The following is a 72,089-nucleotide window of genomic DNA, read 5'->3' as shown; positions in this document are numbered from 1 at the left end:
TTGTATGTGGATCTACAGAGCTGAGATATAGAAGAAAGTCATACACATTTGGGAGGGCATGCGGAATTGATGAGAGAATTTAGATTTTTGGGTGAACTATACCTTTAAACTGGTATCAGAGAAACATTTTACTATCACAAAATATACAGACTTAACCTTAAAATGGGTAAATAGCATCCAAATGATGAATACCTGTAACATGAAATCATAAAACAATAAAAAAATAAGAAAATAATATTATGGTCAAAAATGGATTATGGACTGGGCCATAGGGGCCTCAGACTACCAACAGCCTCAAACTGTGGTGTAGTCGGGGCCATACGCACATATATACCATATGATTCCTTCTTCCCAGGGCTATTTGGGTATAATGAATTCTAAGGATCAATATTTGTGTATACCCTTGGTATACTCACTTGTTTTGCTGCTTCAGAAGTCTATAATCTACTCTAGTCGTTAAATTCCCTTTAACTGTATTGGATGCTGTTTTGTGAAACTGGAGATTCTTTGTTGTAATTTGTGCATTATCATTTGAATTCTGCCATTCCCCGCTCCTGACTACCATTGTCGCTGCCATCAATGATCAACTGAGGGAATTCATGACGTGGAGTGGAGAGAGAGTCACCCTCATGCTGAAGCAGTATCACTTAAATGTAATTAACAAAATATGCAAAACGTCCTATAAAATAAGGAATCGTCCTGTAATTAAGGGAAAAATTGCATTCAGTACAAAATCCATATATGATGCCATTTGTCCAGTATTTTAGCGTCTCACACACCCAAACTGCAGAGAATGTTTATCAAATCAAGAGAAATTTACCTGAAACACACACCTTTCGCGTGAGTTGTGAGATATTGGCTGTTGATTTACACGAACGATAAGTGACAATCAGCACGTGTTTTCTGTCAGAAGCAAGATGTTTAGACTTTTCTCTTCCTTTCTCTCTTATTGTTATATTAAAGTGTTTTTCATTTTAAGTTTAGTAGGGGACCACAGTACTGAATGTGGTTTTGCATCTATCCAAGCTTTTTTTCAATGTAAAGGAATGACTGTAAGCCAGGTCATTCCTACAATTCTGTAACACTTAAGTCCCCATTACAAGTATGTGTGGTATTAATATAGTCTAATTTCACCCAATTACAAGTTTGACTACCTTCAGCATCTCTTTTCTCGGCATGGAGTTAGACTCAGTTTCAATGACAGTGCGCCTCACCAACAAGCGAACGCAGTCAGTGCTGAAATGCCTCACCTTGTTCTTGCCAGGCACTGCCATTCCTCTAAAACAAATCCAGAGGCATATGGCATAATTTGTGGTGGTCACGCCACTGGGTTTGATGCATACGAGACCGCTTCAGCACTGGCTCCAGACTCGAGTCCCGAGATGGGCATGGCGCTGCGTCACGCACCGTGTGTTCGTCACCCCCAACTGCCTCCAGACTTTCAACCCCTGGACAAACCTCTGTTTTCTGCAGACAGGAGTCCCCCTACAGCAGGTGTCCTGACGAGTTCTGGTCACCACAGAGGCCTCCAAACAGGATTAGGGTGCCGTTTACAATGGGCACGCAACCACTGGCTCCTGGAGAGGGCCCCCGCTGCGTTGGCAAATCAACTGCCTAGAGTTGTTGGCTGTATTCCTTGCCCTGCAAAGGTTTCTCCCGCTGGTTCGGGGCAAGCACGTCTTGACAGCACTGCATCGTGGCGTACATGAATTGCCAAGATGGCATACGCTCTCGTCATGTCACTCGCCTCCCATCTCCTCCTTTGGAGCCAGCAGCGACTCCGGTCGCTGTGCGCCACTTACATTCCGGGCAACCTCACAGCAGTAGACACGGTACACTCAACGGAGAGTGGAGGCTCCATACCCAGGCGGTCCAGCTGATTTGGGAGCAGTTAGGCAAAGCACAGATAGACCTGTTCGCTTCCCAAGAGACCTCCCATTGCCCGCTCTGGTACTCCCTAATGGAGGCTCCCCTCGGGACAGACCTGCTGGCACACAGCTGGCCACAGGGTCTGCGCAAGTACACATTTCCCCCAGTGAGCCAACTTGCACGGGTGCTGTGCAAGGTCAGGGAGGATGAGGAACAAGTCACTCTGGTGGCCCACTACTGGCCCACATGGACTTGGTTCTCGGATCTCATGCTCCTCGCGACAGCCCCTCCCTGGTGAATTCCCCTGAGGAAGGACCTTCTTTCTCAGGGATGGAGTACCCTCTGGCATCCGCGCCCAGACCTCTGGAACCTCCACGCCTGGCCCCTGGACGGGATGTGGAAGATCTAAGTGGCCACCTGCTGTCATAGACACGATCAACCAAGCCAGAGCTCCCTCTAAAGTGGTGCTTGTTCGGGAATTGGTGTTCTTCCTGGTCCGAAGACCCGCAAAAGTGTGCAGTTGGGTCAGTGCTCTCATTTCTGCAGGAGAGGCTGGAGGGGAGGATGTCCAACCTCCACCTTGAAGGTTTATGTAGCTGCTAACGCGGCCTACCACGACACAGTAAACGGCAAATGCTTGGGTAAGTACGACTTGATTATCAGGTTCCTGAAAGGCGCCCGGAGGTTGAACCCTCCCCGGCCAAGCCTATTCCCCTCCTGGGATCTCTCAGTGGTCCTTTCGGGCCTTCAGAGACCCCCCTTCGAGCCGTTAGCATCAGTCGAGCTCAAAGCCATCTCCTCAAAGACGGCCCTCCTAATGACACTCGCTTTCATTAAGAGGGGTGGGGACCTGCAAGCGTTCTCTGTCAGCGACACCTGCCTGGAGTTCGGTCCGGCAGACACTCATGTCATCCTAAGACCGCGACCTGGCTACGTGCCCAAGGTTCCTGCGTCCCCCTTCAGGGACCGAGTAGTGAACCTGCAAGCACTGCTATGGGAGGAGGCAGACCCAAACTTTTTGTTGCTGTGTTCGGTGCATGCTTTGCATACCTATGTGGACCACATGCAGAGCTTTAGATATTGAGCACCTCTTTGTCTGCTTTGGTAGACAGCAAAAAGTAAACGCTGTTTCAAAACAGAGGCTTTCCCACTGAGTTGTCAATGCCATCGCATTAGCCTAATACACCCAGGCCGTGCCCGCCCACTTGCGGGTTCGAGCACACTCGACAAGAAGTGTGGCATCCTCGTGGACACTGGTCAATGACACCTCTCGAGCAGACATATGCAGAGCTGCGGGCTGGGCAACACCCAATACCTTTATGAGATTTTAAAATCCCAGGGTTGAGTCGGTCTTGTCCCAGGTCCTCCCTTGCCCTCTTGTCCATGAATTCAGTGGAGGAATTCCCCAACCAGACACACTATGGGTACTAAAACTACTCTGTACTGGAATAGGTGCTCCACAGAATGGGCCCTTGGGTGGATTAAGCCCCCTGTGTGTATTTTCCGCAGTACGGTCCCCCTATGGGCAGACCCGTGTCTCCCTTGGGCAGTCCCTGCTACCCCTCAGTCACCGTGTTTGTAGCAACTCCTCCCTTGCAGCAGGTTGGATCTACCACTGTGCCATTCCCACATGTGGCCTGAAAACCCATGTGACGTATTCTGCCACTCTTTACTTCCCCCCCAGCCTGGACAGGTGGTGGTCTCCGCGGGGTCTTTTTCCCCTGAAAGAATAGGAGTTGGAAAAGAATGCCTTCCACGATGCGTGTAATAGCATTAAGATGGACCCATCGCTTTGTTACCCCCTTCAGGTTGCGGGAACCTAAAAGGTTTATGACGATTGTATGGAGTGTTGGGGAAGGGTACATGCAGTCTGACGCAGCCTGTCGATTTGGCATGCAACTGCCTTCCCGCACCTGCATCAGCAGCGCACGTACACGGGTCAGCACATGGCGTGACTGAATAGGGACCCCTAGTGTCGCTTCTTCGACACAACGTCGAAGTGAGCGACAGACAGGGAACATCTAGGTTACTGTTGTATCCTCCGTTCCCTGATGGAGGGAACAAGACATTGTGTCCTCCCGGCCACGATGCTGAACCGAGCCACTGTTATGTCCGAACCTCATTCTCGGCTCCTTAGTGCAAAACCTGAATGGACAGATGCATGATTCCCTCCCTTTATACCCGTATGTCCGGGGGAGGGACATGCAAATTCGGTCTGCCAATTTCCCATTGGCCTTTTCTCATGTTCAGAGATGTGCGAGGCTCTCAAGAGAGACCACTAGTGTCGCTTCTTCGACACAAAGTCTCGTTCCCTCCATCAGGGAACGGAGGTTACAACAGTAACCTAGACAATTTATTGCACACCCTGTTATGTCATGATACTACGAGTGTATGGTAACAGACACCCTGTTACCTTCATTCTCAATTGCTCTAACCTCAGCATGAACTTACTGTACAGTCTCTCTCCTGTGTGTCTGTTTCAGTGTGAAAACATTTGTATCAAATCACTTAATACATACTGGGAAAGAACAGACCTCTCATACAAACTCTCTTGTACTGTCATTTGCTTGGATTCAGACCAGCGCACTTATGACGGGGTAGAAATATATTTATAATAGCTTTAAATCTTAACTCCACCTGAGACTCTTGATTTCTTGGGTATCTTCTTGGGAGAAATGTAAGTGTACACAGAGAAAAAGTTAGACAGGCCTAGACTGTCTGTTTTTACCCAAACAATTACTATTAGGACAGAAAAATCACAAATGTGTTTTTGTTTCTCAATGAAATAATTTTTTCTAAGAAATCCAAGAAAATCTGAGGCAACATTGATACATACAAATTCCATTAAGGTCCTGTCCACACATTTGGGGTGGACAATATACAAGTTCAAATGATATACCAGTCGAAATTAGTCAATTGGCACAAATTTTCCCATAAAGAATAAAGAATACACATAAAAATGTAGCATTTCTCCCATTACTTTGGACACTGTTTCAAATAAAAATTTTCATTAACAAAATTTTCATGCACAATAGTCTCTAGAGTTTACTAAGAATGGTGCCAAAAACAAAAACCATCCAGTGAGCAGCAGTTCTGTGGTCGGAAACACCTTGTTGATGGGAGTAGTCAACGGAGAATGGCCAGACCAGTTCGAGCTGACAGAAAGGCTACAGTAACTCAGATAACCACTATGTAGAATTGTAGTGAGCAGAATAGCATCTCAGAATGCACAACATGTCGAACCTTGAGGTGGATGGGCTACAACAGCAGAAGACCACATCAGGCACTTTATTAGGACATAGTGTTCCTAATAAAGTGCTCAGTGGGTGTATATGTATATTTCTGATAACCCCAACAACGTTTTAGGAAATCTTTCCTTCCAACTACTCAAGCATGTTTTAAAACATTTAAATAACCGTACTGACGCTGACTACCACCCCAGGAGTCACAAGTTCAAATCCAGGGTGTGCTGAGTGACTCCAGACAGGTCTCCTAAGCAATCAAATTGGTCCGGCTGCTAGGGAGGGTGCAGTCACATGGGGTAACCTCTTCTTGGTCTCGATTAGTGGTTCTCGCTGTCAAGGTGGCGTATTGTACATGGATCGCGGAGCGTAGCATGAGCCTCCACATGCTGTGAGTCTCCACGGTGTCATGCACAGCGAGGCACGTTTTAAGATGCGTGGATTGACTGTCTCAGAAGCGAATGCAACTGAGACTTGTCCTCCGCCGACCGGATTGAGGTGAGTAACTGCACAATCGTGTGTTCACAAATTTTTATGCTGCACGAAAATTTGCCTCTTGGGCTTATAATAAAACTTGACTTGAAATTTTTTTTTAATCTAGTATCTAATATCTCTCTAGTATCTATACAATATTGCGAGAAAAAGCATCACAATATAACAATATACTGTATGATTATTTCAGCACAGCCCTATTTAACAGACAGATGAAAATTATAACACAGAGAAAACTCTACTAGGGACAACGTGACGGTGGTCGAATAATCAGCAAAAAGTCGAACAGCTGAACTGTCAATTAGAGGAGTTGACTACTAACATTAATATATTTAGTGGTGGTGGTTTTAATGGGAGATGCAATTCTCAATGAATTAAGATATGCAACTTTTTGAGTGTGTTTTTGCATGTTGATAACTTGCTGTGTTTAACAGTGAACAACAGTCAGCACAGTAAAACCCTCTGCAAGAAGTTTTTTCTCAAGAATTTTTGCTTTAAGATTAGTCATTTAAGCACGAATATTGGAAGTTTTGCACATCCAACTCTTCATTTTCAGAAGTATCATATTCATGTTGACTGGTCCACACTAATGTCGACTGGAAAACACTCTCCATTTCAGCATACTTTGGAGTTTCCAAACAAAAACAGATTAGTGTGTACGTGGCCTAAGTCTCCAGAGCTATGAAACGGCAATCTCTGCACAATGCAAATTGTCTTCTAGGTTGCCAAATATTCCAGTGACAAAATGATAGAAAGTAGCGTTGGTTTTATTCTGAAGTTCAAAAGGTCTCCTCAAGTACTAAGATGCTTAATGTCTATAGCATATGCAACAGCATGCCTTGATACCTCTCTCGTACATCTAGTGTCATTCCAAACCCTGTTTCATGCTCGCCATGCTGTTTTATAGCATCTCAACCATTCAAGTATGGTAATTGTTAGGCGTTTCCGGCACAATACAAAAAGCATATCACTGTGTAAGCCAACTTGGCTAAAGAGAACTACTCCTGGATCAGAGAAGTGCATGTCATTTCTCTGACATAATGAATAAAATGCTCAGAGAACATACAGTAGGGTGCTTAGTTTGAAGTCATTTGAAAGCCTCTTGTAAACCAAGTGCATGCATTCACTCTGGGGTTTTATAATGTGTTCCTCTCTTGTTCCTTGCTCATTCTGGAGGCACAGAATGCAGGTGAAATTGCTCTGGCAGGAGCCGGTCCAGCTCTTGCCTTTCGTTCATTATTTGTTTCAGATCAGAGAGAGATGTGGAGAGTCTGTAGATCACAGTATAAGTATATGCATCCCTCTATTTTCCAGGCACACAGACAGAGAGAGAGAGAGAGCAATTTACTAAGGCTGCTCTGAAGGATCAACATCACTTCAAAGGGGCCCTGGCTGAGTGCGGTGACGCATATGCCGATGTGGGTCTAGTAAGTGTGGGTAAACATGAAGAGATCACAGGCCTTATAATAGCCGTCTCGATCTGAAGAGGTCCCCACCTTCTGCCTGCCTTTTAAATGGCTGACAAGCTCAAGACACAGGAAGCCTCCCCTCTCATGTTCCTTAAGTACTTATGTTCTCTGTACTATTATTCTGAGAGTGGCAAAACACGTGTAAACACTTGCCAATAAGATATACTGACAAATATGGATAAACATATGACTTCTGTTGAGCTGGGTCTATAGCATGTTCTTTTTTTTTTTTTAAATATATACTTTCATTTTGAGTGAAACATTGTGAAAAATGTATTTAAAGGGATAGTTTCCCCACAAAAAATTTAATATGTCATCATTCAAACCTATATAACTTTCTTTCTTTCATGGAATAATAAAGGAACTTTTAGGTAGAGTATTGGCTCCTGCAAGTCACCATTCAGTCATTTCAGAAAGTAATTGAAAGTGATTTGAAACAACAGTAAGTAAAATTACTGTTTTTATAATGAACTATACCTTTATATGTTTTCACATGTAATATTTGGTAAAGGGAGTGATTTCATCACTGATCAGTGTTATTAAACCATCAAAGAGTTCCTTTGATATACATGTTGTGAGAAATACTTTAACCTATGCTGGGATTGGTAGCCTTGGATGTAATGTTGTTTCAAGGCATGCAACCTGGTATACTTGGCTACCCCTAAATCCCTCAGAGGAAGTGTAGTAAATAAACTTTAATTTTAAAGCAGAATCTCCACAACATAGCTTTTTTTTAGAGAGCTTAGTCTAGTACTTAAAGTAAAAACAATGATACACTAAACATTTAACATCTCAAAGTCTTGCCTTGTGTTTCTTGTGTTATCCTGAGCAATATTTGGGAGACTCTTCTATTAGACTGATACTCTCAGATGCAGCAACATTTTTGCAAAACTATGTAAGAATCCAAAATAGGGTGATCATCTTGCCTCACAGTGGGTGTCAGCCATTGATCAATGGGCCTCCCAAATCCAAAAGACTCCAGAATACTGACATCTACTGGTGGAGAGGTTTTACAACATGTGCTTATGAAGTTCACCATTTTAAAGCACATCAGGGGGCTCGGTTGTTTTAAAAGTCATCATGAATGCATTTCACAACCCATTGTGCTCATGTAATCTAAGTGAAACAGCACATTCAATAACAAATGTTATCTGACCACAAATGTGGTCAGATTTTAGCCATTTGGAATAAATTGTATTATGATGTGATGTGCATGTTAGATACCAGAATGGAGTAATGTGGTTATGCTGAATTCCATTCAACTTGGAAAGTCAGGATGTCCTACTTCCTACTTGTAAAAGTGCAATAGAATATCCCATGAATTCATAATTACAACTTGGAAATTTGTGTGGAAATGCTCAGCTCAGTTTTCATCAGCATGTGCATGTCGGCACACAGGGAGATGTACTAATTATTAATTATAAATTATAAACATTCACTTTTATTAAATAATATCGATCAATGAGTGAAAGTTCTTACATTACATGCTATTAAAGCTTTAATGTTAAAAACTTTTAACAAACATTTGCAGAGACAAGTGTTCAAAACATGATAAATTATCCTCTCTTTTGATAACCCTACACCTGTAGCACAAATGCTAGCATTGTAGAATTGTTTTCAGATAGGTCTCTATGAGACATCTCTGTTGAACACCTGCTAAGTGAATAGGAATTTTTACTTTGGTTTCCTTACACATCATCTTCCGAGCATCTGGCCATGGAATGCCTTTGTGGTTGAAGATCGGAGATATGAAATAGGAAAATCCCTTATCTGACTTTGAATGGAATGTAGCATTAAGCTTGTCCTGGTCCACCCAATTATGAGTCCAGTCCACCTGGCGGACCACAACCGAATAGGTTTCATCCATCTTGTGAGACATACCTATGGCACTCTCAAAAACCTGCTCCTGTTATAATGAATGGAGTTACACACTACAAGTGCATGCATGGGCAAAATAGCTCTGGGCTTATGGGGTTATACAGCCTCGATTTATTTTAATTTTTTAGCAATGAACCGGATTAATTTTTTTGCCCTTTCTCGCTCATTGCCCTACAGGTCTCTGCCTCATATTATTGTGAGTAGACAGCTGGCTGCAAGAAAACCCTCAAGTTAAGAAAGCCCTTAGTGGTATTAAACTTACATAATTAAGGATTTTCTTAACTTAAGAGAGTTCTTTCAACTCGGCCCTGGTAGAACATTATATACTGGACAAAACAGCAGTTCTGGAAAGACCATTTTGAACATCTTTTACAGACAACTATAGATGCAAACTTGGAGATTTACAACAAGAAATAAATTACAGAAAATTCATATTGTGTGTATCATTTTATCATTATACATGCCATATTGGCTACTGAAATCATGTATGTTAAGATTGTCTGAAGCTTTTGTGGGAAAGAACTATAGAGACTGGTCCTTTTGAAACTTTAAATGAATACCCCTGGAATAAACCAAGCTACTGAACTACTGATATCATGTACAAAGATATTTGCATAGTACTCCAAGATGCTTTAAAGAATACCATGGTATAACATGGTACCATAAAAAAGAAGAAAGAAATGTCTAATAAAATGATTCATTTTGTTAGCGCCAACTATACGGGCCACACTAAGAAACCTGTTGCCCACCTTAGATCTTAGAGTTGGGACTGGACCTAGTTGGAGGGGTCAACTGCAAAAGAAAGTAATTTCAGAGGAGGTTCAAGCTATTACATTTTGATAAAAGATAATAAAGACAGACTTTTTTTTATAACAAAACACTGTGCACCACATACTGCATAAAAGTAGAAAATATTATTTGTGTCTTTCTTTGGGGTAAACATATCTAAACATTCTTAAAACTAGAAAAAACTAATGGGGTAAGAAAAATAAACTTATTTACCTTTTGAATCTTTTTTCCTACCCTATTGGCAAATAGTTTTTTCTTGTTATAAGCATAAATATTACCTATTTTTATTGTATCATTTCTCTGGAAATAAGACAATATATTTTATATAATTTTGCTACTCATGTAAATGTATCTTGTTTTAAGAATGTTTAGATAATTTTAGTGGAAAACCAGACAAAACTACTCATTAAGATTTTTTTTTTCTTTGCAGTGCTCATGTTGCAACAAGGACAATTGAATACAAGTCTTAGATCTGCATCTTCTGGTGCAGTAATATATTAGATTGCAGATGGGACACTCAGGCCCATTTAAGTGAAAAAGGGAGCATTGACAATTAGAGGTTTATCAGACGTTTGCTGCATTGTCAATGATCTGTGGGATTTTTACACCAGTGGCTGATTCAAAAATAAATAAATGAACTGGAAGAACTAAAGCCATGGCTGTTCTTGAACATGACACCATCTACCCCTCCCCCCCATCTGTGAGTGCCCCTCAGTAAGGGAATGGTGGCTCTGGAAAAAGCCCCACCAGATGTTTCAAGTCTCAAGTGACTGATGGCTGGCATTCCGATGAGGATAGGCAAATTGTCATTAGTGTCATTACGGCCAACAGAGATTCATTTCCAAAGGCAATGCTCAGAGTTGGTGTTGAGGGATTTGTTGCCCGTGAAAACAGAAGTCCAAAATGTCCTCCACTGCTCTGTCCACCTCAATGTGATACTGTATATCATACCCTTTAGCATAAAGGGCCACACTCCTAATTTTTGTAGCACAAATTTTACATTAGTAAGCAGAGTAGACTACTTTTTGATAATCACATGAATTAAACACTTACAAATGAGTGGTACTTTATATCATTTAATTGTTTTCCATTTTATTTGGAAATTGATGGACAATACCTTGCTTCTTATTAACAAGTTAAGACATGGTTGTGATTAATGGGACTGGAGTGTTGGTGGTGTAGTGTGCTAATGCACTAAACTGTTAAGCAAAAGGTTGCTGGTTCGATCCCCACAGCCACCACCATTGTGTCCTTGAGCAAGGCACTTAATCCAGGTTCCTCTGGGGGGATTGTCCCTGTAATAAGGGCTCTGTAAGTCGCTTTGGATAAAAGAGTCTGCCAAATGTATAAATGTAAATGTGAATTAATGCCACAATATGACAATGCAAAAATGGGCCGAAGGCCATGGGCTGCATGTTTCGTAGCACTACTACAGCCTGTGGAGGCTAGTTTTGCATTGTGGGCCTAGCTTGCAAGAATTTGTGAGTCCATTTCAGCCTTTTGCTTACTGTGGCTTACTCCCTCTCTCATGCTTGATTATGATAAATCCATTTCCCTATCTAAGCAGTAGAGTATCCCATACAGAAATCTGATATATCTAAATATATTTTAAACACATATAATAAGTATAAAAATTTCACAAGTGTTGGAATAATATTTTTCTGTTTAACTCTACCACATAAACTCTATGTCGATACTTCAAATGTCGTGAAAAACGTCTCGGGTATCATGTGTAACCTTTGTTCCCTGAAAAAAGCGGAATGAGATGCTGCGCTTTGCTAAGTGCTATTGGGAACAATCCTGCATTGTGACCAGCTGTGAATATGTGTGTAACACGTCAATGAACATGGACCGGAATTTATAGCCTCAGCTGGTGAGATCATTTGATGCACCTGTGGCCAGGCTATAAATAGACGCGTCACCAGCGTCACCATCAAATGTCGTCAGATATCTTTTTCTGAAGAGCAGTCCTGGGACATCCCAGTGCGGCACAGAAGCACAGCATCTCGTTCCGCTTTTTTCAGGGAACAAGGGTTACACATTGTGGCAGGCCGGAGGGCGGGGCCGGGTCGTGATCCTACACACCCAGTCCCGTATTAGGCTAATTATGCCTCAGTGAGGGTTAAAGGTCGACTGCAGGGGATCGTGCGGGAGAGAGAGATTGTTAGCGGACATGTCCGTCATGTGTGTGTTTATGTTGTCTTTTAAGTTTACTATTAAAACTATTATTTATATCGTCAAGCCGGTTCTCGCCTCCTCCTTTCCATTGATCCCTTTACACACATGTAACCCGAGATGTTCCCTTTACAAAAACCTTCACTATGATGCTGCGCTTTGCTAAGCACTTTTGGGAATGCGATACCCACGCCGCCGCACTGGGGCTCACCGGACCCCTACGGTTGTGAAGTGTGCTCACAAGAATGCGAGAGGTCTCATACATGAGCTTGAGATATCGACTCAAGGACGTAAGAGCCCGGAGTAGCACAAACATCTAAACCATAAAATTTGACGAATGTGTGCTGAGAGGACCAGCCTGCCGCATCACAAACTTGTTCAGATGTGAGCTTGAGATATCGACTCAAGGACGTAAGAGCCCGGAGTACCAAAAACACCTAACCCATAAATTTCGACGAATGTGTGCGGAGAGGACCAGCCTGCCGCATCACAAACTTGTTCAGGCATGAGCCTGCCATAAAAACTGATGAATGTGCACGGAGAGGACCAGCCTGCCGCATCACAAACTTGTTCAGGCATGAGCTTGAGATGTCGACTCAAGGACGCAAGAGCCCGGAGTAGCATGAACATCCAAACTATAAAATCTGATTAATGTGTGTGGAGAGGACCAGCCTGCCGCATCACAAACCTGCAGCAGAGGGACCCCTCTAGCCAAGGCTTTAGAGGAGGCGACCCCTCTGGTGGAGTGAGCCCTGACACCTACTGGCGAAGCTTGACCGCGCGCCTCATAGGCCAGGGCAATAGCATCCCTCACCCAATGTGACATAGTCTGCTTGGTAGCGGCCGCCCCCCTGTTGCGGCCCCCATAGCAGACAAATAATTGCCCTGACTTACGCCACTGGCTAGTGTGGTGGACATAAGTCTGAAGGGCACGAACTGGGCAGAGTCCGTGAAGTCTTTCCTGCTCAGGCGTTAAAAACGGCTGGGAGCAGAAGGCTTCCAGAGTGACAGGATGAAGTGTCGAAAAAGGCACCTTAGGAAGGAATGACAGGATGAGGATGCAGAATAGCTCTTGGCAAAACAGAGAGTGCCTGTAGATCCCCAATCCTCTTAAGAGAGGTAAACGCCATAAGAGAGACCATCTTGAGAGTCAGAAGTCTGTCAGACGCTGACTCTAGAGGTTTAAAGGGGGTCTCAACCAGACCCTCCAGGACTATTGCTAAGTCCCACGAAGGAGTTCTGTCCTAAAAGGAGGCCTCAGTCGCATGGCTCCACGAATGAAGCGAGCGAGTAGAGGATGCCTCCCCAAAGGCATCCCGTCCATCAGGGCATGGCAAGCCGAAATGGCGGCCACATAAACCCTGAGAGTAGCGGGGCATATGCCTGCTGACAGTTTTTCCTTCAGAAAGTCCAGAACTGAAACAATTTGGCAGTTAACTGGATCTGCACCATGTGAACTGCACCATTTTTCTAAGATACCCCATTTTTTGGTGTAGATTCTTATGGTAGAGGGAGCCCTAGCACAAAGAATGGTCTCGATAACCTCAGGTGACAGCCCTGTGTCCCTCAGTTGGTACCCTTCAGGGGCCAAACATGAAGTTTCCACAATTCGGGCCGGAGATGAAATATAGTCCCCTGCACCTGAGACAGAAGGTCCCTCCTGTCCGGAATCGCCCAAGGCTTGCCGTCGAGGAGAGATATCAGCTCTGAGAACCAAATCCTGTTCGGCCAGCGAGGTGCTATCAGTAAGAGGCAAGACCCTTGCTGGAAAACACTGGCCAAGACTCCCGGGAGCAGAGAAACCGGGGAAAAACGCATACAGACGCATTCAGGGCCATGTTTGCACCATCGCGTCCAGACCCAGGGGGGCTGGGTGACTCAGGGAGAAGTAGAGGAGACATTGCGCTGTTCATAGAGGCGAAGAGGTCCTCTTCTACCCTGTAAAATCTCACCCAGATTTGTTCCACTACCTAGAGGTGGAGTTTCCACTCACCCGTTGGTATTTTCTGTCTGGACAGTAAATCTGCTCGCACATACGGGCATCCAGGGATATAATCTGCCCTGAGTGACAGACAGAAATTTAGCTGACGTGAACGTGGACCTCCTTGATGGTTTATGTAAGAGACTACCGCTGTATTGCCCACCCGCACCAAGACATGGTAGCCTCTGGAGGAAGTATTTCAGGGCCAGAAATACAGCCATCAACTCGAGACAGTTACTGTGACAACCAAGCTGACGACCCTCCCATCCCCTTGAGCTGGACGACCACTTAAGACTGCTACCCAGCCCATCAGGGAGGCGTCTGTCGTTAGCAGCCTGCGACGACGAGACGCACCAAGAGTGGGACCCAAGGTAAGAAACCGGGGTCTGAACCATGTAGCAAGGGAACGAAGCACGCGGCGCGTAACCCTTATTAGCCCTAGGGGACAGGCCCTTGGATGAAATCCCCTGGCTTTTAGCCACAGCTGAAACGGTCTCATATAGAGCAGGCCCAAAGGGATCACCGTGGACGCAGATGCCATGAGACCTAGTATTTGTTGAAACTGGTGAACAGTGCAACCTTGACCTAGCCTGAGTTTGCTCAGGGTGTTCTGAATGGACGTGATACGAGCAGGAGACAACTGTGCCCGCATCGTGATCGAATTCCATATAACCCCCAGATAGGTGATTCCCCGGGTGGGAGAGAGAACGCTCTTTGACGTTGAGTCTCAGACCCGGAGAAACCAGATGAGCTAAGACAATATCCCTGTGCTGAACTGCCAGTTCTTGGAGCTGCGCTAAGATCAGCCAGTCGTCTATGTAATTCAGAATGCGGATGCCCTGGAGTCGCGAAGGAGCCAGTGCTGCATCCATGCATTTCGTGAATGTGTGGCTGATAGGGCTAGGCCGAATGGAAGAACCCGATACTGGAAGGCTTTGTCCCCGAAAGCGAACCTCAGGAACTTCCTGTGCTGTGGCAGAATTCCAATATGGAAATATGCATCCATGAGATCGTTCTTGATCAGCCAATCGTAATGTTGGATATGAGACACGACCGTCTTGACAGTTAGCATCTTCAACTTGAACACCCTGACCGAGTGGTTCAAGCCTCAAAGATCTAAAATCAGACGCAAAGTATATGGGTTCCTCCATGAGTGAGAAAACTCGTCATGGAGGTCATCAAACACGTCAATGTTCATTGACGTGTTACACACATATTCACAGCTGGTCACAATGCAGGATTGTTCCCAAAAGTGCTTAGCAAAGCGCAGCATCATAGTGAAGCTTTTTGTAAAGGGAGCTGGATTAGAAAACCTTTTTGTCAATAAAATTAACACAAAAAGGTAGTCACATGTCCCCAGTTTACCCCAATCGTTAGCCTGTGTTAATCATGATGACAAGGTATACATCCTTGAAAGGCAATTTACTGTTGGTGAAGCATTACTCACACTGTTCACATTGGCCTTAACGGCATACCAGCACAGATCCGATGCTGCAAACACATGTGCATCATGACACTTCCAGGATTGCCAACACAAATGTCTCGTATCATGCACCTGTCATCGACAAGTTCATGGAGAACAAATAAATGGCCACTCTTGCGATTACTTTAATCGCGGTATTCATCCATTTATTTATTAAAGTTGCTTTTCCATAGCATTCAAAATAATAGATGGCAGTCATGGAATTAGCCCACAATACAAAAAAAACATACAATTTCGTGCATAAAGTACATAGACAATAATTCACAAAGCATCAATGTGTGTTTTAGGAACACTAACAGCCCAATTCTACACAAATATTGTTTATCTTACTTTTGAAAATTTGCCGGCTCAATTCCCTTTATTTAATTGAATAAATTACCAAACAAAAAAAGCATTAAATTAAAAAATAAATGATCAAACAAAAAAATTATATTGTTAGGCCTATATAATTGCTTTAACTTTACACAAACTTAATTTAGCCTTACCCTGTTCTGTAGACATAAAAAGGAATTGAATGACATTCTCAGAATGTTCGACACTTTATTCAAGGCAAAGAACTATCTGAACCATCATCAGAACAATTTGTCTATTGTGGAGTTCACTTTCAAAAAATTTGCTTTTGAACATTTTAAAACTTTTAAATATTTTAAATCTAACCCTCATTACCTCAGATCGCATTTGCTGAGCTTCTACAGAAAATATAAATTGCATTAGGATGCTAAAATTTATTTTATATGACAATCAAGTACAGTTGAAAAATGTGCAGGACGTAATGCAGTTGTGATGGCGATGCTTTAGATTAGATGATTGTTCAAAATAGCCAATTTAATATCAAAAATGTTTCACCTGAAAACCCTGATATTACAATGCATACATTTTCTTTAATAGCTGTGCACACAGCATATACACATCGATTGATGATCCTTATACTAAGACTGACATTTTCCCCTATTACTTGGTGCAGGTTGCCTTGAACAGGGCCATGATGATTCACTTTTGGTTCGGAACCGGTGGCAACCTGCGATAAGATGCAACATCAGAAGGACCAATATTACAGTCCTATCAGAAGAGCAGCTGCTCCCTTTTGATTGCAATTCCTCATCATTTGATTGCATTTATTTGTGAAATTAAAATGACAGTAAGCTGGCTAATTTCAATGAATTGTTTCAATACTCTGCCCATTTTACAAAGACTTTAGGGGGAAAAAATAAGTTACACAATTGGGAATATAAACACATTTCTGTATAGAAACAGCTTAAGGGCAGATCTATTTTGTGATAAACCAAATTTGTTTTAAGCATGATGTCATCTCGCACACCATTTTTATCAATAAAAGGCCATTTGAATAGAAACAGACAGAAGACGGCAAATTCTGGAAACGTATTTTTACGCATTTTCACTTTGTCGATAACAAAACAGTGTGAAAAGTGGACGGAAACTAGGTTAGTGATGTTTACACAATGCCCTTCTGATACAGAGCAGCCTGTGTTTGGTTGTTAATGGTTTGTGATTGGTGTTTGGGGGTGGGAAGCATAAATCTCAACTTTGTTATGTGTTATCAGTGCAGTCCCACTTTTGTCCTCCCCTTCTCCATCACTCCGCAATCTCTGCATTTATTATAATAGCAGGCCAGATAAGAACAAACACAGTGCAGTTTGTCGCTACCTGACACTGTTTCCATTGAAGGACTTGAGAGGAATACTTATCTTGGGAGCTAGAGGAGATAAAAAAAGAGAATATTACTAGAGGAGATCAATAATGGTTATTCAGCCCCGAGTTCTACAATTGAATGCAATGACAGTGTCCCAAGCCACTTCCAGCATATTGATTTTAATTTATTTTTAACTTAGTGATGGATATGGGACAAGCTGATAAAATGGTATTGGCTGGATAATTACAAACATCTATTAATTGAATGATGGGATGGAGCACTCAGTTTTTATTTAGCATAACAGTTGATTTCACAAATGCAGACTGCAGAGTCAAAATGATTAAGTTTAGTCATTCTCTCTGAATTATGCTGTTTTAGAGAAAATAATGTCATTTAAGCTAAACAAAACCTAAAAAGGCTGGAGTTGAAGAAACTCAAGGCCTGCTTCCTTTTCATTATGGCAGCTGGTGAAACTTATAATAATGAGTCTTAAAAGAATAGTTCACCCAAAAATGAACATTTCTGTTAATGTTTACTGTATGTTGTTTTTTACCCCTTTGAACACAAAGGAGAATTTTGAAGTATTATCACACAGCTCTTTTTCATACAATGAGTTCATAGTGACCACATCTGCCAAGCACCATTGAAACTACATATGGGTTTGGAACAACATGACAGCAAATTAATACTTTACATTTTTGGTAAACTATTTATTTTTGGACATCTTTCCGAATAAATAATTTCCCATATAAACCCTCGCCAGAGTTCACAATTCCATGCTTGGCAGATTAACTATTTGTTTGTTCTTTTTGTGATGTATTTAGGCAGTTGATTAGAGGAGCAGCAACAGCTGGTGTTTATGATGATAATCACAGACAGCCTCATCTGAATGCGTGTCAGACCAACACTTGCCTTTTGTGGGGAGTAATACAGGTAAGCATGAGTGCTTTGAATCCAATACATCAGGGACTGGGACATCACTCCACCCTCAGCATCATTTCACAACAGTCAGATAGACAGAGTGAAGCAATCGGAGAGCGATCGGTTCTTCAACACAAGCACACAGTCATGCTATTAAAAATGGTACTAAAGGATCTGCCCTTCAGGAGTGCAACTATCAAACACCTGCCTGTCAGGCAGCTAATCTCTTCGCCTCATTGGCTTTGCACAGCTGTTAATAATTCAGTAACTGAAAGATTAATTGTTGCTCATTCAATTACCTTAGCCTCTTTTTAGTAGTTTTATCATTCTAGTAAATGCAAATGCACTCTGTGACTAACAGGCAAAAGGAATCCGTCTCAAACAAGTTCTTTGCAATAACGGTAAAAGAACAACAATACATTTATGAATTTTTGTTTGTGGAAATTGAAAGACAACTTCTTGGAGGCAAATGTGAAGTAAAGGTGCATCTGCATAATAGAGCAGAGGCAAGGTTGCAGTTAATCCAGAACCACAAAAAAACGTGAAAGACAAGACACTGAGAAAACAGGTGGTAATACAACCTTTTAAATGTCAAAATATATCAAAGTGTCTGTTGCATGCTCATTTGAAAATTCTATATCTTTATTTTTATTTTATTTATTTTTTTTCAAATAAAGTTCTGAAATATTTCAAAATTGTTATTTGTATTGCACTTTTCACAACATACGTCGTTTCAAAGCAGCTTTACAGAAACATTTTAAAACAATTGAAGTTTATTTTTTGAACTTGCTTTTGTGGGCAATTCAATTACAGTCTATGTATTCCATTTCAAGAGTGCAGTCCATCAATAGACAAAGATGATGCAGGCAGAGATCAATAAGGTGCATCTTCCCAGCAAAGCATTACAATAATCTAGTCTTGAGGTCATGAACATCAGCATAAGTAACAGGTTATGTGTCACAACTTAGCAACATTTCTGAGGTAGGAAATGTCTGGCCTTCCAATCTTTGATTTCATTGATACACTCTGCTGATTTGGAGAATTGTGAATTTTCGTTGGGTTTAGAAGAAATATAAAGTTGGATTTTGTCAGCATAACAGTTAAAACTTATTCCATGATTCCTGATGCTTTCTTCCAGGGGAAGCATGAATAAGGAGAAAAGCAGAGGCCCTGTGGCACTCCATACTTAACAATTGTTTCCCTTCTGTCACTCACTTGACATTGAGTTGATGTAGTGACACTAGGGGTCACTCTTGAGAGCCCTGAACACCTCTATTCTTTTGAGAAAAGGCCAATGAGAATTGGCGAGAGGAATTTGTATGCCACTCCCCCGGGACATATGGGTATAAAAGGAGAAGGAATGCCCATTCTCATTTAGATTTTTTCTTCGGAGCCGAGCGGTTGTACTATCAGCGAGCTGAATACTACTGCTGTTCCATTCACCTCTCAAGAGATAACCGCAAGTGTCTCTTCTACCGGCGGCATCGTGGAATAACCCTGTGTCTCAGCACTCACGATAGTCGAATTTGTCAAGTTTGTCAAGTTTCACGTGGCCAGTCTAACTGTAGCCTGGCCACAACCCGAGTAACCACCTCGAGTAATTCCTCAGCCGCTTTGTTATTGTGCGTGGAATGTTCTGAGGTGGGTAGCTCAAAATCCACAGACTCAAGAGATTCAGCGTCCCCCTCAAGAACCAAAGAGGCGAGAAGGACCAGCTGGATCTGGGAAGAGAGCGACCGATAGGGACGGAACCTTCTCTCGCTCCTCAGCAAGATCCATGCAAGAGCCCCACGATGAAAGTGTGGGTGCTGGCTCTTGGAAGTAAGCGAGATGAGTGCGAAGCATTTTTACTGTAAACAGATCGCAATGCTTTCACCCGCCCCGCCCTAACGCGAGAGCAGCATGCTCTTCCCCCAAACACACAAAACAAAACTGGTGTGTGTCCGTTTCAATCATAGAGCATAAACACAGGAACACACACTGCTTGCTTTGCTTCACACTCATTCTTGGAAAGGAGAAAAGGTTTTCTGCGCACTGCCTAACAAATCCTAACTCCTAATAGCGGAAAAGAAAGTTCTGAAAGCTTGAGAAGCACACACACATAGAGTGGTCTGAAGACAAAAGACCTGACGATGCACCTGTGGTGCGTCTATTTATAGCCCTGCTACAGGTGCATCCTATGATGTCACCGGTGGAGGCTATAAATTCTAGTCAATTTCATTGAAGTGTTGCACACATATTCACAGCTGGTCACACCTAAAGACATTCGCAAAGCGCTAAATTAGCGCAGAATCCAAGTATAGCTTTTTAATTGGGAACATAAATGTTTATTCAAACACATACCTATAAATAGTTAATTTTTTCCAGAGCTTTATACATATACATACATCCTTATATAAAGTTTTTCGCATTTTCTTTATTTTTCTTTTTTTTTTAAATTTCCATTATATTCAATAATGATTCTTGTTACTGCAATACAGTAAATTTTATTTGTATAAGAGTAAGAATTAGTTTTTAGGTTTTAAGGATGTAAAGGGATTAATGGAAAGGAGGAGGCGAGAACTGGCTTGACCATATAAATAATAGTTTAATATAAAACTGAAAGAAAAAGACAAACACACAAAGCTGTCGGACATGTTGTAAATCATGTGAACATTTTAGAAATAAATGCTAAATCCCCCTAACCTACTAACCCCCCCTTTGGTAAATCTATGTTGTTGTATATCTTCTTTGTGAGTGTAAAAAATATGCATGTTCACAATGTCCCACCAACAACACATTAATGGCCTTTCAACTAAAAGACAAACACCCTGGGACCTATAGAGCAAACTTAATTTTCTTACACAGTTTGACAGTGAATCAAACTGAGGAAAATCTCACTTCACTGAGGGAGATGTATAAAAAAGGCACTGCGGTACGGTTTCCTCCCCCTCACGTATATGCAGCATACCCAGAGGCAGATCTATGCAGTTCCTTTCACCGTGAGGTTGTTAAGTTTGGGCTTATTTACTTTGAGTATTACGTTCCAAATTCTATCCAGCTGGAGAGGGGGAACCAGCTCATCTACCTCCCTTGGTTACCCTAAATAACATTACAAATATCCCCCTTCACTCCCTGCCTTCCACTCTACAAACTATTCACGGTTTAAGCAATCATCCATCCTGGAAGGTAGAAAAGATTTTAAGGTCACACAGCTAGTTGATCATTCAGAGTAGAGTGCTCAGAGTGAGTGAAAGAGAAAACTAAAGAATAAAAGAAACAGATAAGAATGGAGGGATAGATTGCAAGTAGGCAGGTGCAATCGACACGCATACGAGGTGGCGATTAGGGAACGTGGTGCCCTGTATGAGGCGAGGGGAACATCTGTGCCTATACCAGCCCGCACAAAAGAGGAGGAGGGCCTCTCCACTCGCTTCATTACTAAAGATGGGCCAGGCCTTATCCTAATAGGCCAGTCTCAATCACACAGACTAATTGAGAGCTCTTAGCCCCATAGCTCATTAGCATCTGAAAAAAGCAATAGTGCATTATGGGTAACTAAACAGTCCACTACCACTGACTATACAGTATATGTAGGCACAGAATTGGGGGGTCTAATACTTATGGGTCATTGACAAATAAGGTTATCCAGGGTGTTAAAATGAGAAATCTTTTAAAAATCTAGTTTAAATTCAGAAATGTAATTTTTGCTTCATATATATTGCTTGTTTCATATATATATATATATATATATATATATATATATATATATATATATATATATATATATTTTTTTATCTTTATAGCATTTTCTACAAAACAAATTTAAACTTTAAAATGATCATTTTATAAATACTATACATTTTTTTGTAAAGAAAATCGAGACATTTTCTCAGGGTTACACCACATGACTTCAACAAAATGTAGCCATTCATAAAAATGTCAAAATAAATATCAGATGTTTTTTAAAACTTCACGCTCAGTCTTGAGGGTCTAAAGACGTCTGCTCGGTTTTATGGTTTTTATGGTCAACATAAACCTCCATGTTGGTTTCACCCAATGACTTTAATTTGGTGGACAAAAGCCTATTTAAATGTTTTAAAACACAACTGTTTCACTACTTACTTTTTAAGAAATAATATTATTCTGCACTAGTCATGCCAACATTTATTTTTTCAGGAATTTCACTTTTTAATGAAACTTTATTACAATTTTTTGTTTTAATATGCTCATCATAGAAGAGGTGTATTCAAGTAAATAGTTTGTGTGAATTGCATTTTTTATGTATTTTTAATTTAATAGATCTGGACAAAAATGAGCATCACTTCATTGGCGCTTAACACACATGGCCATAATATGCAACTGTTACCCTCTGTTATTGTATTTTCTGATGAATTTTGTAAAAAGAATCTGCATTATGATCATAAAAAATTTTTTTCTAGTCATAGACATGCATTTTTCTGCTACAATAACCAAACTAAATGAAGTTTGGGCTGTTTCTATGAAGTATGCTTAAACAGTGGTGTTACAAGTTAGTTCACACAAAAGCGTTCTGTGGGCGAAATCTTGAAAAATGTTTGAAGTAAAACATGTGCATGTGGTTACTACACTCGTCATTGCAATATCTTACCTTCTGTTCTCTTCATTTTAAAGAAAGACAAACAATTTCCTTGTACTGTTCTCTTGGCCATTTTTGAAAGTGTGCAAATCGTTTGCAAACTTACATTACCTTCAGTGGTGTAAGATTCATGTGAACAATTGGAAGGACAAGTCAACCCATCACTAAACTTCGACATACCTGGTTTTGGTTTCAGAAAACCGACACCTTTTCGCAGTGGAGAGAGAGCTCGCACACAAAAAGCTTTCCAGATTGCATATACATGTATAGTGTTATAATGAATATATCCAAACTGTGGTTTTACAATGGGGATACTTTGAGTATTCCTTGCAACAAGGGGGATGCCATCCCCTCACATCCCCTCTCAACTCGAGCCCTGCATGTTGTTTTGTTTTCTTTCCTAAGAAGGAAATAATTGCATTTAGACAGGCATTCAAATTTCAGCAATTTCAAAACCTGTGATTAATCGTGATCAACAACGAAAAATGATGTGAATAATTGCGATTCAAATTTTTTATTGACTGATAGCACTAAATAAAATAGATAATGGATGAGTGTTCGAAGTCGTTGTAAAATGCTAATAAACACACATCTGTGTCACACATATTAGGTTAATATGCCAATGTTGAAACTTTGTTTGGCTGCCATAAACAACCTGCAGTGAAAATTATGTATTCTGATTATTGTTTGTAAATAAATGGACAATTAATTGACTTTTTACAGGCTCTTCAATGGCATGCAATGTATAAAGACGTATAAAGGTCATAGATCACATCTACTTTTCACAACTCATGTTTTCTGGAATTTTTGTCTAGGCGTTAGTTGTTTGGCGAAATCGTGCATGCAAAGTGCAAGCGATATAAATGAAAACAGCCCATTCATAAGGTGATGGTAGCTAGTGAATATTATAAATAAAACCCATTTATGTCTTACGTTATTTTGGACAGTCCTTCTTGAATGTCCTTCTTGAATGTCAGGCCTTTGACTCACTCTTTATATACATTTAGAAAAGGCAGTGATCATCAGGAATAATTGGATGTAGGGTTCGAAATGAAAGACAATGTAAGCATAATTAATCATATTAATGAACTGACTTATAACACTATGGCTAGTATTAAATGTAATTGTAAATATAGCACTCACACTGTTTTATAGGGTATTAAATTCACATAGTGTATTGCTCGGGATGCTCTAGGAGAACTACTTATGTAGATGCCACAGGCATATTTCTGTTTGCTTAAGTATTCCAGATCAGACAGTAAGTGCCCTTTTGAAGTAAATTATGAATGATAAATCTGAACTCTGAGCCATTAGTTATGACATCAGTGGAGCTGTCTAGGCTAATAAATCAGTCTTCCAAAAGATATCAGATACTAGGCAAATGCCATTTTATGTGCTTTACAAATTTACCAATATAAGTTTTTGGAGCAAAATTAAGTAAAGCACAATTGAGTAATCTTGTGAGAACCAAAACCACATCACATTGTCAATGTGAACCATTTATTCACATTGACAATATATATTTCTATAATTATAAATTCTGAGGGAAATGTGCGTCAGAGACAGTACACTATCACACATCACCTCTGCTTGGTTACTAGTTATTTAGTAGATATTTCTATCCAGAACACCTAAAAGCACACAAACATCATGGCCAGTCCCCTTTTGTGGTAAAGTGTGTTGCTCAAGGGCAAACTGGTGCTTGTTCTCCTGTTCATTGGTTGCCTGTGCTTATTCCCTATCGATTCAGTTCACTCGACATTGCAGTGAAACGCTTTGGGGAATTCCTTTTCCACAACCTAGCTGAATCCCTTGTATCATAACACCAATCTTATGATTGGCAATGGTGTTTGAGCCACCCCTTTTAGGCATGCATTTGCCCTATGTAAGCGAGCGCTCAATCACTATTTCTTCAGAATTTTCCTCCTTCAAGACTTATATTGTGTCGTCTCCTCTTGACTACAACAATCACCTCGTCTTGATCAGCCCTCTTTTCGCTGTCGACGGACACCTTCCAGCACACATGATTTCCCTTCAGACACATCAGGACATCCTTTGCCTGACTCTCAGCACCTGCTGCGAAAGATTCGCCGCCTGCATCGTGTTCTTTGACTCAATGAGACATCTACCTGCATGAACGTACCATAGGCATGCTGCAGGGAGGCATGAGGACTGCATATAAACTGCAATGTCCATAATGTGAGATGCCTAAGACAGCGCTACAGTGTGACAGGAAGGACAGCTGATCATCCTCACAGTGGCAGACCACATGAAACAACACCTGCACAAGATCAGTACATCCGAACATCACACCTGCCGGACAGATACAGGATGGCTACAACAACTAACCGAGTTACGTAGAGGAAGACATATTCCTCCTTCATGTGGTACCCTTCCTGCAGGCTTGTCCTGACATGACCTTCCAGCATGACAATGTCACCACCTATACTGCTCATTCTGTGCATGATTTCCTTCAAGACAGGAATGTCAGTGTTCTGCCATGGCCAGCGAAGAGCCCGGATCTCAATCTGATAGAGATTCTTCCAAGCTGCCACGCCTGCAAAGTATTTTACAGCTGCTACATTTTCTTTCCAAAGAAAGGCAGCAGGCTTCAGCCGATATTAGATTTGAGACACTTGCAAAACGGCCATTCAAAATGTTAACTAAGAAACAGATCTTATCACACATCCACTCACAGGACTGGTTTGTGTCAATAGATCTAAAGGACACATCATTTCATATCTGAATTGTACAGCATCACAGGCTGTTCTTGAGATTTGCGTTTGAAGGAACGACATGTTAATTCAAAGTCCTCCCCTTTGGATTGTCTCTGGCTCCGCGCACATTCACAAAATGTTTCAATGCGGTGCTCACTCCTTTGAAGATGAACGGTGTGTGCATTCTGAATTACCTCAACGATTGAATACTACTGGCTCGTTCAGAGGCTCTGCTATGCAAGCACAGGGACTTGTTACTTCGCCATTTGAACAGTCTAGGTCTCAATGTCAACTGGGCGAGAAGCACATTTTCTCACAGCCAACAAATCTCCTTTTTGGGGGTTCGACTTGACTCCATGTGCATACGTGCTCACCTCATGAGCAAGTGCGTTTAGACCATTCATCAGTGTCACTCAGTTCAAACTGTGGAAAGCCTTTCCACTGAAGTCTTTTCAGAAAATGCTGAGATTTATGGCGGAAACAGCAGCCGTCATACCGTTAGGTCTTTTACACCCGAGACCTCTCCAGTGCTGGCTTAAACACCAAGTACCACGTCATGCCTGGTTCTGGGGGTGCATGCGCATCACCGTGACTCACCACTGTCTGCCTGCTCTAGCACCATGGACAGCTCCAAACCTTTATCAGCAGGGTGTTATGCTGGGTCATGTTTGGAAAATAGATGGAAAATAGTGAACACAGATGTATCCAACATGGGTTGGGGCATGCTGTGTGATGGATGCCCAGATTTCAGAACTTGGTCGGGTTCAAAACGGGCATGGCACATCACCTGCTTGGAAATGCTAGCCATCTTCTTAGCTGTGAAGGCTTTCCATTCTGGCATAGTGAATCACTACATACATAAATCGCCAGGGCGGCACTCGACCTCTATCAATGATGAGCCTTGCACAATGCCTCCTCTTGTGGAGCGCTTGCCATCTCCTTTCCCTGTGCGCAAAATATGTTCCAGGCCTGAACTGCGGAGTGGACATGCTGTCACACAATGGACAGTTGGTGGGGGAATGGAGACTTCATCGCCAGACTGTTCTAAGTATTTGGGAAATGTTCAGCAAAGTAGAAGACAACCTATTCACCTCCGCAGAGACAACCAATTGCCCTCTTTGGTACTCCATGTCCCAAGTCCCACTGGGGGTGGATGCCTTGGCCCACAAGTGGTCAACAAAACACAAATATGCATTTCTTCTGGTATGTCTCCTTCAGTCATTTATCATAAAAATCAGAGAGGACAAGGACATGGCCCAACCAGCTATGGTTTCTGGAAGTGATGGAGATATTAGACGGCCCCCCATGGGAAATACAGCTGAGGAGGTATCTGCTCTTTCAAGTGCAGGGCACGATTTGGCATTCCCAGCCAGAGCTGTGGAACCTACATGTATGGCCCATGAACAGAGCACAGCGAATGAGCCTGAATTTGCTCACCATTTTGAAGGCTAGAGCACTGTCTACGAGATGGCACGAAATGGCATGTGTTTGCGGGCTGGTGCGCCACACATCAAAAGGAGCTTTTCCACTGCACAGTACAGCTCGACTCTGCTCGCATTTTGGGGGTTTTCCACTGTGGATAGTACCTGGAATCTGGTACTTTTTTTAGTACCACCTCGGTCGAGTTTCCAAGCGAGCCGTACCGATACTAAATGTGACGCCAAAACCCTGTAGATGAGGTGCAGACGTTCCTCTCGTTAGTGACGAACAAAACAACATGAAATGAAAAAGTCTTTCAGGAAGTGTCTCAGCTGTTGGCCGCACACGGCTATCTATGGACCTACCAACAGTGTAGGGACTACAGGGACAACAGTGTATGTGACTACAGAACCATTAAGGAACACAACAGCCAGAGTGGTTCAAACAGAAGAAAGTGGAAGTGGTTTGACCAAATGGATGTTATCTGTGGCACTAGTCCAACAATGTGAGGGAGAGTGCCCTGGACTCGGCCAGGGCGTTACTAGAGTCCACATTGGAGGATGGTAGGTTTTGTTACGTTAACTCTATTTTCTGCTTGAAAGCTTCACTTTATTTTGTTGACCAGCTACTGGAAAGCTTGCTTCTAAAACAACCAGGCCAATTTAACTGTTTCACTTGTGTAAAGTCACCATGCAACAACTGCTTTATGCAGCACAATGAGCTAGTAGCTAACAGCTAGCGGTCGTGTTATTGTTTATGGTCAGTAATGTTTGTGTAGTGTTTAAGATTATGTCATGGCAGTAGAGGTGGCCCAATGATGACGATCAACCTACATTGAGGCTGCACTAAACTGCAATTGAAAAGCAAGCTCAGAAAAGTAAAGCGAGCAGAGTCGAGTCGTAAAGTGCGGTTGTAAAGTGCCAAAAGACCCAATGAATTGCTCCATAACAGATATCCTTACATTCCTTCAAGAGGGGTTGGACGCTGAAGGTTTATGTAGCAATTACCTTTGCATTTCATGCCCCAGAGGCTGGCTCCTCTATTAGCAGACTTGATCTGATCATTAAGTTCCTTAGGCGAGCGAGGCACTTGAACCCCAATTGCCCTACTACGGTTCCAACTTAAATCTGGTGCTGAGGGCGCTCACGAGCCACCTGTTTGAACCATTGGAATCCTTTGAGTTGCATGTGCTCTTTCCAAAGACTTTACTGTTGTTGCTATGGCCTCAGTCAAATGGGTTGGTGATATTCAGGCGCTGTCGGATGAGAGTTTATGTCTGGAATTCGGTCCGGGGCTTTCGAAAGCCACCATCAAACCCAAAGAAGGATATGTACGTAAGGTGCTTTCCATGCCCTTTAGGGCTCAGATAGTCCACCTACAAGCTTTCTCTTCTCCACCATCTAATTTGGATGAGAAGCATTTAGTGGTTTTATTATGCCCGGTTTGGGCATTGCACACATATGTGGAGGGCACCCGCCAGTTTAGAATGTGAGATCAGCTCTTTGTTTGTTATGGAGGATGCACAAAAAGCATGTCCATTTCCAAACAAGAGCTCTTTCAATGGATCATTGACGCGATCACCCTCCCTTATGAATCACAGGGCGTGAGATGCCCTATTTGCATAAAATTGCATTCAACTAGAGACATGGCCTCCTCATGGGCATGGCCAAATTGTGTATCACTACTGGATATATACTTTGTAGCAGGATGTTTTTGCAGAACATGTTCACAAGGTTTTATAACCTAGTCATGGCATCCATTACTGTCCTCTCTGTATAGAGAGTTTACTATTCCAACACCCAGCGGGTGAGCCCTAGCTCCTTATTATGGGCGAATTATAATTTTAATATAGCCGCCTGTGTAGGCAGCTATCCAATTTACTGCCTCTAGAAGTCACAAGCATTTCCAATAGAATAAAACCTCCCTCCCTACTTCTGGTTACGAAAGGGTTACATTATTCTGTGTGTATTATATACTCATATAGATCCTCAGATTGAGATTAATTTCCCATCTGATTTTTACCACGTGGGGTTATTCATTTTCATAAACACTTGAGGACTTATTATAATAAGTCACCGGCCTATGTGCCCATGACCTCATATACATATTCTTCTAATGATGCTACATAGTGCGGTGTGATAGGACTCTATTCCCCAAAGCATTTCACTGCAATGTCGAGTGAACTAAATCGATAGGGAACGTCTTCGGTTACACATGTCACTTCGGTTCCCTGAGATGAAGGGAACAAAACATTGCAAAACTTGACTACTTCAGAGTTTCAAGGTGCGAATGATGCATTATTGTCCTTCAGTCAGAAAATTCAGAAAAATGGTGATTGAGCACCTGCTTATATAGGGCAAATATGTGCCTAAAAGGGCGGAGCTCACATCATTGCCAATCATAAAATTATGATAATAAAATAAGATTATGGCATTATGATACAAGAGCTTCAACTAGGTAGTGGAGAAGGAATTCTCCAAAGCATTTCACTGCAATGTAGGGTTGCTCCGATACCAACATTTTGGCTTCGGTACGATACCAGCCCTGGTACACAGGTTTCGATACTTACTCGATACTTAGGCAACACAAAAAAATACAAAATAAAAATAGAAGACAACTGCATAAAGTCTTATAGAGACAAAGAATGCATTTTCTTTTTTAATTTTCTGGGTTCCATGTTAAATGTTTTAATGAAATGTTATGATCAAATTGTGTTTAAGGATACTGATTAATGCATACTGTACAGCTTTCAAATGAAAAATAATAATTTTCAACAATATAGAGACAATAATAATATTTCAACATTTATAATATATACAGTATGATTATACATACTGTATATACAGTATATATACAGACAGAGCCTCTCATTTGTCTTGTGGCATGCATGTAACTGTATATTGTTTCATTAAATTGCATCCTTCTGCTGTTTAATGATCAAACTTGGCCATATCAAGACTTTTTATTATTATTATTTTCAAATGGTCTTTGATATCATCTCAAAACTCTCACATTACATTACATTTTGCTAATGGCAGCATACTTAATATGGTACCGAAATGAACAACAAGATGATATCGTACTGGTTTAAATTTTTGGTATATTTCGTTAGCAATGCAACCCTACTGCAATGTCTCGTTCCCTTCATCTCAGGGAACTGAGGTTACATGTGAAACCGGAGACATTTTCCACCTGCAACCAGGCACCCTTTTCTGACCATTCCCCATAGTCAACAGCCCAGGGCTCCAGCATGCTTAAGTGAGTGTTATCTCCAGTTTGATTTCTCAGACTTAGAAAAATAGGAACAGTGAATGGAGTCACTAAAAATCTCTGGTTTAATAAATGTAAAGGTGTAAATATATATATATATATATATATATATATATATATATATATATATATATATATATATTAAGATTAAGATTATTACCAGTCTTTAAAAATTAGACAGAACAGAATTGTAAAATTAATTGACTGTGTTAAATGTATTTTATTTACAATAAAAGGCCTGAAATATGTAAAATGCTTGGATAGTTTGAATTTTTTCCCTTTTGTATTTTTATTTCAACTATTTTTTTAAGATTCACCTTTATTTTGATACTCTCGTGCCAGCCACGTCTGTACGCATTTCCGTAGGTGATTATGATTATGATATTCATCTCACTTTATTCGCACTAAATACTGTTGGCTTTCCATGTGTTTGCTTCACATGTAACACTGTTTCACTGTAATATCTTAGATCTCACTCTATTGACATTTCCGCTTTCTTTGTCTGCTGGTGTGATCAAAACCACACTGCTCTGACCTCAGATCCCCCCTCATATTCATTGTGTGTTTCTTCAGCTCTGTCTTTTATTTTCTATCTCTCTCTCTCAAAATGCATGTGTGTATGTGTGTGTTCTCTAAAATATCAATATAAGCTGGGCCTAATCCTTCCACTCTGACAGCTTCAATGACAGAGGCACAGCATCATAAGAGGTCATTGAACTGAAGCTGCCGTCCCTTCATTCTGAATGGATGGGGTGCAGAGAAAGTGCACCTTCGGCATGAGCTACACTGCTCTGCTCATAATGAAAACCTAATGCATTTTGGATCCTACCGCTGACTCTGATGGGAATATTAAGCCATGATATTGTCAAGTGAGACACTACTATAATTCGTACATCAATGGGAAACTGGCGAAAAATGAAAAAATGTTCAGTGTATGGATAAACCACACAATGCAACTGCACTTATGAGTATTAAAGTCACCAGGAGACAGTGGTGTATGTCATTTAAACATTGGGGCAGTACTGTATAGTGAGATAAACTAATTATAAACCATAGTATACAATTATAATTCTGAATTCTTCAAGAACGACTAATTGTGGAGCTTGAACAAATTAGTGCTCTGGATTTTTTGCATACTAAAATGACACGTTAATTGCATTATTGTTGATCTTTGCATGTAACATGCATTTTGTGCATATTGTGATAAACTGTATGTTAAACTGAGTGTTTGTTAATAAAATCAACCATTGGTTACCCTATATGGTAATATTCAGTCTGATGTTTGTTTGCAATGCAGACAATTGAGTGACTTCAATGGTCAATCAATGGTTAATTTACTGGCATCTCATTCAAAATTCTTTTTAACATTGATTTAAAAAAAAAATGATGCATGATTCCTTTCAAAATGTATGCTTGTTATTGGCGAAATTGTTTTGAGATACCAATATCTGTGTCTTACATAGATAAATACGCATCACTGGAAACTGAGCTTGCAAAGAATGTGTAAATTTGCAGATTTGAATACTCTCAGTGTTTTTTGTAAATCAGCTCAGCGAGACATGGCAGCTTTCATCAGTTTTAAAACAGCGGGAGTTCATGATTTTCTATAACAAGCACTGGCAAACCTACTGAGTTTTTAGAGAAACGAGTGCAGGGTATGTCTTCAGAAATCTGATGAAAGACATGTCACTTTTTTTCTCATTTTCCTCCAACTAATTCCATGGGGATAATATCAGAAGATTGACACAAAGAGCAGTTTCTAAAATTATGGACATGGCATGAGGTATAGTTGAAATATGCAGATGATATCATTTGGTTGTTGTTGTGAGAACCCTAACTGGGAAACATCATTTGATTTATCAAGCATGGTGTCACTCGGCATGCAGCATCACAACAAAAAGCTTGGTCATGCACTCCTTGAATAAGCATTGCAAGGCAATTATAAGAATGAAGAGATAAGATTTGTAAGGAAATGGCTTGTTTTTTCTTGGTACCTTTAAACAAAGCATGCCACTTTGAACATTCCAGTCATTAGGCTGACCGGTAATGCATCTGAATCACAACATGAACATGCCCAAAGACTTGTTCACATTTTAGGTGTAAAGTCATAGAAAGGGCCAATAAAATAAACTTCAATGCATAATTTATTATGTCTGAGATTATTGGTATAGAAATCAATAAATACAGTCCTTGGATTGCTTTAAAGCATTGAATGAGACTTACAGAATGCTGGTTGGAATACTTAAACAAACAGAGAAATGTTTTGATAGCTCCACAGTAGTTAAACAATTTCTATAATTAACCTATGAATAACTTACTTATATTTGTCTCTGCACAAACACTTCAAGAAAATCAAGAGCATCCCTTTCCACTCCATTTAGTATTATTACTATCTTGGAAAAACGATTGGTATTTTAAAGAGATCTTATTTGATTTTTTTTTTTTTTTCTTTCCTTATGGTGTATTCTGTAAGCATAACATGAAACAAAAAAACACTCTCATTTTCATCTTGTAAGGAATTGCCTTGAAAATGAAATGAGGAAGGTGGGCTGCTATTGTGAAATACTCTTTGGTAAATAAATTTGTGACTAACCCATTTAGATAATTAAAAATGCAGTTGTTTTGCCCTAGGTATTATACACACATATGGAACTTTTAAATTGCCTTTATCTTTGTAGTTGAAGTAAATGGGTGAATGTTGTATGACTATTTGTTCTGATATAAGCAATAAGAATGAGGCAGCTTGAGTGAGATAGATGTTTTGGTTCCAGAGACAAGGCACTGAAAAGGCAGCTTGGCTTTGCACATGCAATCACTCGGCTGAGACTTTACTCACAGATCAATACACTAAAGCTTGAGGTCACCAGAGGTATTCCTGCTTGCCTGACAATAAATGCAACACAGTCAAAAGGAGGTCTGTCCATTCCCTTTGCAGGTGATCTACACCCTAATTGTTTTCTTCTCTCACAGTACTTTATGATATAGGTGGTCTCATATAATCATGTTTTTATTTAAAGACCAGTTGCACCAGCTATACTTAAGTTACAACTTAGCCTAGTTGTGGCGGAAATGGGCACTTTTCGTACCACTATGTATAAACTAAACATTTACGGAACCCTCCGACCCAGAGTAACAATTGCAATAAAAAAGCGGATTGATATTTTATGACATCAATGAGCTCATGTTTTGCATGACAGGCTTCAATCCTTTCGACATACAGTATGATGTTGACATATACACTTGTTTACATTTACGAGAAAGAGAAAAAAAAAACATACTTTTAAACGGCTTTTCAGCATAAAACCATTCAAACGGTGCATTTTTCAGTGTGCGTCGCCGGGTGTCAAGTTTCAACACATTCAAAAATCAGCTTCAAAAGTGTACATAAGATTTGAAATAATTGATTTACATTCATGCATGCGCACAATGCTTGCACACATAGGATAAGCCAGTAAGATAGCCAGTAAAGGTGTTCACATGCAACACTAAATCAGAGTAACGTGCAAAAATCTATGTGTGCCAATCCTTTCATGCTTAAACAGTTTAACTTTATACCAGTGAAAGAAGGCATTTAAGGCATTTACATGACTACACATGTCGTCAACTTATTAGGCATTATTGGTGTAACAACATGCATTTTAACAAAATCAATGTGAAGAATATCTATATAAACACATTTTTTGTAAAATAAACATGAACTAAAATTGTAGCAATATGATATATTTCTTTCAATTTCTAAAAGCAGAAGTTAACCATCTATAAACCATAATCAGGAATCCAACATAGAGCAGATTGTCCTTTTACACATTTACTTACAAAAGAATCTACGCCCCTGCAAATATTGATCAAGCAACATAGAAACAACCTTCCCATTTCTATGGTATGGATGATGAGTGAAATGAGAGGTAGGTTGAGTATGAAATGAAAGGGATGGAGAATAACATAAAATGGGATGAGATCAAATTATCAATATGACCCGCAAAATGATCGAGGGGCAACTCCCCACCCAGCGAACATCCCATATTACATTACATGGGATGCGTATTGAAGTGGCCACACAACAGAGGGGAACACTTGGGTAGACTGTCTTTTACAGCTGGATAAAGATTTATTAACCCTTCACATTCACAGCTTGTGTTAGTCTGGACTATTTTCACTGTTCTCATCTTTAAATAGCATTATTGTATCACCAAATCTTGTATGCCTGAAAGTATTCGGGAGCAACAGAATTCCAACTTTGTTGAGAACCACTACTATACACCTTTTAGGTAGTACAGCCCATTGAATGGACTGTACGTCTATTCCTCACAGCTTTGTTTCCAATTGTGAAAAATATATAGTGGATTGGATTGTATATAAATTGGATTGTGCACTTTCGTTTGCATTCTACATCCACTGTGCAGTTTTGCTAGCTTGGAAATACAAAGCTGACAGCATGGCCCGCATGTGCCTCATGCTGCATACTTCCTAGCATCTCTAATTAATAGGAAAGCCTGGGATTACAGGAATGATAGATGGCACAGTTCTGGAGAACTAGTGTTGTAAATAGGAGTGTTCCAAAACCCTCAGGGAAGATGGAAAACTGACGTAATGTCCAATTTGATAAGTCCCCAAAATGTTTCGGTTTCCAAGGAGAAAATTAGTGATACAGACAGCATGATTTCAAAACACACTTACAGTGGGGTTCAAAAGTCCCTGAAAATCTGAGATTCCAAATCTAATTTAAATTCAGAAATTAAAAACATTTTGGAAAGTTTTGAGGTTAAATTTTTTATGATGTAAAATGAAAAATAAATATTTAAAATGCTGTACAATTTCTATATCACAAATCAAACAAAGCAAATGTGTTCTATTGACCATGTTAACAGGAAAGGTCAGCACAAAAAGCCAGACTTCCTAGCTTGGATTGAAACACATAAGATGTTGTCACGAACCCCGCTCCTCTGCCCCATCTCCGCGTCCGCGAGCACGCACACATGCACTCCGCGAGCGTGCTCGCTTCCCGCTCCCTCGCTCCGCCCCCTTGAGCTCGTACGCTCTTTTTCCTCCCTCGGGCTTCCACGCCTGGTTTTGCTATTACGAGCTCTCGCTCGTAAACTCTCTCCCCCTTCTGACTCACATGCCTGCTCCCATGAGCCAGAACATTATCACCACCTGCACTCACGTGCTTCCAATCCTCACTCATTGTTTACACCTGCACTCGCCCCTATAAATACACTATCCTTCCGTTTGAATCCCGTTGGTTATTGTGTTTAGTTTCCCGTACCTATGCCCCGCTAGTCTCGTCTAGTTTTGACCTCCCTACTTGTTACCTCTTAGCTTGCCAGCTCCTCTTGTTCCCCTGTCTTTTGCTCCCTCTAGTCCCCTCTTGCTACGTGTTTGTTTCATCCTGTTTACCCCGACTTTGACCCTCGCTCCCCTCGACTACTCTCCCGGATTTGCCCCCTTTATATCTTTGATTCCCCGGCTTTTGACCCTACGCTCCCCCTTGACCATTCTCTCTGGATTTACCCTGTTTGTACTTTTGCCTGCACTGCTTTATTCACGAATAAAGCAGTTTTTCATCTACATTGTGACTGTCTCGTCTTGTGTGTGTGTGTGCGGGTTACAGATGTTCTGTGGAACATGCTCAAATAATGTTGTGATAACATAGATCATCTGGTTTAGCACACATTTGTAGAGTACCAGCTCTAATGCATGCTGTCATGAAGGCCAAACACTACCAAACACAAAGAAATTATAAAATGCATGTTATTTGTAATGAAAATTTAATTAGAAAAATGCTAAATATGAGCATTTTCATAAGTGGTCTCTGATGTCTGAACCCCATGTACTGTATGTATAATGTAGTCAAAAGAATGAAGCATCTCAAAGTCTAGCAATGTTTTATGTATATATTTGTTCCTGTTGTATAACTGGAAATCTTGGGTGCGTTCAAATAAATCTATCTGATTACAACCATATCACAGAATTGCATTTTCTCAATTTTTCAAGCTGTTCAGGTGTGGGGACCACAAATTCCCTGTGTTTTATTCTGGGCACAAACCTTTCTTTCATGATCCAGACAGCAGTGGAAGGTCTTGACCCCACTTCCACAGCCCTCGTCTCCTCAATGCCTGATGCTTGGCTTGCCTCCGCATGGATTATTGCAACACTCCATACAGGCACTTTGATGTAATAACTATGTGCAACTTAAAGGCAGAATGAAACCTCACCTGATGGAAAACAGAACAGACAGACAGGTGGGTGGAAGATTTCAGCATCACCACAATACCTTTGCCTGTAACCATCAGTGAAAGAGCCGCTTGCTTTGTTTAAAGAAAATATCAAATTGTACAAAGCATGTTTCCCCTTGCTTTTTGTCTTTGTTGTAGGATAACTCTAGCAACTACAAAGTAATCATCAGAGGTGTTGTATAGAGGGTTATATATAAGAAGGAACAATGAAAGTAAAATGGGAAAAGAAGTGAAAGAAAAAGAAAAGAACAGATAAATAAAAACACCTTTATGGTTTTTCTAAGTAAGGTTAGAACTGTAAAGTTTGCTTTAGGACAAGACATAAGACACTTAATTAAAAATGTAGAAAATTTATTACCGGTAATTAATTACTGCAAGAAAAAAAGAGAAAAACAAAAATGGATAATATTCTGTAGCTATTATAAAGACTTGACATTTCAACTCTTCACAAGATACTTACAAGATAATCACAAGAATTTCAAAAAATTATGCACAGTGCTGGTCTTGCACCATTTGGCACCCTTGGCGAGACAGCAAAAACAACACCAAAGCATTAATTTCAGGTTAATTTTAGGAGCATCATTTAAAAATGTTCTTTAGTAGCCTACATATATTGTGTATTACTTTATACTAACAGTACATGAATAATCATGAATTAATACCTGAATTAATAGTTACTTCCGCATTAATTAATGATGAGTTAAGGAATGGACTAATCAGGAACTAATGAAGAGCTAACATTAACTACATATTAATTTATGAATTAATAACGGTCACCTTAATTACATGTTAATACATGTTTGATAGTTAATGAACATTAATAAACTAAATCAAACAGTCTTTATAAGACATAATGTGAAGTACTTCAATCTTGAACTAAATGTGCATAATTTAATATTGACATATTCAAAAAAATATAACTTTTGATGTCTTTTTCACCACAAACATCAATGGATGACGCAGGATTATTCTGCATAATTTACGTGGCTCATCCTTATTAAATGTTGAACATAAAGGAATAGTTCTCCCATAATTAACTCACCCTCATGTCATTCCAGATGTGTATGACTTAATTTCATCTGCAGGACAAAAATGAAGATGTTTGATTACTTTTACATAAAAGTAATCTGTATGACTCCAGTGGTTTAATAGAGTGGTTCTTAACCCTGTTCCTGGAGGCCCCCAACACAGCACATTTTGAAAATCTCCCTTTTCTGACACAACCTATTCAAGTGTAGGAGTCTCCACTAATGAACTGATAAGTTGAATCAGGTGTGTTTGATTAGGGAAATATCCAGAATGTGTTGTGTTGGGGGCCTCCGTGAACAGGGTTGAGAACCACTGATTTAATACATATCTTCAAGTGATGCAATCGGTTTTGGGTGAGAATAAACCAGAATGTAACATATTTTTCACAGTGCACCTTGCCATTGCAGTCTCTATGCACAATCATGATTTCAAGCTTGGTTACACTTTCTATTACTTGATGCAAGATGGTCTTGCCAAAATGCGATTGGTCAACTTCAGAAGACATGGATTAAACCACTGGAGTCGTATGGATTATTTTCTGCTGCATTTAGTGCTTTTTGGAGCTTCAAAGTTTTGGTTACCATTTAATGAACCTAAAGAGCTGCGATATTATTCTAAAAATATTTGTTTGTGTTCTGCAGAAAGAAAAGAGGTTCATACACTTCTGGAATTGCAAGAGGGTGAGTAAATGATAAGAGAAGATTCAGTTTTGGGTGAAATTTTCCTTTAATGATTGCCACAAATAATTATTCTTAATATTAATTATAATTGATCTCAACCCATTCTTTGTGATTGTCCATTCCTTGCCCTTCATACTCACCATACCACTGTGGGTCCTACCACTCCATTCACTTGTACACCAAATGCAGGCCATCCGCATCTAAGCTTTTACATCATGACAAACAAACCAAGTTATACTAAACAATATGTTATTTAACTGGGATGAATACTTGTATAGTACATGTGTAGTTGATAGTAAGTTTACAATGATGTGCCCCACTAAGACATGATATGATGCTGCATTAACAAGCCATCAGATGATGATAGTTCATGAGTAGTTACCAATGAGTTAATAATGATGTTCCCCACCAAGTAAAGTCATAAAATGATGATGCATTAACAAATAAGCTAATACACATGCACCAGTTAATTTTTTTTTAAATATATGTTGGAATCTACGCCACTGCAAATATTGATACACCAACATAAAGAAAACCTTCCTATTTCTATGGTATGGATGATGAGTGAATTGAGTGGTAGGTTGATTATGAAATGAAAGGGACAGAGAATAACATAAAATGGGCTGAGATCAAATTATTAGTGATCCTTATAACTGATAAAAAAATAAATGTATGTCCATTTAAAAAATGGTGGAATTATACTGTGTCATTCAATGATGTTTGTGGCAAAACTGCAGACAGCTAAATGCATTTATTTATGACAACATTAAATATACATGTTTAATTTGAGGTTGAAATACTTCGTTCTTTCTTATAACTATTTAGATTATTCATGTTAATAAATGCATTAACTATCAAACATGTACTAACATGTAATTAAGGTGGCTGATATTAATGCATGAATTCATATGAGTCATGTTGTAGTTAATATTAGCTCTTCATTTGTTCCTGATTAGTCCATTCCATAACTCATCATTAAGTATTCGGAAGTAGCAATTAATTCAGGTATTAATTCATGTTTATGTTTGTACTGTTATTATAAAGTGTTACCCATATATTGTGTACCATTAATGAAACTATGGACTAAAAACTAGGGCTGTCAATCGATAAATAAAAATGTATCAAATCAATTACATGGTGTCCCGATTAATTAATCACGATTAATCGCATATACAAATATTTGCTGAAAAAGCCCCTTATATAACAATAATTCAATATATAATGATGAAATAATTATATAGTTATCTTTAAATATTAAAAAATTATATATATCTAAAATAAAAAAATATTCAGATGATAATTAAAATGAATTACATTCTTGTAGCAGAAGAGTTCATCATTGATAAGACAATACAAAAAGCGGCTTAAGAATACAATGTATTGTTTACTACCATATTATTGATCATAAGTCAATCATTGGCATACAGTTCACAACAATCCATTTCACAAGTGTATTTGTTAATCAGTTGGAGATTCATTATGAGGGCTTGTTTAAGGATCCGTCAATGTACACCTGCATCAGACATTTTTAATTTTTTTTATAAACAAACCAAGGGTATACATAGTACACAATACTACAGACATATTTTACAATAATGCCAAGACATTATATTCATTACATAGTGCAATGGTTTTCAATGCTTTGGAGTTGTTTGAGGTACAAAGAGTATTTAAATAATATTTCAAGTCTTTACAAAAAAGTGCAAATAGGGGCTTTATTAGACATAAATTTATACTTATGTATAAAAAAAACTTGGCAAGAAAAATAAACAGATTAATCAGAAAATATTAACTTTTTAAATTATCAAAACTGTGGAAACCAAATAAAATGTCTTTATAAAGCAAAGAAAAACTAGTTAAAATAGAGGTATGTACAAACAAACAAAATTTTCTCCAAAATACTACAGCGTGGACACATTCCCAAAAAATGTGAGGGGCAGATTCATCTACAGCATTACTGAAGGAGCAAAGTGGCTCTATTTCAAGGAGCATGTTTCTTAAATAAAAATTGTCTGGGTAAAAATGGTGTAACAGTTTAAAGGACACCTCGTTAACCTTGTTGGTAATTAAATATCTGTGAGATAAAGACCATACGACCTGCGTCAGACATGCTTGTCGCGTCTTGGGTGTGTTGCGTCATAAAAATTTAATTTTTAGGTCACTGTGTCAAGTTAAATATAGTTTAATACTCAATCTTTAAACATATTGAGATCCCTTAGTTGGCATTTGCGCTCCTTCAAGTGTTTTGAACTCAAGAACGTAACGTATGGTTGAGTTGTGGTCTGCTGAAGTGTTTTCTTCACTGTATAACTGTGTTGCTCATATAGCTGAAATTTCACTTACTGCCCTCTGGAGTAAACAGGTGGTACTACAAGCTTGCATTCCTCAGGTATTTCTCAGGAAAGCATTGCGATTAATTGCATGAATTTTTTTAATGCGTTATTTTTTTTGTAAAATTAATTGCACGTTATTAACACGTTAAATCAAAAGCCTGCTGTGGCAGTATCATGGTACAGTGATGGTACAATAAGGTAAAGCTTTGGTATTTTTATAATATATCATGGTATTTATATGGTTGGCTTCTCCATGGAACATAAACATGGTATTGGCTTGGTCATTTTTGGCACTTTTAAGTGCTTTCATGAAATGTTAGAATTTGGTACTCTTTTTAAGAACATGTCTTTACTTTACCTTCAGTAGACAATCGCTCACAGGCTGCGCATGCAATCGCACATGACCTTCTTCATCATTGGCAAAGGAATTAATAAAGTTGCAGGTTTTTGATTAAATTAATTGTAATTAAATATCCACTTCATTAAGCATTGTTTTTGTTCTGTCTTCTAGAACACTCTGTTACTGTTTTACTGTTTGGCAAAGCACTTCAAACGATTTAGCCCACACATTATGAATGAATGAATGTTACATTTATATAGCGTTTTTCTGACACTACACAGTGAACAGGGCACACTCCTCAACAACCACCAGTGTGCAGCATCTACCTGGATGATGCGACAGTAGCTATAGTGCACCAGTATGCTCACCACACATCAGATATTGGTGGAGAGGAGAGAGTAGATTGATACAGCCAATTCACTGATGGGGATTCTTAGGAGGCCATGATTGATAAGGGCCGCACGTTAGACAAATTAATTGAGAAGAACAGACTAAAAGACTGATTATACGCATTAGACATCACTCCTATTCTAGTGAGTCTATGGCCGTGTTCACAGTGGCAAACTATCCATGCTACTCTTACTGTTTTGTCCAAAAACAGATATAACAGATACAGTAAGAGTAGTATGGTAGTAATGCATTCAGTAGGCTACATGTTCTATATGTTCCTTTTAGGGCGCCACGGCACGTTATCTAAACGCACAGGGCGCATTTTGATCAACACAAATTGGACACATTCTGAAATTGGCTCAGCAGATCAGCACCCCCGAAGCGATGGCACTCTAGTCGGCCACCTATATTGCCTAATGTGTTGATCAGCCTGGCTGTGCAGTGAGTGTTTTCGATCAATAGGAGGTTTGCTGTTGATATTGTAATGGTATAGACTGAGAAAAGCATAATATGACATGGAACCACATAAAACAAAACTAATATGCAGTTGATATTTGTGAACTAATATGTATTATGGACTTGTGTATACTGGTGTGTGTCAGCAGAGGGCGCTAGTTGAGCCAAAAGCATTACTTCACTTGTACGTGAAGAAAGACACACCCCACAATGTGCATCGTGTTGTGAACTACATTTCATCTCACAGTATTATTTCTTGATGTTACAGGTAAACTAAGTAATATGCTAGCATAGAAAATGCATAAAATGTGTTTATATATGTTCTTATTTTGTTTGTATAAAGATTTAATGTGTTAAGCGGATAAGAATGTGTACAATGGTGTTAACGTGCAATCGCACATCAGGAGACTGTAATTGCAGACAGCCACGTGAATTTTGAGTGTTAATCTGAAGTAACAATACCAAATATGGTGATAACTAATGTGACTGATGCTTAACAAAAAGTTTGTTACATGGTACGGTATTTACAGGTAATATGATAAGAAATATGTCATGAGTATCATTAACGCTGTTGTGTGCCACAAATGAGAAAGATTTATATTTTTTAGTTTCATAATATATACTAAATACGTGCAAGGGTTATTTATTTTTGTTTATTTGCTAGAAAACTTTATTGGAATTTGTTCTGTAGTATGTCGTCTATGCCTGTATACTGCACTTTAGTGGTCTGATCAGAGAGTGAATTGTGTTATGAACTACATTCCCTGCCAATCAGGAAAAAGTATTATTTAGAATGGATATGAAATGTTATAAAAAGTTTTCAGAAACTAAGAAACGTGTCATAGCAGGTCTGCGAAAAGGGTCCATGGTGTATATTGTCAAGAGATAAATTGATCAAGCAGACAATATTTTACTATTATGTTTTGGTCCATTCTAAAAAATGTCTCATAAGTTGTACTGAGACAAACTCCTTAAATGGGATTTGCCTGAAAGTCACTGTAGACATTCATTCAACAAATAAGGACTACAAACATGTTACATTTTTATAAAGAGAACTGTTAATAACAGGTGATAATAAGCTTTAAGCTGACTTTATGTGCTTTGAAGCATGCATGCATGCAAGTATTTTAGCCTTCAACCACCTATATTGTTGTTGTAATTTTGCCATCTCGATATCTTACTATTATACACTTCAGCAGGAATGAGGAAAACAAGCTGATGTAGAAGGAGAGCACAGCTTTCATGTTGATGGAAATGTGTGGAACACTGCTTTCCAACCAACTCTCCTGAAACACTTAACTGACTCTGAGATCAGTTTTTTTTCCTTTGTCTAAAATGGTTGAAACCACATGGAGCAAGTCCACCTGTATTTGTGTGCCTTTGAAGGACTTTACCGCTATATAATATGTGACTTCTCTGCTGTGGAAACTCCTAATAGAGGTAATTCTTCAGTCAACCTCATTGGAGGCAAGAATGAACCCTGGTTTTGGTGTATTGATCCCTTACAACTATCAATATAGTAAATGAGGTAATTTTGTTCAGAAACACACAAAAAGGGTTGGGTTGCCTTTAACAGCTTCATCTATACAACAGACAATCTACTAGTAGATTATACACTCATCTGTTGCAAATGTCTAAGTGTGTTCTACTGATGGATTCAACTGATCATATTTGCAGCAAAAAAGAAAAAATGAAGCACGCTTCAAACACCACAGATTACACCATCCCATAAGGGGACAGAATCTCCCAAGGCATCCCCTTCGGGAGAGAGACCAGAGTTGAAAACCATACGTGAGATGGCTAATAGGGTGCCACAAGCAGGAGCCGAACTCAATCCTCCTGAACCCTCTGCAGAACTGCATTTAGGAGGCTGAAAATGCATAGAGACATGCTGTCGGCCACTGATGCACAAGAGAGAGCTACCAAAGTGAGCTAGGTCGATAGAGAGAGAACCACAAGGGACAGTGTGAGGCCCGCTTGATGCAAACAGATCCACGTCCGCTCTGCCAACCATCATACAGATCTATTTAATAATCTGAAGATGTAATGTCCATTCTCCAGGTATCAAACCCTTTCAGGACAGGCCCCCCCAAATTCAAATAGATTCAAATGGCCTGTAGAGACAGTACATTATCCTGAGCCCATAGAAGAACGTGATGTGCCAGCCTCAGAATGGCACAAGAGTACACCCCTCCCTAAATGTTAATATAGGACACCACTGTCCTGTTGTCTGCCCGCATGAAGTAATGACTGTCACAAATGTCCGGAAGGAAAAATCTCAGTGCCAACAGCACCATCAACATCTCCAGGCAGTTTATGTGCCAATCTAGCTGCTGGCCCGTCCATATTCTGTAAGCTGGATGACTTTTGTACACAGCACCCCAACTCACACAGTTGACGTCACTTTCTGTTGACACAACTGTCCCAGCGGAATGCCGACATCAGAAAGTGGGTCCGCTTCCATGGTAATAGAGCTTGGTAACGTCCACTTTGAAGGGATGAAACGCATGCCTTAGTGGGTGAATTCCCATTATGGATTTCATCCAGGACTGAAAAATTGTAGCATGCAACATGCCTTGAGGAATGATGGTGGATGCCATGATCATAAGCCCCAACAGCTTTTGAAATGTTCTCGCAGGGAGAACATCTCACTCTGAACATCGCTAGACACTGGCATAACAACTGAACACAAACTGGAGACAGGCATGCATGCATCACCAGCAAGTCCAGCTCCACACCTAGAAACAGAGTATGATGCCTGGGCAACAGGTCACTTGTCTAGGTTGACTCGCAGCCCTAAATTGTTCGAATGGCTGAGCATGGCATCTTGATATTGGGCAACCAGACTCTGAGTGAGCTAACACCAACCAGCCATCGAGATAATTTAAAATGTGGATGCCTTGAAGCCTCAAAGGCATCAAAGTTGCATCCATGGTTTTCGTGAAGGTGCGTGGTGCCAAAGCAAGCCCGAATGGAAGGATGCAAAACTGGTACGTTTTGCCCCCAAAAGCGAATCTGAGACAACACCTGCGCTTCGGCCCAATCTGATTGTGGAAACAAGCAACCTTCAAATCTATTGTCACAAACCAGTCCCATGGCCACACTTGTGACATTATTTGTTTTTTCATCAGCATTCTGAAATAAACATTTCATTAGAGTGAAATTTAAACGTCTCAAATTCAGAATGGGACGAAAGCAGTCGTCTTTCCTCTAGACCAGGAAATAACAGCTCTAAAAACTGCATTCTCTCTGAGGAGTAATCTCTTCTCTTGCCCTTTTCTGCAAGAGGGAGTGAATTTCCTGAATCAAGAACGGCGTTTTATGAACAGAAACCATTGAGGATTTACCCCGTTGAACAACGGCAGAACCCAAATCTTAACCCTAACCCTAAATTGATTTACTTAACCAAGCTTTACTGTTTGGATTTCCCAATTCGATACAGTCTGTAACTGCTGCCAAGCAACAAGATTGGCAGACAGTGAAATGAATGCATGATTCTCTGTAGCGCAACACGTAACTAATAGATGCAATCTTGGCTTACTTTTGGCAGCTACTGTGGAGTTAGCGTAACAATGGGGGGGACCCTTGTGCCTCTGCTTTTGTAGCTGATTGAATGAGAGTTAATAGTGTGTTTGCCTATACTATACTCAGGCATGTATAAAATTCACCCTAAAGTGTCCTGTATCTACTGCAGAGATGCTTATTGATAAAACATTGTCCCTGGTATTTTGAACGGTGAAGAATGTGTGAACATTGTGGGAACTGGGAACGAGATAATTCTCAACACTCACACCCCAGCACAAGCTGTGGGGGAAGCTGTGCTACATTCTGGTTTTTGGGCATTAGAGGTGTAAAAAATGGCAAAACACATCCAGATGCTGCCCGTATTGGCAAACGAGAGAAAAGGATGCATTTGCATATCAGGCTCTCTTCTGCTCTCCAGAAGTTTGAATGGTGCCAAAACAGCCTTCAAGCTCCTACGCGGCTGTAACCACAGTGGTGAAAATATACGAGATATCCAATCCTTCAAAGGGGGCAACAAAATTGTGTCCATCGCTTTGTGCTGCTCTTTGATAGGACGTTGCAATGATGTCAAACATAAGTGATATGTTCGGTAGCAAAATCAAGCCATAGTTCCATGATGGCCTCTGTGTGCTGTCCAGCTCCTACATCCAAATCCTCCATTAAATGGGCTTGGTAGGCTTGTAAAACTGCTAGCACGTTCAAAGCCAAAACCGCTTGGCCCGAAGCCAGATAGGTTTTGTTCAATAAAGTCCAAGTTAGGCCTCGATCTCCACGTGGCCACCAAAGAAGGAGAGAGATGGGCTGCCAGAATCTCTTCCATCGCAGGGACCTAAGTGTATCCATGCTCTGCCACTCATCACACAATAGAAAATTCTGAGGCTGACTGATTTATAATCCTAGCCAAATACGGCTGATCCCAGGACTACAAAATCTCTCAATGAAGGTCTGGAGAAAAAGGGAGTGGCCTACAAGGTATCGTCGCATTTTGGCCCACTAGAAAGCAGTCATACAGGATGGACTTACATTCCTCTAACTGAGTCTCATCCGGCCAATCAAAGTGCAGCTTTTCCACTGCACGTGTAACAACCACAAGCAATTACTTGTATGTTTATGAGGTCCTGGGAATTTGTTCTCTGGGAGGCAAGATGAATGTCAAGCTGAATCCAGTGAGAGCAGTATAGAGAACCGAAGAATGGCCTGCCGTTCACCTCCCATCTCCTCAGCCTCCTGGTATCTCACAAGTCTTAACCGAAACCCCAAAGGAAGCGAGCCCAGTGCTCCCTCCAATGCGACCTCCATGTGGCAAAAACCCAGACAACTCACACATGTCATGAGTATCTTCGCTAATGATGAACCGTGTACCCGGAGGTTAGCACTAAAAAACATCCTTGCATTGCCATTCAAAAAGGGAGAAAATACTCTTCGCTTTGACGTAAGTTGCTTGAAATAATATGGACTGAGACACGATTTGTGAACTGAAGTAAAGAAAATATGAGGGATGGCTCTGTTGGTTGATGCTTATAAGGAGCCCATGACATAGCTCCTTAGGGGTGTCGTTTAAGCAATATCAGCCAATGAATTGGCCTGAATGTATAAGGTTTTCAGACCAAAAGACTACTGATGTGTTCACATTGCGTCATTATACAGTGTCCCTACGAAAGGGTATTTGAGGTCACATGTGCCCATAAATTCAACAAAAGTTCCAGCTTCCCACCGGGGGCAGTTATTTGAATTTTGGTGAGCACAGACCAATTTCAACAGCAGAATTTTCAACACTATTTTTCCTTCATTAATATTCTCTTTTTACTACAGTGTTAAATAAATGTTTTGTGCTATTTTTACAATTGACAGCTTTAGATTGTTTAAATGTATTTAATTTAAAGATCGATAAAACTTTTTAAAACTTAAAAAAAAACTATTGTTCTGACATCATGGACTAACTGAAATAGAAAATAGAACATATTGTAGTGCAGTCATCTTTATTAACTATGAGAAAAGAGTTTGTAAATACCCTTGAAATCAGTTGTCTTGAAAATGATACAGTCAATGTATTAGGGCTTCTTAAGTAGAGTAATTAAGTCCAGTAGAGAACTGAGCAGCCAAATACCACTTGGGAAATAAATATCTTGAAATAGGCATGGAGCCAGGAAATGGATTCCATTGCATAAATAAACAACAGGGCTGTTTTAGAAGGGAACCATTTAGATTTGGATTGGATCTTTACTGACATTAACGTTATCAATGTGTCTCATGTCAGGCAGTGTAATTTGATTCTTGATCCATATCAGCACCTGACAGATGCTGGGACATGTGCTGTGAGATGGTGCAGTATAAAGCAAGCTAACCTGAGTTAGTCATCTACTATCCAGTGGTGTGTGGTTTGATTGGTATTCTGAGGGTATTTCACTAGTATCATAAACAATCTGTCAGCACACAGTCGGGCCTCAAACACGTCATGATTGAAGTTGGATTCTGTTTAGGCAATAGCATGGCTTCTTCACAATGTAGAAACTTAATCCATTTATTCCATTGGAAGATATAGAGGATTATGATCCTTGTAAAGCCTTGTTTCAAAAAAGGAATACCCCATAGTGTGCAAGTGAATTACATGAGTATGTGATATAACATGAAATTAAGCTGAACTGAATTATCAGGTTAGATCTGAAGACTCTGGTGCATACATGTCTTGCAGTACATGTAAGACTGTCCCAGGATGTTACAATCTCCGAGACATTATGGCTTTTATTTACAGCAAAGGCATACAAAAAATATATATGTTAATCAGCCTACCACTCTCACCTTTTTAGAAGTCTGTTTGGATTTAGTTGTCATCTATCTCAGAGGCTGACTTAGTCTTTTATTTTAAACATGACAACATGGCTGTAATGGGTTATTCACACCAAGTGCGTTTCTACGTCCATCTTTTTCTTAATTGTTTACCTGTGTTACATGCGCTACATGGGTATCTTTGACTGTCACGCAGAATCTCTCTGTTTCTCAGCATCTTGTGAATAAGATCAATTTTTTTAAACAGTATTAAGTACAAAATCCATCTTAAACCAGGCATCCTAAAGCCCAAAAGCCGCAAACCAGCTTAGTCTGTTTTTTTTTACAGCAGAAGAACTAATCTATTCGAAGGGACACAGATAAATATTTATGTTTTAAGATGTTTTATGGTTTTGAGAAGCAAATCTGCCTGATATGAGATGCACTGTCATTTGAAACTTGTTACTTATGTTGTCATTGCTGGCAAGCACATCAAATAATATTGTAGAAAGCAAGGAGGCATTGATGTGATAGTCAGAGATATAGTTACAGTAAATGTTATGATCTGTTCCTTCCATGAACTGTACATATCCTTTAAATAAACAATTTATTTTATGCATTTCATACCTCTTTCAGCGCTAGAACCAAATTATAATAGTAATATAAAAAATAAATTGTCCATGCAGTAATAATTAAATGGTAAAAGTGTAAATGAGCACATATAGATCATGTGTGTAAGACTTCTCCAATCAGAGCTTTTGTTGGCAGATCTCTGATTCACTTGTCTGCTTTATTTCAGCCATCACACATAATGAAAGAGTTTCATTGCTTTCCTCATCTGGTCTTTTGGCAATCAAGGCTCAACCTGAAACTTGTGTTGGACTACTCAAGTTGGCATGGAAAGTGTAATTGTTTACTGTTATCACGGCAAATCACAGTCACTTTAAGCTCATAATACTATTGATTAATCTCAGACTTGCATTTGATGAATGATGTGACACTCCAAGCAGAACGCAGTTTATATTGTGATATTCTCACTATTCACAAATTTCTGTGTGTTTACAGGAAAATCTTCTAATCACCTTTGTTAACAGATTGTTTGAGAAAAGGGGGGCAGGTGCACATTGGAACAGCCTTATGTTTAATGCTGGTTTGACAAAGAAAATTGCCCAAATATCCTGTTGTACTAAGATCAAGAGTACTTATTAATGTGCCACATTTTAATCTTATTTATGCAGCAGCCAAGATCTCCTCATGCCAAATACCATCAAAACCAACAGCTTTGATGCTTGGGCCAAGGCATTAAAAATACTGGAATACTGGTAGTGCCTGTGAGTGCCAGGTGTATATCACTCTGTAATTAGGCCTGAAATGAATTAAATCAGGGTGTAAAATAATGTCTTGCATATTAAGTTAATATTTGTAATGCCAGCATCGCAAGTTTCATAATGTACTGGAGGTGTCTGACTGTTCAACTACATGAAAAACAAAATTTTATGGACAGGTGTACAGTAAATCATGTTTTTCAAATGATTTTTCTCCACATCAAAAAGATCGGTTCAATCACCTTAACCCTTGCAGGCAATCCCTGAGAATAAAGGACTTTTATTGTCTACACATGTTCTGATGTGGCAATGTATCACATTTTCTTCCACCGTATAATAAGTTGACAAAGTGTTTGGCACTCAGCATGAATAGCTTTGAGGAACATGAAAATGACCTTATTATTTTCTCTCCAATGACATCATTTCTCATCTGTTTTGAATTTGAAGAAGTTTGTACAACTGAGCAATTTCCTCAAATTAACTTTTTTTTTCATTGTTTTTAGGCTTGTCTTCTCTGTTGTAACAAGCCCATGGTTCTTTATCTCGAAAATAGAGAAAAAAGGTTGGATTAGTTTAATTAGTTAGCACAGATATTTTGTTATCACCACTTTAATATAGATTTACATATCACAAATATATCACATGGACTGGCCACCTGTCCAAGGTGTTTTCCTGCCTTTGACCCGAGACAGCTGGGATAGGCTCCAGCACTACCTGCAAACCTATATAGGACAAGCAGCTTTAGAAGATGAATAGAAATATATCACAAACGTTAGTGTTTGTTTGAAAGTCTTTTAGATAGTTGAGATTTAACCATTAATGGAACCAAATGACAATTTACATCCTGAACCTCAACAGATTGCACCCAGAAAAATATTATTATAATGTTAATTTAGCAGAATGTCATTGTATGTTTTGTGCTCTGGATATGTCACTCAGTGCTTGTGTTTTATAGGTTGAACTAATCTAGTTTCTAGAATTAGAACGATAACTTCCATTCCACTCCACTCCAAGTTGTTTAACAGGAGCTTAGGGAAAACTAGAATTTCATCAGAAAAGTGTTGCCTACTTAACATGCTATGAAATAATAATTGTATGCAATGTTAAAAAGGACTGTCAGACTATAACCCTCAGAGAATGATGCTTAATGTTCTTTGGGGTGCAGTTATGCTTACATGTAATTCAGAGCAGTGCAGAACACAAAAAAGAGAAGATTCATAAGCACAAAAGACCTAATATTCATTCTGCATTATTAAGGTGGATTTATTAAAAATTAAAAGGATCATATGCTGTTTTAATATTCATAGAACTGAACTTTTACTGAAATATTGGTGAGATGCTTTTATGTGCGGTTGGCTGGAAGAGCTGTATGCTCTGATTAAATTTCATTGTTTGATCACCTTCTTGGGGCTCAGAGGGTGAATGGGTTTGAAGTCTCTTTACCCAAACATTACTCCAAAGCCAACACTAAAATGTTTCTTAGTAAATTGTATTTTATTGTACTTATACTACACTGTATACTTATACTATCTTGTTTTACTACACTTTTAGAACGGGGATGTTCCATGTTCAGTACAAGTTAAGTTAAATCAACAGCATTTGTGGCATAATGTTGATTACCACAAAAAAATATTATTTGAACTCGTTCCTCCTTTTCTTTAAAAAAAAATTCAAAAATCGAGGTTACAGTAAGGCACTTACAACGGAAGTACATTTTTGGAGGGTTTAAATACAGAAATGTGAAGCTTATAATTTTATAAAAGGACTTACATTCATTCTTCTGTTAAACGTGTATTATTTGAGCTGAAAAGTTGATTAAATTGTCATTTTTACAGTCATTTTAGGGTTTTAGAATTTGTTGACATTACATCATCATATGGTAACAAAGTTGTAAAATTTCCTATATCTTTACACAGAAAATGTTTGTAAGTGATTTACACACTAAAATATTTTGAAAATGTTAGTATTTTAAGGTTTAAAAAACGGCCCCCATTCACTTTCATTGTAAGTGCCTCACTGGAACCTCGATTTTTGCTTTTTTAAAGAAAAGGAGGAACGAGTTGAAATACATTTTTGTGGTAATCAACATTATGCCACAAATGCTTTACTTGTATTGAACCCGGCACATTCCTTTAAATGCTAGGTTAAATGCTTATAAGGATAATGAACTAAGCAAAGTCATGCTTAGATAAGAGATGTATTTTGTTATAGATATTCGGAGAGGAAAATTATTTTGGCACCTCAAGTTTCATAAGTAAACCATAATTCAATGTTTACAAAAATTTGAAGTCAACATGAAAATTGTACTTCTGTAATGTGACGTATTTCAGTGAAATAGGATGTTTAACAAGATAACATACAGTAGCTCAAATAATGCCTAAATAGATGCATTTGCTTTTGGTTAACATAAAATAAAACTTGCACACCCTTGGTGACATTAGCCGAAAAGGAAAGTCGCTAAAACTTAGACAATACCTTACAATAAGTTTCCAATTGATAACATTAGTTAACAACATTAGTTAAGATGAACTAACATTAAACATTTATTAATACATTTCTAAAATGAAATTACATTTGTTAACATTACTTAATGCATAATGATCTAGCATGTACTCAAATTGAACAGTTGTATTTTTATATACTAACGTTAACATTTACTGTAGATTGTATACATTAAAGACAACGCTAATTTGAGACAAATCTCAAAAACGAAATCTGTTTGTATTATGTTATGCTACAGAAATAAAACTGAGCTTAAATCATGAGCAATTATGTTGAAAAAGAGTCTGTTAATATCTTAAAATGTTCCAACACTAAGAGTTGAGAGCCAAAAAACCCTGAGTCACACCTTCCTTGCTCAAGTAAAGATTAAGGGAGAACGTTTTTGCAGTGCTTATTATGAGAAGCCTTTCCATCAGTCAGTGGGTTCAGAAAGTAACATTTGCATTCAGAAAGGGTGAACCTCTGTTTTGGGCTGAAGAAAGCTTTCTAATTGGATTAAATCTGTGGTTGAGACCCGCTTTATCTCCCCTTTTGAGGATCTTATGGAGTCGAATGGAGCTTAGGACTCACTGCTGGGCTACAGCCCAGACTGGATTACCCTGAAACACCTTTGCCAATTAGGACAAGGGCAGGTATCATGCTGGTTCTTTTCCAAAAATTGGAAAACCTCTTGGCATCTGACTAATACTGCCTCATTAACTGACAGTGACTCTCATTTGCTATAGAGCCAACCCTTTTGTTCTTCGTTCTCTACTAAAGGTAACATGATCTGGCTTTCCTTGACCTCACCTCCACTGAGAGCTAATCAGGCTCACCTGTGTGCTCTCCTCAGCGGCTACACAGTGCTAACTCAGCAACAGCTGATAAGGTTTCGATCCCTCAGGTAAACATCCAAGGCCAAGGACCCTTCTTAGATTGAACATTGAGATGTTCTTGAAGCCTGAGTGTGGCTTGTGGGATGCTGAGAGGAGAGTTTTTGTTCTTCTATCTCACTCATGAAAGACAGAGGGAGCTCAGGTCGGAAAAAAAATAGCTACAGTATGCTCGCAAACATCCATACTGTTATTGAAACAGTCAGCAAACTCAAGAGAGTGTAGCTCATAGTAAAGCAGTGGTTCTCAAAGTGTGGGTCTCAATGTATTTTTACACATAAAAAAAATAGTCACAATCATGGGCGATGTTCTCTCATGGACTCAGACACACACTCTAATCGGCCAGCTGTTGCACAGTTTGCACTCTTGTCCAGTTAAATCGCTAAGCGTAATGCAAACAAATGGATCTCTGCACATGATATACATCCACTGACATACAGATGCAATCTATTTTATTAAATTAAAAAGTTATGTAAGGGTGGATTTGAAAATGGAACTCCTTGTCTTAGACAAAACCTAGTACTGACAGTGTAAGATCTACAGATCAAGTTATCAAATGAATTATGTGAAATATTATTTGGAGTGCTTGAATTGGTTATCAAGAAAGACTATTAAACAAACAGATAAATATTAGTTTATATTATCTGCACAAAACCAAATTAATATACTGTACATGAGTTTCGCCACTTTACCACCCCCTTTCAAACTGTCACCACCTCCACCAACAAAGTGACACCCATGGTGACAATACACGCAAGAACGAATGTGCACATTTTCATTTCTCCACCTTTAAGCCTTGTTCATACTTTCTCCTAGCACTGCAATGGCCTGAGGCATTTATACTTAATGTGTCAGGTGCTGCTGTTCCCTTTCAAGTCAGTCACTTCGATGCTTTGTCAGTAGCTGACGCAATGGGAAACTTCTCCCAGGAGTGACGATCCCTCATTCTTTTTTTTTTCACAGATGAAAAAAGTCACAGCCGTTTTGACCGAGGGTGAGAAAATAATTGCAGAAATGTTTAGTTTTGGATAAGCTTAAATATTAACATTGCTCATGCAGCAGTATCACTTATTATTTATTCTGTTTTTATGTTTTATAAGTTTATAAACATTTTTCAAATGTTTTATGTGTTTATGTAAAAAAAAAAAAACAGAGCAAAGTAGTCGTAGTGACAAAAAGTTAATTCTGATTTTTTTTTTCAATGAAAATAAAAATAAAATATGTAAAACTGACAGAATGCATTTAATTTTATTTTTTAAATAAAACTTTCTCAAGACATGAAGTTGGAAAAAACAAAATCTGTTAATCTTTTAAATAATTTTTCTAAATAAAATACCTGAAACAGGTTGTTTTTTTTTATATATATTTTTGATCAGATAATGCTGAAAGCTTTACTTGTTTCAATGAGGGGCATGACCAAAACATTATTGAGAACCAATGTGTAAAGTATGAAACTTAAAAGTCCACACCAATTAAGGGTAGTTGAGCATAGATTTGCCCTAATCAACTGTCAATGCCATAAGAAACACCTCTGACAGCTAAATGAGCAGACCACAATCTGAAAAGGTCATGTTGCAGACTAGCTTTTCACAACATGTAAAATGCACACAAATTAATATTGAATATAAAGAGACAAATACAAGTAAGCAATTTGTTGGTTTAGAGTTAACACGGTTGTGCTTTTAACATTGCTGTGTGTCAAGTTTATCTGTAAAATCTGGAGAGAGTTAGCTAGCTAGCATTCCCATTCATTTGAATAGCAGTTACTCAGATAGTAGTTTCCTCAAATGGAGCATGACCCCTGAAATTATGCAACCTGCATACTGCCATCTTTGCTCATGGGCACTCAGTTCTAGTTTTTTGGGTGTCACCTGAGCCATAAATACCATGAGACTAATCACTCTGGAGCCATTGGAAAATGATGACAACACTAACTGGCTGAAAAAAATCACAAGAATGCACACAGTCCCAAGCCAGCCTCCAGCGACTATCCTGACAGTGCATGACCTGTGATGTGAAAGGCAGCAGATCCAAAAAAAACATTCTCTGGCATTGATTATAATATAATTAAATATGTATTATTTATATTTGGCTTGCAAAAAAGTTATTAATGCAGAATAAATAGCTAATTTTGAATGACTGTCTATAGAGAAAGATGCTTATTGCTCATGTAGGATATTTAGGGGTTGATGAATTTAGAAGGGAACCGTTAAAGTGCCCTCATTCTCACACCATATATGTAAAGGAATTTAGGGTCTTGAAATATGTGAGCTATGAACTAAATTAAACTGTCCTTATTGTACATTATTAGGTAACGAAATGTATAATGGAATTAGTCGTGTTCGACATCCATTATAAATTAGATAAATGACAAATAATTAGATTATTTGTCTGAATAAATTCTGCACCATTAATATCGTAATACAATGTCTCGTTGTATCCGCTCACAAGTTCTACTGAAAATAATTAGCTTTAATAAGTGAATTATGATTAATTCACTTATTGGAGTGATATTATTCTCATGGCATATTGAAAATAATATCTCCCGTATTTAGGTACCTCATTGAAGCAAAATCTTGTAGATACAGGAATGAGATTATTTGTCAAAATATACCACAGTCATTCATCTTTGAACATAAATCTAACACATATATACATGAGACAGGTTGGTGAAAAGAGTGACAGAATGTGAGATAAATGATCAATACAGTGAAAATGAACTTTATGGAGTCTGTTAACAATGCCTTAAGGACCATTTACCCTTCTTTGAGTTTACATCGATTTGCAATCGGATTACCCAAAGTATTTAGCAAATACACCAGCACTTTGAGCACAATACTGGAGATGCACTTGCGTGTAGTGGTGTTTCCTTGCGTTCTTTGTGTTGCTTTGTACTTGGCTCTTGGGCAAAAGTTTGTTCGGTTGATGTAGATCATAAAGTTATTGTCTGTATGAATGATGAGGTTGGCTTTGAAGCAAGGCCTTCTCATGGGTGTGTAAAGTGTAAGAGGCTTCCTCGGGACTTACATTTCATGGATCTGGTTCCGACGAGATTCAAAGAAGACCACGAAGGAAGAGACAGAGCGAAGTCTGAGCAGTCAGCGGAGCAGGAGAGACGACGAGAGAGACTACAGAAGAGACTGAAGAGAGCGTGTTCTTCCTGTTTGGAAACATTTTATATTAAATTGGCCGGATCCCCAAAGGTGTCCTGTGCCAATCACTGTGTCTTTTCCGACAGTTTATTTATGGTCCTTTGTTTCAGATTCTTAAATGCATATTTAATCATGAAATGTATATCTTGAGAATGGTACAAGAGACATGATATTCGTTGTCATCAGCTTCCTCCATGTAACTAAGCAAGCATTTGAATACCAAATTTTACATTCTTTCATTAATATTTGTACGTGTAGGTAACAAAACATGAAAATCCCTGGTTACAAATCATACTGAATAATTCCTTTGTTATAAAACATGGATAAAACATAACACACATTTTAAAGAGGTACATCAGGCTATAATCATTAATTTGTCAGTTATACAAGTTACCACAGTTTACATCAATTATCAGAATTACCTAGCAAGCCTAGGTATTGTATAAATCATGGATTTAAATGCATTCTGAACATTTTAGAAGGTTAAATCGGTAAAGTACTGTGACTTTGTATAGAATGTTCCTGGATTAAGATGAAATGTGTTAGTATTACTGTCATGCAAATCTGATGGTCTTTTGGAAACCTTTCAAAGAGAAGTCTGATTTAACTCTTTGTGGAAGTTCAGGAGGTCATGCTGGGGAGCCTTTCTGAGCAATGTTGATGCCTGGGCCATCTAATGTATGACTATGAAGAATTCCAGGATTGCAAAGGTTGGGTTTTTCCTAGATTAAAATCATGTAATTTGAATTCTTCTGCATGTATAATACTACACTCCCATTATATTGTTGTTACAGACTGAATTCATGATAATCAGCAACAGGAAGTTGATTGTTTCATCTGATAAAATCGGTTAAAGCTTTTTGAACGTCCCAACTGCCCCCAGTTGCCGAAGCTGGATATGACATGATAGGCACATCACGTCTAATTTCCGGAAACATTTGAGTAATAATTACATTAATATATTCCAAACCCAAACCCTAAACCTAACTGCCTTATTTTAACAGTACTTAGACCAAAACAACGCTCTTTCTCATACTCCTTTGAATAAGTGTTAAGTGAAAGAAATTGTGTGTCTGATTTTGGAAAACATGTTAGTACTAATTACATAAATATAGGCTGCTCCTAACCCAAACCCTAAACCTAACTATGACAGCACTGAGAGCAAAGCAAATGTAATGTGTAAATGTAGATAGTGTAAAACCTCTATCTGGAGATCATAAGGGATGTGACATCAAAGGCATAGCATAAACCACAAGGTGGCACATGTCTGGAATTCAGCACATCGTGTCCGATCTTAGGTGGAAAAACATTGGGAACTAACACATCGAATTCCCACATGATCATGTTGGTAGTTATGGCAACTAATAGTGAGGGCAAACTGGCCCAAGCTATTACCAGCCAAGTGTGGAGCAGTTCAACATGTTAACCTCCAGCTCAACCAATGCCTCTAAACAATGTTGAGATGGGAGGTAGTGTTTGAAAAACTGTCAAGAACAAATATTTATTTTATATTCTGTTTGCTGCCACTAGAACACAGAAATTACACACATCCCCTTTAAGAATCCCATGAGACAGTCCTGACAAGGAAAATTAGCAATACTGTTCATTACAGCACAATCTTCCCCTGAAAGGCGTTTCTTGCCCTATTTTTCAAAAAACAATAACGATAATGGCATTCTCCTGATTTTAAGATGTTAAATAATTATAATTTAGCTAAAGGTCAATACTAACACAAATGCTGATATTCTCATTTGGGGCATTAGAAATTGTTAATTGTTGATGTATGGTTTAATATTTGCCATCCAATAGCCTCAACAATGGGATTTTGCCTTGACAGAGAATCATAATGTATTTTGACATGCAAGTGATTATTTGAATAAAGAGTGACAGTAAATATATATACAGTATGAGCACAGAAAATGGGGCTGAGCCAATTGAGATGGATTGCTTAATTATGAATCACAATGGGGGTGAATGGGAGAGAACATGAATAATATCAATGCAGAATTAGGAGATGCACCCATTAAAGTAGTTATGAGGTTACATAAGAAAGATAATTTACATTATGGGTGCCAGAGATATGTAATTCAGAGAATATTGTAAATTATGACTTAGGTCATAATATGCCCAAAGGTGAATGCATATGCTGAGTAAAAGAAATGAAACAACTTCATCCTGCTGTTTAATTTGAGAACATGTCTGCAATATTAAAAATAAGAAGACTAACAGAGAACGTATTCTCTTTAAAGAGAAAGACACAAACTTAGCAATGGATTTTCATAATACATTTTGTAAAATGTGGAGTTCAGCCAAAAATTACAATATAGTGATTTATTCACTCTCACGTTGTTCCAAACCTGTATGATTTTCTTTTTCCGATGGAGAAGTTAAGTTGCTCTCTACCATACATTGAACAGGGATCAGGTACCAATATGCTATCTCCAAAAAGATTATGTTCACTTTTCACAGTCACAGTCACCATTCACTTTTATGTTATGGAAAAAAATACAATGAAAGAAAATGGTGATTGAGGCTATCCGTCCCTAACATTCTGCCTAACATTTCATTTTGTGTTTCACGGATGAAAGAAAAACATACTGGTTTGGAACAACATGAGGGTGTGTAAATTAATTTTTTGGTGAACTATCACTTTATGAGATCAGATCAGAGGAACTTTGTATCTTTCATTAAGATGAGAGAATAGACACGTGTTGGCCCTGGTACCCACAATCCCACCTGTTTCTTCACCTCATTTCTGCTCAGAAGCTGTTGTTTTGTCACCGAGCCACAGTATCCCAGCATTCCCTAATGAGATTAGATGGCCACTAATGAGCTCTACACTGGGTAAAGTCAGCTGCATTGTGAAGGTCAGACATTTCACCATAGTTTGTGCTGTTAGACTTCAAGAATCATTAATAACAAACAAATGATTTATGTGAGAAGTGGAATTTTTGTTGGCCCTTAGTGGGGGTTTCCTTTTCGCCTTCCTATTTTTAATGAGTATGAAAATATGGAAGTTGTATTGAGAACTTGTACAATAACGTGTGGTGAACTGTACTGATTAAAAAAAATGTAGCAACAAAACAAAGTAGTAAGTGAAACAATAAAGTTTTTTTGCATGTATGCACAACTATAGTTCAGTTCAGATATTCTGAAACCATAGTGGTTATTTACATTTGGCCACATAAATGTGCCTCTCTGCGAAAAGGATCTAAATCAGATCTTCAATTTCTGTACTATACTCAAATAAAGTTCACTTCAGTGATTATAATAATGCTAGGATCAAATGTTTAAGATGTCATTTATTATTCGATTCCTCTCGCAAGTGCATGTCCGTGTATACATTCAAAGTATTTTTCCAAAGATATGCCCAACATAGTCTCATAGAATGAACATTAATAAAACAAAATTTTCGCAAACTGAGTTTAGTGTGCCACTTTCTACATTATGCTGCAGTTTCCTGGTGAAATTAACTCTAGAAGTGCTACAACAGCTGTGCTTTTTATTCACTTTCACACAAATCAATGGAACTATGGCTGTTTAGGACTATATAAACACTTATTTTTCACTCTATTACTCCTGTTATTTTACTCCTGCTATGTTATGATATCAAAACACTTTGACTATAATGCATAATTTGAAAAACGATACATTTGAACAGTTTTTAGTATTAAAGACCAACCTACATTTACACATGTATTCCAACATGATTAGTTTGCGCTGTAGCTCACCTGATGGAGTGTTGGACTTTGGACTCGGACACCGAACCTAGAGCCTAGCCAAGAATGCTCTCAACGAAAGTGAAGCCAAAGTGCCATTGAAGCGCCACAAAATGATGTGGATGTTTCAGTAAAAGTGCTTTTCATGTCGAATTTGCCTTTAAAACATTTGGTTAGGTTTAGGCATTGGTTAAGGGTAAGGATGTCTGTTTTGATTACCTCTCATTTATTTATTTTTAAACACTATTGATTAGGTTTAGGTTAAAGTTTTAGGTTAGGGAGGAACATTTTACACATTAAAACATCCTAATATTTCTAATATTCACCTTAAAACCTTGTATGATTACAGCATAATTTCCCCTTACTTTTGGTGCCCCCTGCTGGACATTTCACTGGGAAACTTCAGCCAAACTTGTTATGAAGTATGTTATATTGGTTTGCAAAAATGCTAATTGTTACAAAAAATGTCAGTAGATCATGCTAGATACTGTATGCACATGCACATACCGATTTGCATCTGGAATTCCACCTGGAATGCGTCTTGGAGGTAATTTATACTAGGACTTTTAAGTGTTAATAGCGGCATATACCTATTTAGGCAGACAACATTTAACCTCCTGTCACCGACAGACCGAAGAAGGTCTGCTGTCACTGTATACACTGCTGATGTGAGGTCATGCCATTTTTACCAAGGGATGGAAATGTCTAAAATGTTAACCTATGCATTCAAAACAATAATTTTTCTTGGATTTCCCCGATTCCCCATATGTATTTCTACTACAGTCATGGTGAACTCCATTGACCTATCATCAAGAGAAATTAATTGTCTTTATTTGTTGCTGGAAAAAAGCTGCATTGCTGGTGAAATGTTTGCCCGATTGTCAGCATTTTCATAAACTGACAAGCATTTTTTATTTCTGAAAGGGTCTTATATTACATGTAATCCCCCTGTTAACCATTGATAGAGTAAATCTATTTTCAGCTATTTCAGTGAGATATAATCAATGTTCAATTTGCTAAGTGCACAGAACTATAATTTTTGTTAACTGTGCATATTAGCAAGGCAAATATTGCATGCCACAGTGTTTCAACCGAGTGTCCAATTCGTCATCCTATCAGAGCTGAAAGATGCTTTTCACAGCTATCTACTGTAATCAGTTTAATACTGGACAAGTCTGAGGTAAATGGATATGGTGTGGTGAGGAATGACAAATGACTTAACCATTATTTAATCCCGAGGCTGTCAGTCGCTGACATTCTGCCTATACTCCATTTTTTAAGGGTGAATAAATAATAGCAGAATTTTCATTTTTAGGTGAACTATTCCTTTAACTTCCCCATTCAATCACTGTCCAACTCAACATTATCAATGCATGTATCCATTTAGCTCCAGGTTCAAATCATCTCATAAAAGTAAAATAGCTTCAAACACTCTTGTGAAAGGACACTGGCCACTACACTGTGTTTCACAGGGCTGCTAAGACTTACTGCTAGCTTTTCCCCTTACTTATAGGGAACTTTGACGTATGTGGTGTGCCAGGTTTTGTGAAGCTAATGGAAGTATGGGCTCCTCTATTAACCTCAGAGAGGAAAGGGGAGGTAGTTCGTTGCATTCAGATTGGCAATGGACAATATTTCAACAAGACAGGATTACCAATGAATAATTAAGTGTTTCATATAATTTTCAAGAGAAGAGATATAAAGGAGGGTAGCAGGGGAAAGGGGAATGATTAAATTGTAATTGATTATCTTAAAAACTAATGTAACATTATTTCAGAGTTCTTTTAAGTATAAGTATTTGTGCCAGAGTTTCTGCTAAGAAATCTTGGTGCTAGCCAAGATGTCCAGGAATGATAAAGTTTGAATAAAAGACAAATTTGAATAAATCCTGTGTTTATTTTGTGTTTTTAATTTGTTTGGGCAGTACTTCATATACAGCTACACTGAATTCACAATGTACATGGATATCATTTTAGCGGTGAGTTTCTTTTTAACTTAAGTCTCACAGAGTACAAAGTCCAGCATTAAAAAGAGGCTAGGGATGCACTGATCGGATACCTGGGTCCGACGAGCCCATCCAAATACGATACTGTGAGCTAGTCATGTTCGTTACTGTCAAGCTCAAAATTACATAAAAGAACCATTAAAACACCATTAAAGCAGTTAATATCTCATGCATTGTATTCAAAGACATGAAGACATGTGATAGTGTTTAATAAGTGAATATATAGTATGCGCAGCGCTAGCGTGTTAGTGAATAGCGTTGCTCTATTTACACACACACGCAGCAATTTGTTTGGTTCACATATAATATGCATTTAAAATGGCACCAGTGGTGCATATTACCAGAATTTGAATAAGAAGTGAATTAAACTACTGTGAACTTGCCTTCAAACAGACACATACAGGACTTCCCGGAAAAAGTGTGAGGGTTTAAAAAGTGCACAATTTAAATATATTACTGATGTATTTAAAAAAGTAAATAATAATAATATTAATAACAATTTATTATTATTATTGTCTTCATTAGTATTTGTTTACCATTTATAACTATATTTAAGTTGAATGGGTTCCAAAAAATAACTGAATAAAAATTGGACCGATGCCTTACAACTAAATTGAACAAAAAGAGTTCTGAATCCTTTAAAGTCCAGATACAAATTGAAAAATTGTGTGTGTGTGTGTGGGGGAATTACTGTTAATTTTGCTGCTACATTATCCTGTATACTAGTTAATAATAGTGTTTTTTTATAAGCTATACATTTAATAATGTGAAGTTAGAGGTTTGTGTTTCTTATTAAAGAGTACTCCCAATTAGTTCCACACAATAATGTAAAGATATTCTAAACTGATTATGCAAAAAAAAACAAAAGAACAACACTGGTATCGGATCAGGATCAGTAGCGGCTGATAATGAAATTTCTGGTATCAGATCGGAAGAGAAAAAGAGATATCGGTGCATCCCTAAAAGAGGCTGCTTGACAATTATATTTTAGTTGGTTTCATCAAGGTACGTGTTAAACCTGGTGTCCTTCTCTCCAGAAGACGGCAACGCAAGGCTGTTTTAATGTGATTCGGGCATGCGAGACGGGAACACTGTTATTAATTGCAAGAAGTCACACTGAACACATGTGGCATCCATTAAAGGGGTTGCTGAAATATTGTGTTAATATTTTCACTAAACATTGTATCCGACAACTTTTGAATTTGTCTAACATAAGGACATTTTAACAGTCAAAACCCAGTAATTACTGCCTAACGAAAACCCTGATTTGTGCTTGTGTGTGTGTATGTTGAAAATATCCTCACAAATATATTGAAACGTAAAAATGTGTGAGTTTTGAACTGGACTGAGGACTTTTGAAAAGGCTCATAAATGTACCAAATCATGTATTGCTTCAAATCTAATTATGTTATCAGGTTTGGGTTTAGGGGTAGGGTTACGGTGTAGTAAATATCATTTCAGGGAACCATTTTCAATGAAAATCATTGTGTCTATATGAGGTCCTCACAAATATAGATTTTAAGGTCTTTGTGTATGTGTGTGTGTGTGTGTTCAGAAAAAATGGGTTTTTGATGGTATTGTTAAGGTAGATGCAGCCATTAGCTTTGAGAACTCTTCTGTGATGAAAGCCCAGGCCTGGCGTGTTGAGATCATGAAAATTTAAGTGGGAAATTTATACCAGAGAGACTGTGGCCCTGCTAGTTACTTGTGAATGCCTGGGGACATGTTTTCACAGTGTGGAAAGCTGGACTGATGTGACTGCTGATCATGGGTGCCTGCAGGATTTAATCTGAGGGTACTCACAGAAATCTGCCTTGTACCACCTTATATGTAGGGGAGACCGGGGGCATGCTCCCCCGGGAATACTCGAGTATGAGTAGTGTTCATATAACTATTGTTTTTCTTCCAGTAACCGTTCAGAACAGACATGTTCTCATGCTAAAACAATTTTTTTATCAGTTGAAGTTATTTTTAAAAAATGCAGCGCTCCCGTGTCAGATCCTAAAAACACTGTGAAATGTGACACAGTTGTCAAAATACATCCATCTAGCAAATGTTTACATGGAAAACGATTAAAAAACAGCATGAGCAGATGCAAAAAACATTCAATTTGAACAGTCCCTTGTTCACATGGCACAGCACCAACTGAACTTCCCCTTCTGTCACTCACTCAACGTTATGTCGATTGTGGTGACACAAGTGGTCTTTCTTGAGAGCCTTGTGTACCTCTGAACTTGAGAAAAGGCCAATGTGAAATTGGCAGACAGAATTTGCATGTCCCGCCCCCGGATATACGGGTATAAAGGGAGCGGATGTGCATCTGTCAGTCTTCGGAGCCGAGCGGTTGTGTGATCAGCGATATGTGTTCACAACTGCTTCACTTCACTTAAAGAGCTGCACCATCAACTCCCTGTGATGTATTATCCACGGTACAGTCCCCCTGCTGGCAGGACCCGCGTCTCCCTTGGGCAGTCCCTGCTGCCCCCGGTCGCTGTGTCTGTAGTAAATCCTCCCTTGTCAGGCAGGATCTACCACCGCACCATGTCCACGTGTGGTTTGACAGCCCCCGTGTGTATTGGTCAACAGTTACCTCCCCCAGTCTGGGCAGGTTGTGGTCTCCGCAGAGCCTTTTCCCCTTTAAAAAATTTAAACGGAAAAGGACGACTTCCCCGACGCATCTATAGCATTAAGAGCCACTTTAAACTCTATGACGAGAGACATAGAGAGAGAAAAGGCCGCAGCTGGCCGGCTTGCTCCCATGTCAAGTCATGTCACCTGTTCCCATGCGGGTACTGGGAACCTAAGAACGGTATATGACAACTCTTTTTGGGGGTGTTGGGGAGGTTTATGTGTGGCCGACACAGCTGCTTCTAGCATGCAACAGCCTGCTTGCACCTATTGCAGCAGTTCACGTAACACGGTTTAGTGAATGCCGTTTTTAAATGAGACCCCTTGTGTCACAACAATCGACAAAACGTTGAGTGAGTGACAGAAGGGGAACTTCATGGTTACTGTTGTAACCTCCATTCCCTGATGGAGGGAATGAGACGTTGTGTCCCCCTTGCCATGGCACTATCCTTACCACTGTAACGTACAGTACCTTTTTCTCGGCTCCTCAGTGCAAAAACTGACAGATGCACGTCCGCTCCAATTTCATATTGGCCTTTTCCCAACTTCAGAGGTACGCAAGGCTCTCAAGAAAGACCCCTTGAGTAACTACAATCGACACAACGTCTCGTTCCCTCCATCAGGGAATGGAGGTTACAACAGTAACCATGACATTACCTCTCAAAGTTTCCTCTCAAAAGGACAGTTGATTGTAGGTAAATTTCCACTCTATTCAGTGCTGTTTGTTCTTTGTATTTGTAAATATTCCGTTACTGTTTTACTGTGCAAGAAACCACTCCAAATGATTCAGAGTGAGAGCGGCCTGAACGAATTGTACTGAATCACCAATCAATTCAGACGAATCACCCGTTTGGCCAATTCACTGAAAAGAATTATTAATTCGCAAATTGTTCATCTCTAGTTCTTTTAAACAGCCACGGGACACACTTCATGATTGATTAAATATTCTGAGAGTAAATATATCTCATGTCAGTCAGAGCGCTCATGGTACGCACAGTGTGTACGGCCGTAAAGCTGCAGGCGCCAATGCTGCTGATAAATAGTTAAGAAACTAGGGTTGTTTGCACTCTGACAGCTGCTAGAGCGCTTTTGAGGGGCATCACATGCTTGAATTGCAGCTAAAATCATATTAAACTACTGCCATGAACTAAACGAGTACAATGTGGGGCCAGTTGATGGTAGGTGTATTGTTCACAGTTTCTGCAAAATTGGATGTTAAACATTTTAAGAAGGCTAGATTATCATTTGGAATATTTATGACTATCGAGCCACTTCAGCACTTCTACAAAATTGTTTTTATTATGTCACATACTATAGTTTAATGAAGAATATTTTATTAACTAAATTAAGGAAATAAAATGTAGTTGTACATTTTAAATGGTAATTTAAAACATAAGTGCCTTAATACAGCTAAACCAAGTCTTATAATATTGTCAGGTTTCATGCTAGCAATCAGTCCACAGTCTGTGTTTTAGAGAATATCTGTCCTCGGATAGACAGAGGTTAGCAATTTCCATACCTAAAATGAATGACCTATGGCATCCTGTCCTGCATATATGTACTTCTTGTTAACCAGATGACAGATTTTCATGCATATTCATAGATGCTTATGGTGTGCCAGAATGAGAGCTGTCTTATCTCCTCAGCCTCTGCCATGTATGAAGACACTTCATTAACAAATAGCTCGGTTCTAGTGAGCTGCCTTTCTGCCTAGTACCTACATATCTTCTAAGACAGCATCCTAACAGTCATGAAAACTCATAAGTGAATGATTTTAAGCACTCGAATCCCAATTTATGTCAATAGAGACATAATACAGAAATGAGGGTTCACAATTTAATGTGATCAACTGAGACCAACAATTAAATAGCACAGTAATAGGGTTATATTCAATGATTTGGAGATAAAACAAATACTATTTTGATATTGTACTGTCAAAGTGCTTTACTTGTCTGTTGCCACAATATACATATGTGTATGATGTAATGTATTTAAATCTGAATTATATTTATTTTATATTATATTTATAATTATTATATACTAAATTATTTTTATTTGGGAGTCTTTCTCAGTAAATATTGATATGCGATTAATTGCGATGAATTAATCGGCATGTCAAGTAATTAGTTTGATTAAAATTGTAATCAATTGACTGATAAAAATACACTGCATGCACAAATATTGGGTAAACCAATACATTTGTAATTACACCTTGTGATAGTCCACTTTAGTCATTAATTTCCTTTGTAAAAAGATGCAGTTAAAGTTAGTAGGGACTGATGCTAACATTCTGCATAACATCTCGTTTTGTTTTCTATGGAGGAAAAAAAGTCATATGTGCTTGAAACAAAATGTGGGTGAGTAACCGATAGCAGATTTTCATTTTTGGATGAACTTTCCCTTTACACTGTATGCAGCAGCTCACTAGCTTTTAGAACAGAGTAAAGCCTTATTTATACTATGGAAGAATCCAAACTTTTAATCTTCTGGACGAACTAAAGCACTCTAGGTGAACGAAGCTGGTGTTCATAATATGCACAAAGTCGCTTTAAAATGAGTTAATTGAGGGTGATGTCACAGAAGGATGTCAAATCTCTAGTGAGCGAAACATCAGGTAAAGGCCCCGATATACTTCCAGAGAAGTTCTTCTTCATTCTTCGTTCAAAGTAAAAATAAATTCTAAACAGCTGAGCAACGGTATACTGTTTGTGAACATTCTGATACCCGCCATGCCGCTGTTAGAGTTGTTTAGAGGAACATTTAAATATGAGTACGCTACATGTAAAAGCCTAATGACTTTATGGCTCATTCTATGAGTACAATGAGGTCAGTAAAAGATGCTGTTTTAACCACTGAATGATGATTTTAAGTAATATATATGCAGTAGAAAATGTTCAGTTTGTCTTGTTTACATTCTGAATTCATTATGCTAACACGCTAACACACTATACATGGCCATAATTACACTCTGTTGTTGCATTTTATGATGACTTGAGCTGTGCATGGAACAGGAGCAGCGATTCCAGGTACTGATACAGGCTGAAGCAGAGGTCCGGCAGGTGTTACGGAGCTTAGTACACCTGGAGGGGGGCCACGACTATGGCCATGCTCGCTAAGATGGGACCAAAAGATGACCCTGAGGCTTACATTGGGCTGTTTGAGGGGCCAAGATGTGGAAGTGGCCAAACACCCAGTGGCCGGTCCGCCTACTGCTGCTGCTGACTGGGGAAGCCCAACTCATGGGCCATCAACTTCTGGTCTCAACTTCTAATCTTGTAACGGGTTGGCCATAGCCCGGAGCAGCATCGCCAGCGCTTCTCTCATCCGCCGTTTGCCTTCTCTCGACAGCTCGGTTCGCTGGATGGGGTGGTCCAGCTGGCTGAAGACCATATGGCAGCATAGTCGAGGGCTGGCGAGCCCTCTACTTCTCTCTATATATATATCCCTCTATCTCTACTCCCTCCCCCTCTCCTTCCTCTCATCCTGTTCCTGTTCCCCAGAAATGGGGAATTTCTTCCCCAAAACCAGTTCCCCAGTCCCGTGGGCCATTCATCCCGCCGGTTTCCCCTAACCCTCTCAGACAAAAGAGGATACAACCCAATTGTTAATTCCGCAGAGCCGTCGGGAAATGTTATTCCAGACGGCTCATTATAATCCGATGGCGGTTAATTTAGGGCAGGAAATGACACTGAACCATCTAATAGCCTGTTTCTATTGGGATGGATATTCACAGGGATGTTCTCAGGTGGTGTGCAGCATGCTGTAAATGTCAGCTAGTGAATCCACATATTTGTGTTGGTTCTGGTGGAGTAAGCAACGTGATATCCGGAAGCAGTGCCTCTATGCAACATCTCAGCACGTACTGTTGTGGAGGCACTTTTCAGGATAATCTCCCCAGTGGGGATTCCACAAGAAATCCTCACTGATCAGGGCACAACGTTTATGTCACATAAACTACACAAACTGTACAAATTATTGGGGATTAAATAAATTCGGACCAGCACTTACCAAGATTTAATCAGACACTAAAGAATATGATTCGTAATTTCATGCACGAAGATGCTCGAATTTGAGACAATTGGTTCGAGCCCCTATTATTTGCAGTATGAGAGGTCCCACAAGCCTCCACAGGGTTCTCCCCTTTTGAATTATTGTAAGGGTGTCAACTGCGTGGCATGCTCGACATCCTACGGGAAGATTGGGAGCAGGGAACTTCAAACAACAAAAATTTAATTCAATACTTTCTTGACCTGGAAGCAAAACTCCACACACTGGGGAAATGAACAAAGAAGAATTTGCTCCAGGCTCAAGAATGTCAAAGCGGCTGTATTATAGGTCTGGGAATTTACACCGGGAGATAAAGTTCTTGTATTACTTCCCACATCAAGCTCTAAATTACTCGCCAAGTGGTAAGGTGCCCTTTGAGGTCACACAGCGAGTCTGGGGATATTGAATATGAGGTTAAAAGAATGGATAGAGTCACAGCATATCAGATTTAACACCTCAATCTCCTAAAACTGTGGAGAGAGGTGGTCCCGTGACTTTATCGATGGTGGTTCAGGAGAGGGAGGACCTTGTACTGGAGGTGAACTTAAAATCCACCGATTGAGTCACCCCGGTCACTTGCGGAGACTACCTCTCACCACCACAAGTCATGGAGGTTGCTAGGTTGCAAGGAGAATTCTACGACATGTTCTATCCTCATAGAGCACCATATTAAAACGACCACAGGGTAGTGGTATGTAGTCATCCCTACCGATTACCCGAGCACAAAAAACAAGTGGTTCAGGAAGAATTTAAGGCCATGCTAGATATGGGGTTAATAGAAGAATCCAACAGTGACTGAGCCAGCCCGGTGGTGCAGGTTCCGAAGAGTGATGGCTTGGTGTGGTTTTGTGTGGATTATAGAAATGTCAATGTGGTATCTAAATTTTATGCGAACCCAATGCCATGGATTGATGAACTGCTTGATCGGTTAGGCATGGCTCACTTTTATTTGACACTTGATTTAACCCTCTGGGGTCGACAAACGCGCTGGCGCGTCCTGCTGGATTTTTTTGTCATTGCAGCGGAAAACAACTTAAAATACTCTGTCATTTTTGGGTATACAGATAAGTGTAAGACATCATTAGAAACTATAAAGGGTCTAATTTTATTTGTGTACACTCACAATAACAACAATACCTTGTTCTTTTGTAAAATAAAGAAAATAAAAAGGGTGAGCTATCAGACGTCTCTGTGTTCACGAGCATATTTCTGAAATACATCACAAAAATTAACTGAAACTCCGCAAATACTTATCACACAAACATGAAACATATGTCTAAAGAAAGCTTAAAATGTCTACTTTTAAATAAAACAACTCAAATGTAAAACAAATATTCTGCTGCAATGTAATCTGTATGAAACAAAGCGATGTACAGTTTCTTCTGGCTCAACTCATTAAAGCTAATGTGATCACACCCACCAGCAGAGTGCGCTATTCATACGCTAATGTAATGAGGAGATCAATGCAAATGGTACACGCCCCCGACGGTGAGGTTTAATGTAAACACAACACAACTCAACTTTTCTGCGTGTTTGTAATGATATACAGGTGATGAAACTCCTGGCTAGTAAGGAATAGTTAACATTTTCCTCAGAAGAAGAGCGGGACTCCGATGAGCATTTGTATTTTGAAGAGAATTGAAGACAATTTCGGACGAGTAAGTCATTTATTTTTCATTAGCTGACATGCTATTTTAAATAAACATGTACATATTTTACTAGTGGGACTGTTTCCAGACTTGCCATCCAGGATTCACAGTATTGACATTTGAAATATATCCTAATAAGCAAGTTTTAGTTACATTTAAATGCTGTTTTGGCTAAAGCAGGTATTTAAATTGTATTCTGTATGATATAAATATGATATAAAAATTAAATGAATGTTTAGATTATATTTTATCTAGTGTTTATAATGCCTCATTATCATCAAAAAAGCTTGTGCTTGCAAATATGTGTTCAGGTTAAATTAGTAAAATGCACTTTAAATATGCCCATATTAGAAAATCAGCATATTATAATGATTTCTGAAGGATCATGTGAAGACTGCAGTAATGATGCTGAAAATTCAGCTTTGATCACAAATCGCATTTTACAACATATTCAAATAGAAAACTGTTCTTTTAAATTGTAAAAAGAGTTCACACAATGTTTTTACTGTATTTTGGATCAAATAAATGCATTCTTGTTGAGCAGAAGAGACTTCTTTTAAACAGTAATTTAGGACTAAAATTAAGTAAAGTCTTTATGTAAAGAAAATGTATAGTCAGATTACTTATTTTAACTTAAAATTTCATTCATTCTCTTTCTGTCACATTCCTCATTGATAGGCCCAGGGAAGGCGTCTTTTGTCTCTTCAGCTGTGAATCACAATCCATATTCATCGTTCACGCCTCCTCGCATATGACCTTTTAACACTAAAATTGTCTTTCAAAAGTTCAATTACTATATTGTTTTGTATGAATGAGTGATCAGGATGGTTTTCACATAATTTTTTAGCAAAAACTCTAGGCTACAAGATCCAGTTCTCAAAAGTCTTGTGGACAAATATTTATTATGTCTTATATGACCTTACTTCAGTGACTTAAAACTCAAAAACCATGCATAAATGTTATTTTCTCAAAAATACAAACATGTTCACACATGTTGCTCACATATTATTTTAGCCCAGTTTATGCTGAATACAATGTTATCAGACTTTAGCCATTAATATGGTTTTAAGCAACTGAAAAAAGCACAAATGCCAAGGCATGTCAAAACTTCTCCAGGGCTCAAAACACCCTCAGACCCCAGAGGGTTAAGATCATGAGAAACATATCAGTCAAGTGACTCCAAACTTTTGAACCACAGTATACTTCTAACTATATATCTGTATATCGGACCTTTAGCTGTCTAAAGAGACAGACTTCAAAGTTATCCATTTAACAACAGTAACCTAGGTAACAACTCATCTGCTGGCACGTGCAATTGCAAATACAAATCGTCACACTAAAACCACACCCACAATTTTTTTAACCAATCAACAATGCTCTTCAACCAGTCGAGATCTCTTGGGTCAAAAATTTCAGAGATGAACACAAACAGAAGAACTATCACCAAACTAACACATTGGTAGAACAATAAATGTCACCGCATTTCATCAACAAATCGAAGCCTGTCCGCCATGTAAGTATAAATTAGATTTAAATGTCTTGCTTTTGTGTAAGCGTGCTTGTATTCCAAAGGCTAGCTTGAATCTGTCCCCTACTAGGACAACTACTAGTTTAGTACTCAAAACTTCTGTGAACTGGACCTCACTACATCTGCTTTTGAGTACATCGTTAGTTGTGTGCATTTGGTGTCTCCTCTGTCTATGTAATATTAAACACTTCACTGCGTTTAATATTTCTTCCCTCAAACCTCTTCTGCAGAGAACCACACTATCAGTTATTGTGCTTAACATTATCTGCTAAATGAGGCACCTACTTGGAAAAAGAGTTGTGGTTGATATGCATCTCTTTTGTATAATAAAAAAGGTGAGGAAAATAATGGCAGGTAACAGCTGCTGGGTTGAATGGAAAGAACATGGAGCACGCCGATCTGCAAAGTCATGTTACTTTATTTTCTCTGGACTAATCAGATGTAGTAAGTAAGCATTCAGTAAAAACAGGCACAGGATGCTGCAAACTAATTGCACTGCATTTTTTCTGAAATGTTGACTATAAGTGTTGTTTTATTTTACATGGTGCAGGTCACAACATGGGAATACTACTCTCTTAATCTCAGTAACTCCAGTTATTTGACTTTTTCACCCTTGAAATAAATGAATCATGGCTAACAGTGAATTGCACATTTCTACAATGGCTTGGATAGCGGAAAAAACGTGCTTTTGCATAATGCTACATCCATGCCGCTAGGTGTCAATATAAATCAGGACGACAGCGCAAAATAAACAACATTGAGTGTCAATCTCGTCAACAAAATACCGTAACATTAGTTTATGAATGTTTTTCTTATTTATTCAACAAAAAAGAAGATGAAAAAGATGCATCATTACAATAATCAAACGGTTTTATTAAAAACACTGTTTATGAGAAAAAAATATATTTCAAAATATGATCAACAAAAGCACTAACAACGATTCTTTTTTTAAAG

The sequence above is a fragment of the Xyrauchen texanus genome, chromosome 16 (genome assembly GCF_025860055.1).
Source record: "Xyrauchen texanus isolate HMW12.3.18 chromosome 16, RBS_HiC_50CHRs, whole genome shotgun sequence".
In the NCBI taxonomy this organism is placed as follows: domain Eukaryota; kingdom Metazoa; phylum Chordata; class Actinopteri; order Cypriniformes; family Catostomidae; genus Xyrauchen; species Xyrauchen texanus.
Note: the sequence above shows the minus strand (reverse complement) of the source record.